The sequence below is a fragment of the Tarenaya hassleriana genome, unplaced genomic scaffold (genome assembly GCF_000463585.1).
Source record: "Tarenaya hassleriana unplaced genomic scaffold, ASM46358v1 Cleome14, whole genome shotgun sequence".
Classification (NCBI taxonomy): Eukaryota; Viridiplantae; Streptophyta; class Magnoliopsida; order Brassicales; family Cleomaceae; genus Tarenaya; species Tarenaya hassleriana.
Window position 1 is genome coordinate 618,993 of NW_010964598.1, and position 64,469 is coordinate 683,461.

Genomic DNA, 64,469 nt, shown 5'->3' on the forward strand with positions numbered 1-64,469 from the left:
TAAGTATTGTCAATCACACTTATCACCAGAACGGCTCTCCGATATCATTTTACCTCAATAGAGGTTGAAACTTTCTTTTCACTGATTTTCTCATACTTTTGCTTCTTGGTGCCAGCTTTGAGTCCCTGCCACGGAAGACTATATGCAAATGGTTAAGTAAACCAGCAACCCTAAGAAGAACCAACAGCAACAGTGAAAGCAGGAAAAGTAGATACCTTCCTCTTAAGAAGTACATGAGAACAAATCCAAGGGACTCCAAATCATCTCTACGACTTTGTTCTATAGCACAATTAACAATGGAACCAAAATCAGATTCTCTAAAGTAGTAAGAGAAAAAAAAAACTAAATAAAATGGCATACCAATGCCAAGATGAGTGTTCATGCTTGCATATCGAGCAGTCCCAGTCAAGTTCTTATTTTCCCTGTCATATGCACATGAGATTAGATTAATAACAATAAAAAAGATAACAGAATGCAGACTACAATTATCAAAATTTTACAAGGCACTGGACCAAAAAGTTTTATCATATCTTCTTCCAGCACAGCAAGCCAAAGACAAACAAAGTGGGAAGTGATACTAGGTTTTCTGTGAGGATTGACGTAAAACCAGAGAATAATTTCTTTTTTAAAAAGAAAGACCAGAGGGTAAGTTCAAAAGGTTAATAACATGAATGCCCATGTAACATCGAGAAACATGGTCATGAATGAATGCAGAAACTTTGTTCAACAACAACAACATCGCCTCATTCCCAAGTTCATTTGGGGTCGGCCGCATGAATCCTTCTTCTCCACTCATTTCGATCTCGGGTTAACTCTTTCGGAATCTGCAACACTTCCAAATCGTTTCTAATGACAGGCTCCCAAGTAAGTCTAGGTCTATATTCTCCACTTTTCTAACCGGCGCATCTATCGGCCTACGTTTTACATGTCCAAACCATCTTAAACGCCCCTCCCGTACCTTCTCTTCGATTACTATTACTCCTATTTTCTTTCTAATAATCTCATTTCTAATTCTATCCATCCTTGTGTGTCACGTATCGTTATTTAATCAGAAACAAAGACTCTCATAGAGGAAAATCACAAGGTCATAACCAACCTGTAAGGAATATGTTGATGAGTTGTACTGTCTCTGAACTTCTTTGCCAGGCCAAAGTCAATGATATACACCTGCATTGGGCTAAAATTTATTTAAGAAAGTAAATCAGGAGAGGAACCAAATCCAAAACAATCACCCTTTTCAAACAATGACCTGATTTGCACGCCTCCCAAGACCCATGAGGAAGTTGTCAGGCTTGATGTCTCGATGTAGAAATGACTTCGAATGAACAATTTCAATGCGATTGATCTAAAACGAGGAATATGAATATCCCAAAATTATGAAAATTTACCCATATCAATGCAGAAAATTATTTACTCAACAGAAGGGATCCTACCATTTGATCTGCAAGCATTAGCGCAGTCTTCAGTGACAGTTTCCTACTACAGAAATTGAATAAATCTTCAAGACTAGGCCCCAACAAGTCTATCACAAGGACGTTATAGTCCCCTTCAACACCATACCATTTTACGTTTGGAATTCCAGCTAAAAACAAGGGAAAAACAAGTAAACCTCTAGGATAAGAAAGAGAAGATATCGGAAACAGGAAATGTAAACAAATATAGAGCTAGGCTCTTACTTCCTCCTTGTAAAATTTTATACAATTTCGATTCATACAACAACTGAGGATGCTTTGTTTTTACATTTTCCTGAGAGAAAGAGATGCCGTCAGAAGATATATGCCAAAAGAACACCAGAAATAAACAACGATTAAACTGCAAACGTTAAAAGATAAGGAAACGAACAAAGAAAAAAAAAGAACACCAAGAAACTTGAAAATGACATTCTTAACAGCCAGAACTAGTACCAACAGGAGATGCTAAGAGCAGAAGTTACAAGCAACAGACAACAAGCATCAATTATCAGTTATTTTTCTAAAAGTTTGGGCCTACCAGTTGCAAGTTGTTTTTGTCCTGACTCAGCTAGACGATACAATTCACATTCACAAGGTTAGAATTCAAACAGCATTACTGCTTAGCTAAATGCTAGCCCTCAAGCTTATTGCTTCTCATGTGTCTTTTATGTCCCAAAAAAGAAAACTGAGATTTATGACCATATGATTAGTAGTACTCTTTCTCCATAGTAATTAACTTCATCTTAAACGGAAACTGGAGGAGGAAGCTACAGAATGTATAGCTTGCCTCTTTTTCCTTCAAAAGGCATTCATATCTAACGAGGTTATGTGAAAATGCAAGGATTTCGTTCACATCACCAAGATAACATTCGGTTCGGTTTACTTCAATTATCACTGAAAATGGTAAATTTCCACTTCAACAAGCAAAATACACGAAACACTTACCAGCTTAATCGCAACTTCTTCATTCGTCTGGATATTGGTGCCTTCAAACATCATCCAAGGAATCACGTGTTAAACAGTCATCAATTTCCACAGAAACCACGCCACACAAGAGTCAAAGCAGAGAAATTCAAGCGCATACCGATATAGATATCTCCGAATGATCCAGCGCCGATCTTCCTTCCGAGCCGAAACTTGTTTCCGACCCGCGGCTCCATCAAATCGAAAGCTAGTAACCCTAGAAGAGAGTCTCAACTGCCCAACGCCGAAACTCACAGACCACTCTGCCGTTTCCAGAGCTGGCCTCAGATGAGAATCAAGGAAAAAATCGAGAGAAAATACGAGAATTTCCGGTAAAAGCGAGAGTCCAAACAGAGGAAAAGTGATGAGAGCGCGCGATTGAAGCCGGAGAGTAATCGATTACAATATGATTATCAGAGAGTGGAATCGAATCAAACAGATTCAAGACAGAAGCAGTGTTGGATTCCGATTGACTTCCAGCGACAAATCTTCAACATCTCTTCTACGCAGTGAAGATACGGAGAGAGAGAGAGAGAGAGAGAGAGAGAGAGAGAGAGAGATGACATTGGAAAATAATTTTGGAGTGGTCAGAGATTTTATATGGGCCGAGCCTAACCAAGGTTAGCCTTACCCAGGTCCAGAGTAGTTATCACTTAGCAGAGACGTTGGTTTTAACGTTATGGATAATATATTTTTATATCTCCAAATATATTACATATATATTTTGTATGTATATATATATTAGATATCATAATTTAGAGAAAAAAATATTTTATGATATACATATATGTTTTTATATCTGAAAAAACAAATGTTATTATGATATATGGGTTTAGAACAAATCTTATCATGATATTTGGTATGAGAATGATGATATAATATCGGTTTTGAATCTTTTCTTAAAAAAACTCTCAATAAAAATATTCATATACCATATACTATATATATAGATATTTATCCTTGCAATCTCCTGGTGAAGTTGCACATGCAGTTTACAAAACCACAGACCTAACCTAACTGGTTTGGTTTAAAGAATTGTTTTCGTTTCTTTGGTGTTTGAACAGGTAATGCATATTTTGGAACAAAGGAAGTGATATACCGCAGCCCGAACATTACGGATGCGAAAACACTTTTAGAAGGCAAGATGTTCGACCATGGTTCGGTCGAACGGTCCGCCGAGAGAAACGCAAGGATATTCCACTGAGAACACTCGACACCGGAAGCTTTACGTGCTAAAACAGATCGCATGGTCAGAAACTACATACTTTTTGGCATAAAATCCTGCTCGCCGGGTACCCAGCTTCGCCCTCTTCCGCTCCTCTCTCTTTTCTCGCCTCGTTTTATCCGTCATCTCGACCACTCGTCTTCGCCAACTGATAACCCGAATACTCAAAATTCGAACACACATACGATTTGGCAATCGACATCTCAATGTAGCATGCCAAAGTTTTGGGATAGTTTTGGTGAGCCTACTCTTAAAGTACAAAGGCCAAACCATTTCAGGAAACAAACTACTCTTAAAGTTTTGAGAAGCGCTATTTATCGGATCCGGAGTCTCTTTTCGGGTGGACTGCGTCGACAATGGCTTCGATCTCTTCCTTCATGCGTTCAAGGACACTGGGTCCTTTCACATCATCAACAGCTGTGCTCTCATCAATGTCGTCACTTGTTCCGTGAGTTTCCTTGTGATGTCGAGGTGATTTATCATAATGTGCCATCGCTTCCATCTCTTCTTTCGCTCTCTCGAACACGTTCGGTGCCTTGACGTCCTTCTTCTCTGCACAAACAAACAGGCAGAGGAGAAGCAACCAGAGCATCAGACAAGGCAATCTTGTCCGGACAGGGAAAGAAGGAGAAAAGTTATCTGTGTATGATCGTTCCCTGAATACTAATGATGATGATGATGATGATGTTGATGCAGAAGAAAAAGGATCATCCACTTGAGAAGAGACACAAATCTATGATTCGACATAGAAATGGTAACCAAGAACGACCCTTTTCAAGATTGAATCTCCTCATGGCTGCGTATGGCTAATTTCAATCTGTTTCACTCAAATTCATCGCAGAACCGGAGAAAATATCCAAAAATTACCCAAACAGTAGGTTTTTTAATCGTCGATAAAAACCCAGAAAAAGAGGGAATGAAAAGAGAAAAAAACCCTAAAATCATGAGATTGAATCGAAGTGTCGCTTTACCTGATGGAGAGTTAGGCTTGTGATCCGCCATGGATACGGATGGGTCTGCTGATAGATCTTTATCTTGCCGTCTTCGACTTTATGGCAACACAGGTTCTACAAGTGTCGAGGTGCGTTTAATCTGGACCGTTGGATTATAATGCAGACAAGCGGTTGATCACTTGACGCGTGAACGAGCCCACGTGCGTCCCGGGCCGGTGGTTTAGGAGAAACCGTTGTTTACATTATACGACTTTAGGAGGCAAAATTGGAAGGAAAAAAAAAAAAAAAAAATCGGAGGTTGCTACCAGATTACTTGGATCTCGGATATATGAGAATTTGGTACATCTGATTCTGAAATCTAAATAATTCGGATTTTAGGTTTTAAAATTCTATTCCAAATATATAGTTTTAATTACTCTGGATATTAAAATATCTGTAAGACGAGATAAAATACTGAAATTCAAGAAGTAAATGGTAGAGGACCAATGGTGAATGTACGATGTCGTGATAAATGTACAGTAAAATTTAAAATAATTCGCCCTCTGCTGATCGTAGAACGGATTCATGTGTTATTGGTTCATGTGGTTCTGCCGATTAAAAAAAGCTAAGGGTGTACTCTTTTTCTCCTTCGCTCTGAAGATTATCCATCCAAAATATCGTATAACTCAGATAGATTTCGGAGTATTTTTCTCCTGCGACTAAAATCAGTTATAACAAGACCGGTGGGTGGCAGACAGGCCATGGGAGAAGCTCACTCGAGCAAGAGCAGCTTGCCCGAACATGACACTGTACAGGTCAGGAAGAACAATCTCACAACCAGAGTCATGGCTGGTTAAGCTTCCATTATTGTCAGGCTCGAGCTCAGAGTACTTTCGGGACGAGACGTCAACCCCGTCTGCATCTCTGTCCCCGGTTACATTCTCGGGAAGCCTACTCGAGGAGGGGTATTATAAGAGGAAACTGGGTTACACTGACTTGATAGAATCCACCAAAGTTCAAGAAGAAACAGCCGGTGTCTTGCAAAGGAAATCTAAAGAGCAATGGTGGCTCAGATCCCTTGTGTAACCAGTGGACTGACCTTTACGACCCGATCTTTTATCCGGGTATGGACGAAGAGCCCGTGAAGCTTGAAATTTGCCTCGACTGCTGCAACAACTTGTTGGTAATCTTTCCTGGTTTCACAACCATTCCTCGGGACACATACACGAAATACAGATACAGAAAATCTTGTGTAATCTTGTCATATGAATATTAGAGGAATGGTTCCGAAAATGTGACCTTACAGTTGGTTTGGCCATTTAGGCCGTTTTCCAAAGATTTTTCTTGCTTTTGGAAAAAAAAAACAGCCAAGGAATAGATTGGCTTATTACTCGTGCCGGCGAAAAATTGGGCATGAAAAAATAACACGAAACAAAGATCAAAAACCTAAATCTCCAAACATGGAAGTTTGAAGATGGGTTTCAACATTTTGGATTCGACTGGTTATAACCATAGTCACAACCATATTAAGAAGGGCTCAGAGCATCAGGACATGGAAAATTTGATGTCACATAAAACCGAGTAGAGTTATATTTCAGTAACTCCCCAGAAATGTTTCTTCATGATCACAGAAACAAAATGGTTTCGAGGTATACTCATGGAAAAAACCTGACTTCAGATGAAAATAGCAACCGATAATTCTATTTCTAGAACATAATTTGGGATTCAAGTCCGTAGTTTGAGCCCTTGTACCATGAAGTAGAAAACGATTCAAAACTATATTAAAAAAATACAACAGAGAAATCTTACCTTCTCGAAATCATCCATGATTGGGGAGATGCTCAAATCCTAAGTGCAGAGAAGTCAGCTAACTTGTGTCTTAGGTCTTTAGAGGAGCTTTCTTCTCCCTGTCTGAGATTCTCGCGGGTGCTGTCGAGTGTGATTTGAATCGACCTCTTCCCCCTTCCTCTTTCTCCTGGAATTTCAACAACCCAAGAAATAGATTTACTTTTAGCAATCCTCTCATGGAACAGAAATAAAGTTGAAGATTTAGTCTAAAGTTACAGGATGATCTGTACCTTTTTCTTGACGATCTGGACGACATCTTCATCTTGAAGACGGTGAGAGAGACCGCAATGCTGAGGGTAGTGCCTTGCGCTAGTGCCCCACACGAGTGCGTACTTCATATCCTTCACCAGAGTCCTGTGGACATGGTCACAGAAGTCTTCAACTGTGCAGCCACCTCTATCCTGTGGAATCACGGGAAAACCCAAGTATAATTACAGATATCTGTCTTTTAATCTTTTCCTTTTACACAAAACAAAAAAAAACAGGAAAAGGGAGGGAAAAAGCATCGATCCACCCTAGGAGCATGGGTTTGTAAAAGGACAAGTTTCAACAGTATGTTGCAGTGACTATCGAATAATACTTACAGCTGAGAGGACAAAGGGCTCTTCAAAATCAGGTTGCTGGCCTTGAGGCTTTGAGTAAACTCTCACAAGTCCCATCTCATCCCACATTCTTGCAAGTAGTCTGTCCAAGTTTAGCTGTGCCAAGCAATACAAACACCATTATTACATGAGGGGTTCCAATCAATCAAGATTGTTGAACTTGGAATACAATCAAATAGCAAAGTTCGCCCATTTAGGGGCTACAATCTTCATGATGAAGCTAGAACGGTACTGTGTTGGGGTTTTACTTGTCACCATCCTTGCAGATCTAGAGAAACATCATCAGCCATTGTTTTTGTCAATGTAATAGAACTTGCCTTCAGATTGCAGCTGATAACGATGGAATTTGGCTGTCGTGCTAGCCTATCCACATCATCAATCCCAATAACATCAATTTTGTTGTATACATATACACATTTTATATATTTTCGGTTGCCCTCAATGACATCAATAAGGTCATCCACTGTAGCATCCTCACGAAATAGCACCTGCAATATTCAGCACTAAATTCATAAGAAGAATGCCTTGACAACAGAAAGTACTACGAGAAAGCTTTTCTCCAAGCAGAATGTACATAAGAAGTATTTGTTTTAAAGGTGACACTTCTCTTTTCTTATCGTTTTAGTTGCGATTGAACTTCACTCCAAACATATAGTTACTGAAATTCTACTCCGAACCCTCTGACAAGGCAAGGACTAATATCAATTACCTCTGCATTGTGAATTTTGTATTCATGCAGAATTTGATAACAAAGCTTCTCATCAATGTGAGTCAAGGGCATTGTACTGTTGAAAGAAATTCCTCCCGTCTTTTTCTTCTTGAAGTATATCTGTTGAACAGAACGAGCAACACAAACGTAATACGAAATTAAATTCCAAGGAGAACAATAATCAATTTTCTGAGTAGAGTACATCAGGTTAGAGCAGTATTTCTGAAAGGCCAACTCCTATCAGAATAACAAGACCAGAAGTTGATTTTTGGTCCTATAAGAAAAGAAGCCCGAAATTAACACGAGTCACGACACAACAATAGTGTTAGTATCCCACGTCGACCAACTGTGAGATCGGTTGATGACTTAAGGCTATAGGCACCCTCCCCAACAAATGAACTTTTCGGGTAAGTTTTACTCATGAGTCTTAGAGAGATTTAATTGGACCCGTTCTGGGGTGGGTTCTATCAAATTGGTATCAAAGGCAATCCTAGGGTATGCGACGAAAGAAGCGGGAGAGGAATGAATGGGAGAAGAGCACATAGGGGTGAAAAGTCATGCAATCAAGAAGCCACCAACGCAACGATTGTCACCGCCGAAAGGAAGCAGGATTATTAGCATCCCGCGTCGACTGAGTATGAGATTGGTTGATCCTCTCCCAACAAGTTAGCTCTTGGGGTGAATTTCATTCATAGGCCCCAGAGTGATTTAATTGGGCTCATTATGGGGTGGGTTCTATCAAATATGTAGAATAAAAAAGAAATAAAACTGATTTTCTCAGCAAGGAATAAAGGATAATGTAAAATCAAGCTAACAGTGGGTGGGTCAACTAAAGGAGGGTCTAAAGCATGAGATAATAGATATTACAGCTGAAATATATATGCATCACTCTTAAAGAAGAGCTAACCTGTGGTGGTCTTTTGTTGAGCCGCAAACCCACAGCTTCAAGTTCCTTAGTCAATATTTGCCTGTGGCCTTCACTCTAAACCATTTTAGAAGAACAAAAAGTAAGATCCAACAGGAAGTAGCATGGCCAGAAGACAGCACAAACACTTAAAACTGCATGCACGAACAGCTATAAGATTAAACTGCAAAACTTACTTTTGACGCATCAAGAACCATCAACACAAGGTCAGAAGACTTTGCGACAGCAATAACCTAAGAAATAAGCAGTCTCAATCAAGGTTCATAGAATAATGATAATATTTTTGCGTCGTCAAGAAACTGATAGAAATACACCACTGCTTTCATAAGGTGGCACATCAATCATAAATCATCAATTCATGGACACAAAATGAGTCTATCAGGGGATTCAGGTTCAAAAAACAAGAAAACTAAGCAGTGGGATATCGACCTGCCTCCCACGCCCCTTCCCTTCCGAAGCACCTTCAATAATTCCCGGAAGATCGAGCAGCTGAATTTTTGTGTCATTGTAATGAATTACTCCAGGGATGCATGTAAGCGTTGTAAATTCATACGAAGCTGCTTCAGAATGGGTGCCAGTTAACATTGTCAAAAGAGTGGATTTTCCAACACTGCAATTTACAGCCACATCCATTAGCTTTCACGTGCCCAAGCGGGAGATCTTTTAAGATGCACCGGAATTTCAGAAAAAGAAGATACATATGCATGGTTTTGTGAGAGTATTAGTGTTTAATGTGCTCAACCTTGGAAAGCCTATCAGTGCAACACGTCCATGACCATACTTTGTAACTTCAAAACCTTCCCCACCTCCACTGGAACCCTGATAAGACATATTCAGAAAACCGTTACAGACTAAAGGCAAAGAAAGAAATGGCATTTTAATGCTCTCCTTTAGATACAAGCAGTGTACATACATGATTTTAGTTAAAAAGCAGGTAATGCCTGTAGTATTAAATTCTTAAATATGTGTTCAATTTACAGAACAATAAACAAATCAATGATTCACACAGAGAAAGTCCATTCTTTCTATTTTATTCGGCCGAAAAAATATGTCAAGAACAGAGCATATCCTTTTTCCTTCTCGTATGATAAAATTTTCCAAAAACAAACAGCAGATGATCCATGAATATGTGGTTAGACTCATTGTTGACAATTTTAAAGAAACTTGCAGTACTTTGGGAGGCTCTAACAGCTGTGTCCTGAGCTTTGCGATCTTTGCCTTGAGCTGACCAAGATGATACTCTGTAGATCAAGCAGAGCAACACATATTAGTTGACTATTTATTCTGCTTGTTTGGACAAACATAAGCTTAGAAAAAAGAAAAGAGAAGCAGCGATGAAAACTTATAATATTTATCGTATGTTTCTCTCATTGTCACTGATATGAATCTCTACATTTGAAAAGGTTAGAGACATGATCGAATGAGAAATCTATGACATACTACAAAGGATTACAATCCCATTTAGTGCATTTAACAGATGCAGGTATATCTTCCTGTTTCCTGTATCTATTTCCAGTGTTGATGCCCTTGACCATCCCATAGCTCATGCACTTGGAAACATGGAAAGAGCGTCCATGGAAAAATCCCAGTAATTCGAAAAGAATATTGACAACCATATGTTCAAAATGAAGGAAGTGCATCCTTTTTGTAATCCATAAAGAGCCATGAAAGAAATCGTGTTCCCCATGATAATATCACAATGAAGAATATCTTTAGAGAAGTTCAAATAAACAACTCTAGAAGCCATGCATCACTGCAACATCGTCCTACCGAATCTTTATGTATCGTGACAGTTCAATCTCGGTCAAGCTGTAACCGATGTATTACCGACCCTAGACATGAACCTATGGACACTGCAGCACATAAGGGCCATAAAATTTTTGGAGACAAGACAGTTTACAGTTACAGAATAATTCAGACGTGAGCATGAGATTGATAATTACAAATCATGAGTGGCAAAGTAAAACCTGTAGCTTTATTCTTTTGAGTCCGAGCCATCTCGGCCTCGATTTCCTTAATCTTTTCAATGATCCCCATTTTGGCTTCAGAGTTGCTGCTCCTCCTACGGCTACAAAGAGAGAAAAGACGAGAGTGATATGGAAATTTGTCTCCGCGTCAAAAAACAAAACGACGAAACAGACCATTCATGGACGACAAAGAATAATCAAACTAGTATTAAATAAACCCACATTCCAAACTGGGTCGAATAACGCAATTAAGAAGCTAAAATCAAACCCAAAGAACATCCAATCCAAGCGCATTACTACGAACAAAAACATAGCTTCCTGGAAGAAATCAATCGAGACAAAGACACAAACAAAATCCTCGGAGTACCAGGAAAAAAAACACGAAATCAAAGCTATTACCCACATGTATTCGACCAAACAAAAGTCGAATATTAAACACGACAAAACACCCACACGATTTAGCTCCGTAATTGAATATCAGCAATCTGTTAGTGAATCAGCGCCAAAATCAATACTCGGGCATGATAAAAGTAGGAAGATTGACGAGCCACTCACCGTGGAAGCCGATCTCAGGGACACCTTCCGCGGAGAGAGAGAGAGAGACTCTAATAGGGCGTTGTTTGCGTTTAGTACCAAAAAAAAAACGGTATTGTATTGGGTGCCTTTGTAAAAACAAAATGGGCCTAGACACCATTTTGGGCCCTCAAATTTCTGATGCATATTGGGCTTATCTATTGGGCATTGTATCGTACCCGACCGAACAAGGGACATAGGAAGGTGATGTTCACTACGATCACATTTTTTCAGCATCGATTGCTGAAAAAGTTATTAAGCTAACGTATTCGGATATGAATTTGAAAGAAAAATTCAAATTTGCATTGGAGAAAAAAAAATTATATTTATTGAACGTATGCATTTGAAAATTTCCATATATACATATAATTGGTGTAATGTTATTTTTTTTTAAATTGCTGACGTGGTATATATATGTGTTATTGATGTGACGACGATGAAGCGATAATTATGCGAATATAAATGTAACGTATCATTTTTTCTTTTTGGATAATTCGGAAGTTCACCGAATCTTCAGTCGAACTATATCTTCTAGAAAACAAAAAAATTCAGGTGAATATCTCTCCTCACGATTAGATTTAAACCCATAATAAGAACATGATTTACATATTATCTTACCATTAGACTATACGAAGAATTTTATATTTGATGAAAGATTGAAAACATGATAAATATAAAATAGAGTTTCGAATGAAAAGGCAAAAGAAAAAGAAACTCTTTTTTTGAATTAGCCGCACGTTGTGTTGCTCATATATGTGTTCATATAATAGTTTGAGATTAATAAAAATAAGGAAACTAAATTAGCCACAAACGGCTAATGATACAAATGGTAAGTCCTTTATTTTAATAAGATCCACTCAATCCCTTGCTCAACTGTAATCACCAATGGATGCCTCCATCAAATCTCCAATATCTTTTTTATTATCGTCAACACCACCCAAGTTTGGGTAACGTCAGTCAAAAATTAAAAGATTGTTTCACGTCGTTTTTTTTTAATATTTGATAAACATCATCAAGATAGAATATTTGTTAAATTAAAAATTCCTGTTTTTATATAACATTTTTTTTTTCCAAATTCATATATTTTAATACAATTTTCCGTTTTTAATTTTCCTTCATATGAAAATTGTGAATAAAATAAATAAAACAGAGTCAAGCGTGGAAGAAGAGGTTTTTCACTTTGGATTCCTAAACATCAGCGATGGGTGATTAAATTCGAGAACTCACTACCAACGATATCGAAGACGAGTGCAACGAGGTGAGAATGAGGTTGAGACCAAATAAAGCACGTGCAATATGTGATATACGGACAACCAATTCACACCTGACACATGTCCTTACTGAGAACACGTGCGATGTGTGAAGTCTACGTTTTAGCTTTAAAACTTTGAGTCTTTGACAGAATGAGTACGAGATTCTCGCACAAGAGCAAGAGACGAGTACGTAGTGTATTCAAGTATACAAAGGAGCTCCCTTATTTTATTGGTAATGGAGACAAAGATGGATCCAAACGCACTTTGGTTGCATATATACCCACAAACGCATTTCCTTTCCCAACAAGCAGAAAGCATCTGAGGTTCATGTGCCATGCAGAGCCTCACCTCTTCTTCCACCCTTTGCAACATCTCCACAGTATACTGCAAAAGAATGCCAGATAGAACTCTTAAAGTTCTAACATCTCAACATTTGAAACCAGAAAAAAAGGATATGGTAATTATAAACGTGATAGATAGGTAGGAAATAGAAATCCCTGTTTCCAGAATTTATAGAAGGTAGACAAACCTCAAGTTGCGAAGCTAATTTGTCTGGAGATGCCTCTGTATTGTCAGACTGTGACAAACCTAGATTCGTAGCTGAGACATATGTAGAAATATTTCACCAAACATAAGAATTACACAATAATTTTAAAAAAAAAATAGACTACACTACACATGAAATCCAGAGACAACCAAATTTATGCGTATGTAGCTAAACATCAGCCAAAGAGTCTAACTCAGACATAATTTTGCTTATCTCTTTTCTGCAGTCCTTCCCTACAAAAAAAGAGACAACAACCAAACCCTACAGGAACCCTGTTCTTTTATCCTTCGCCTTGCTTACGGCTGGAACCTGTGATTGCTTCTCTGCAAGCTCTCTTACCCGTAACAATATCGGAGTTGGTATGGGCGTCGAGCCATGTTTTCGCATGCTTCCCTGCAATACAACTAGCGAGATGAGCGATGGGTTCTTCGTAAAAAAATGAAAATGTTAACTTCAGACATATATATGGTGTGCTTGCCATTCTCTTCGAAGGTGTCTGGGAAAAGCTCGCTTTCAGCAGATTCCGCCATTTGTCCTACCAAAAAATGGACAGACGCACCGTTTGTCTTGAGAGATTGTGGTAACAAAACTCTTACGATAGACTATCGGAAAGGAAGTAAACAACGGGATTTTTACCTTGAGATCCACGGAAGTGCGATAGGAATGGGATGCAAAAGAAAGCCTTTTGATCTCGGACCACTTCCCTGCTCCGTACTTGGCAACACCCTCGACAAGTTTTATAACCTCGGATAAAGACCAAGCTCGATGATGCTTCCTTCTCAATGCACTGTTGAATGTTGGCATACCAACATGATTCTCATCCGAGCTATTCCCAGACAACTCCACTTGTTCTGGCTCCATATCTCGGTCCAGGACAGTGGGAACAGAGTTCGAGTGTTCATTCTTGCTCTGAAAAATGGTTGCAAGCAAAGAAGACAGCGAGAAATTGTATCATCTCTGGAACTGAATTCATCTTAATCCCAGATAAACTGCAAGGAGTATAACTATAATATTGATTTTATGGAAAGATGTAGGAAATGACAAATCAGTTACTTCTTTCTGGCCATGTTCAAAAGCAGACTTGATGATCAAACCTCCATTGACATTGTCACCATTCAACTGAGATGGGCTCAGTCTCTGGCTGTTCCCCGCAGGAGTAGCTTTTTCCTCCAACCAACCGGGTTGGATATCCTACACAATGGTTATACAAACAGTGCATTAACCACACTGAATAACGGTAATATAAGCTATGATTCAAAACCAATAGAAAGAACATCTCTTTCTCTGTTTGTTTTTGTTTATACGCCTCATGAGACAGAATTTTTCATGTAACACATTGCACAGATCTAACAGAAGCAGGACACCAAAATTTACAGCTAACAGATTGGAAATGGGGTTAATAGAGATGTTCAAGAGCACAAGTCAATAAGGAGAAATACCACAAGAGCCATTATGTTTTCTCTTGGACGACCTCTCCGGGTCTGAAAAACAAACGGAACTTGCATTCTAGACCCAGCGAGGTAGACCACCCGGGTTATAACAAGACGTCCTCCTGAAGACACTGCCCTAATAGTTTTGATCTGAGATTTAGGGGATAGCCTCTGATTCTTTGACGGGTTCATCGACTTGCCACTTCGTTGTCTATCATCAGTATCTGAAAGCTCTTCAATGTATCTCCGAGTAGGTTTCCGTTGTCTTTTTTCAGCTCTATGTTCACTGGCAAAATCTTCACCTCCACATTCATGATTTCCAAAGTTATCCATGGAACTATCACCTGAAGCACTTGCAAATCCATCTATTTGATCAGAGGGGCCACTTGCTGCTTCTTTGTTGCTATCATCAACTCTTATTTCATCTACCACGTCCTTGCTAAAATCATCATTCAAACAGTTAAAGTTCTCCTTTTGACCTCCAATCAGTTTGTTATCTTTGATTGTCAAGCATGTTGTTGATACATAACAGGAATTAAGCAGGCCCATCGCTATCCTCCTTTTGAGCCAGAGTTTGTCCTTCACAGTAGTTTCACGGCCAAATGTTGCTCTAAATGTTTCGTGCAGTGCTTTGATTGATAAATTGTCCAAACATATGTCACCTCTTACTGTTGAAAAATCAGGTTTTTGGGCAGAGGTGGAAAATACTGCTTCTTGCGGACTACCCACCACATTCAAGCATGGTTCAGCCTTCATCTGTTGATTAGAACCACATCCGTTCTGATCCTGAGTTAAATCCTGTAGCAGAGTTTCAGATTGAACTTTAACATCACTACTAAACAACTTGTTGCTTTCATTAGAACACTGAATGTTGGCATCCGAACAAGCAGAAAGCATCTGAGGTTCATGTGCCATGCAGAGCCTCACCTCTTCTTCCACCCTTTGCAACATCTCCACAGTATACTGCAAAAGAATGCCAGATAGAACTCTTAAAGTTCTAACATCTCAACATTTGAAACCAGAAAAAAAGGATATGGTAATTATAAACGTGATAGATAGGTAGGAAATAGAAATCCCTGTTTCCAGAATTTATAGAAGGTAGACAAACCTCAAGTTGCGAAGCTAATTTGTCTGGAGATGCCTCTGTATTGTCAGACTGTGACAAACCTAGATTCGTAGCTGAGACATATGTAGAAATATTTCACCAAACATAAGAATTACACAATAATTTTAAAAAAAAAATAGACTACACTACACATGAAATCCAGAGACAACCAAATTTATGCGTATGTAGCTAAACATCAGCCAAAGAGTCTAACTCAGACATAATTTTGCTTATCTCTTTTCTGCAGTCCTCAGTATCCTACAGTTCATCATGCGTTTAGTGTATTAAGAACCCTATGTGCACCCAGTAAATCTCAGATCATTCTAGAAAGTGCTATAGGTAAACGAAGAAGATCGGTATGAATCTAGTTGTTTGTGTACTGCATCAGCTAGGTACACAAAATCTAATTGCAAGGTTACAGAAACAAAACGTTTAGGTTTCTATTCTCTTGCATATATGATCATCTCTCTCTGCCGCCATTGGCTAGTGAACTGCAGTAGGGCAAAGTGCATTACCAAGCATAGAGACATGATTCTCTTTAAGCCTTTAAGGTCCAAGATTCTAGCAATAAACCCCACCAGAACAATTAAACCCACAGAGGCTTTAAACAGGATGTTCACCGTGAAAAACAAAATTACAGGATTATGAGAATCAAACCTTCTGAACTTTCTAACAGTGGCAACCTAGAAGGCAATCGATCATCAGAAATATCCTCTACAGTCTGACCAGTATGAGTTACAATATGCATATCAGTCTCATCGTTCTCAAGCAAGTCTTCAACCTCTATGATTTCTTCATCAGTAGCGGGCACTAGTCTCCCGTCTCCTGCAACCTGAGCATCAATAGAACACCAAAAATTAGGTTTTGAAGGTCAAAGCTTGAAGAGAGGTAATACTGAGAACTCTTAATTCCAAAAAGAAGCAAATCTGACAAGTAAAACAGGAAAGTCATAAAAGGATCAAAAGATGTACCCGAACAAGCTTGTACTTTACTGGATTCCCGCTTTGCTTCGTCAAAGAAAACGATGTGCCCATCGTCTGAGCAGAATTGTCGCTGAACATCCCATTGTCTGAGGCGCTGAGGCGCATATGCGATGAGAAAATCGCCTCCAGACTTGGAGGCAAGGCGAAATACAGGGAGCGGCCCTAGGGGCGCCTTCTGCGCGCTCTGTACAAGGCGTGAGTAGCGCGCCTCTGAGATATGGGGCGGTGTAACAACTTGCAAAAGCGAGCTTTGTGAATGACGAAAACAGAAAAGAGAATCGAGATTTCTGAAGGATTTAAGAAGATTTGAAGAAGATTTTCTGGGAAAGAGAATGAAAATTGAAGAAGAGGAATAAAGTGGGTGTTGTGTGGGACAGTGGGAGAGAGGTGAGAAAGGCACGTGGAGGAAAATTTTCATTTAATTAAATTTAAGAAATAAGTGGCGTCCGATACTCTTCTTTTTATAATATATATATATATATATCAAATATTTTAATCTCCGTTTTTAGGCCTATATTATTATATTATTAATTATTAACTTTAATACTAATAAAACTGTTTATAATTAAAATTAACAATAATATTTCTAAATTTTAGTTAATTTCTCAGTTAAATATTTTAAATTATATATTCTTATAAATTATAAAAACTAAATTTATATATGATTAAAAAAATAATATTTATTTATCACCCTAAAATCATTTTAATTTTTACTTTATATATATTATGCAAATTAAACAATATAATTTATTATATATATATGCATTGATGATATTTAAAAAATTAACTTTTTCTTTTTCTAGATTTATTTACTATAACTAAACAAAAAATGTTCTCAAGTATTACAATCTTTACAAAATCCTAAAAGAGTATTTTTTTTTATAAGTTTTGATATGATTTAAACTATCTCATCAATATTGGTTCTTTTTATTAATTTTTAGATTTTAATACATAAAATAAATCAATAAATTTGAAATGTAACCCACCCCTAACTCAATTGTTCATAATTGATCATTTTCCAAATTATCAAAACTAAAATTTTAATATGAACAGATATAAATTATCACAACACTATCCTTTTCTACAATTATCAGACAAAAACATTCATTCAGATGTCTTCTAATTTACAACTCAACCAAAAACATAGCTAAAATTATAGTCTCATCCTAATATATTCTAATATACACAGTTATGGTCTAAGTAATAAAGATGTAAATTTTGAAATTTTCATCTTAAAAAGTGACAAAGAAAATGCATATTGCACAATCCACAAATCTAAAGTTTACATTTAGGATTTTCAGTTCAGTTTTTTTTTCCATGGTTTGATAAATTATATCTAGATTCGATTATTAGACGGGATTTTAAATCTATTCATTTTTAATCTTGGTTATTTTTATATTCTATCGACATTAATATAATATGATTTAAAATAAAATAATTTCGAAGTTGATTTACATTATAATTATATACTATTCAATTTCATTATTTTAAAATATTTGGTATCAATGATCCTTTATACTTTTAAGTCATATACTCCAATTACTTAGGTCCTCTCCACTTAAAGCACCTAATCATATATATTATAAATTTATAATTGAGGTTTTGGAGTTTTATATCCTAGTTAGGTTTTGGAGTTTTATATCCTAGTTAGGTTTTGGGTTTTATGCCCTAGTTCGACATGAACGAACTTTTCTATTCGGTTTATTTAGGTACAGTTTATTTGAACTCGGTTATTTATAATTTTAAAATTTAGATACAGTTTATTTGAGTTCAGTTATTTATAATTTTAAAATTTTATAACGAAATAATTATTGAATTTTAATCGTTTCAGTTCGAATATGGTTGGGTTTGATCCGATCATATCTAATGAAAATTGTAATCAACTAAAAATTTGATTCGATTGGGATAGATTATAATAGTAAATGAAATAAATTTAAAGTCACTGATCGTATTGTTAGAGTATTGAAGAGTTATTATTAACAAAGAGTTTAAATCTAACAATAATCCTTCTTTATGAATTATCATAATATATTATAGATTTTTTCAAAATTAACAATATAATGGAGGATTATTAGTATAGATTGCAAATTGTAAAATTGCAACTAAGATAATCTTTACTATATGAGAGTTATTTTGTAAATAACTATAATTAAATCCAAATCCACTATCTCATTATGCGTATCATGGTTACAGAGGCGGATCCACTTGAGAATGAGTGGGGGCACTGGCCCCCACTAATTTTTATTTTTTTTAAAATTATTTATAGAATTTAAGAAAAATTCTAAAAAAACACCCTTAATGCCCCCACTTAAATTTTGTTTGGACCCCACCGTTTTTCATTTTAAATGTATTTTACGAGATTTAACAAATCAAATCTTATGTCCCATATTTTTTTCCTTTTTTTTCTTGTTTTCCATTTTTTAAGTTGTTATTTTTATCTTTGATCAAACAAAAAATCATTATCAATTGAATAATAATCAAACTAAAACTATAAATAAAAAAATTTAAACATATTTAAAAATTATGATTGTTATTTTAAACAATTTTTTTATTTGATTTTATGTATTTATTATATTTATCAATTTATCTATATATATATTTATATATTTATTTAATTTTTTATTTGATTTATCAGAAAAATCGATAAATTTATTTTAAAATAATTTGGTAATATTATCTTAATATTGTGGTAAAATTTTAACGAGAATACATAATTTTTTATAAATTATCTGATTTATTTTATCAAAAATATATTTAAAATAATTAGAAATTGAATTACATAAATATATTTAAAAAATAAAAAACGTAAAATTCAGTTATCCGATATAAATATTCTTTAGACGATATATTTTTATTAATTTTGTATATTATATATATTACTATTATCGTATTGCCCCCGGTGAAAAAATTTTCTGGATCCGCCACTGCATGGTTATATACATTATATGCACATTTATATCTAAATACCACAAAATCATTATTCTTACACCCACTATCAAATATTTAAGTAAAAATAATGGTGTTCTCTGATAATGTGCATTAACAATATTTTTAGTGGAATATGAATTTTTTTTTATGTTTTATAAATAGTTCATATAATTTTGTGTTATAATTATAATTTTCATAAGTGTTTTATAAATAAAAATTAAGAGAAAGATTTTTTTGAGAAAAACTAAATCTCATTGTATCGCGAAAATATTTTGTTAAAACTCGAACCAACTTTGTATAGGTAAATATATTCTTTAAAAAACATTGATCCATACCTTAAAATTTTCCACGATTTTGTGTTTTATTTCTATGTGTATTCGTATTCTTTTTTTTCAAAATTATTTTATTTTTTTTAACACAGAGTTTTTTGAATGACAAAATGCAAAATATATGCCATAAGGATTGGATGTTACTCCCATGAAAAAAATCCTCTGTATACATCAAGTAATAGTTTGTTAAGATTTGTTAAGATGACGAATGAGTATATTTTCTCAAATTAAACAAAATAAATTTATGATCAAATGGTTTGATTCGATTTAGTTATGAAAGAATAATAACAAAACAAAAACTATAAATATAAAACCGAAAAACCTAAATCATATTTTTTAAAAATAATAGCATAGAATAAAATATTTTTTATGATAAGTAAATAACAATCTTTTTCAAAAGGAAAAAAAAAACATCAAACTTTCTAATGTTGACAAAAAATATTATTTTTTTTCTTGTCAAATAAATATTAATTTTTTTTTGTTAAATCTAAACATTACTGAACTTTTTAAATGATATAAAAAATACAAAATTTTTTCTAGGATTTTCAAAAAATTATTAAATTTTTAAGTGGTTCAAAAAAATATATAAACTATATACAATTATAAAAAAAAGGTCCGCTAGAATAATGTGACACACGTTTGCATTTTCTTATGATACGTCAGTTTATTTTGTTTATTTTGATAATTAAAGAAGAGTTAAGTATTTTTGTAAGTAAACTTAAAAAGTTTAATGTTTATTCGATAAGATAAAAAATTTGGTATTTGTATTTTTTTTTATCAAAATTAGAAAGTTTATTTTTTTTTGGAATTTCTCTTTTTAAAATGGCCTTTTGAATTTAATAACTTATATCTTAAATCATAACATAACAATCTTTTACAATCTCTAACCCACAAAAAAAACTTTTTTCCATATATTTGTTCTTCAACTTAACAAAATAAAGATGTAGTAAACGTACAATAAATTTTAAAATAAAATTTTAATCAAGATAAAAAGATATCTTGTTAATCTTTATTTTATTCCTATGATAATTTTCTATAAAATTATATATAATAAAAGGCCGACCTGCTTGCAAGCACAACTCTTGAAAGTTGGTATTTAAAAAACACCTGGAAGCTTGTTTTTCTTTTCTGCTTTTTTTTTTACATAACAAAATTTTATCATAAAATAATAATTATCATATATATATATGTATATATTGTGGAAACATTAGTACATTATTCAGTGAAGTGTGCGAGTCCCATTGGTTTAACACAGCCGGAGAGAGGGGAAGTGATGTCGTCAGAATCAGAATCCAATGAGAGAGTCCGCATCGTTTCACCAGATTTTCCATCCCATTCCGTTAGATCTGCTGACGTGTACGGCTCAGATTCTTCCTCTCTCTCTCTCGTTCGTTCTCTTCTTCAGTATATCTCGCTCCTGAAAAAGGGACATTCTTTTCCTCGCTCTGTAAATTTTCTGGGAAACATTTAACGATTCCGGCAAGAAAAATCGTCAAGAAACAACAAGAAATTCTCCGAATCCACTGGTGGAAACCACCGCTTCATCTTCGTTGTCACCGAAACCTCTCTTTCGATTCCCTAATCTCATGGAACCCTCCTCTTCGTCGTCTGCACCTCCTCCACCGATTGCCGCGGGGGCGACGCCTCAGGGCATAATTCAGAAAGGTGGCGGTAATTCGCAACCGTCTCCGAGCCCTACGCCGCCGCCCCCGAACGCAGCCGCGGGACCACAGATCTCGTCGCCGTCCCCTCTGTCTCACCCATCTCCGTCGCTGGATCCGCAAACGCCGAGCCAGCAAATAGTTCAAGTAACTCAGCAGAATCAGCAACTGCCTCAGCAGCAGCAACAACAACAGATTCTGCAGCAAATCTCTTCGTCTTCCCTTCCTCAATTAACGCAACAGCAGCAGCAGCAACAACACATGGGTCAGCAACAAATTCCCATGTCGAACTACCAAATCGCTCAATCTCTCCAGCGATCCCCTTCCGTATCTCGCCTGAATCAAATTCAACAACAGCAGTTACAGCAGCAAGGTCAATACGGTAATGTATTGAGGCAACAAGCTGGGTTGTACGGCCAGATGAACTTTGGTGGGTCGGCTTCAATTCAGCAGAATCAGCAAACTTTGCAGCAGAATCAGCAGACGGGTAATCCAAACTTGTCTCGTGCGGCTTTGGTTGGGCAAAGTGGCCAGTTGCCGATGCTCAACGGTGCAGGTGGAGCATCTCAGTTGAATATACAGTCCCAATTATTGGCAGCTTCGGTATTCAATCACTTGTCTTCCTTCCTTTTTTTTTTAACCTTTTGCTGATGGAATTAACATATTGAGACTTAGCTGCTCTTGAACAATCTTTTGCCCGGTAAGTTGAAGATAGTTCTTTGATGATAGTTGAAGAAACCCTTTTCATAAGAAATAGTTTCACTTGCTCAGGCTATTTCTTTGATGGATTCTCTCAATTCGAATTTCTCGTGGAGAACTAGTCTGGAGATTGGAAGTAGTTTCTTTGGTAGTTAAACTTCCGGTTTTTAACTCCTGTTTGTGGCTTGCTTTTTGACATCAAGATGCAATTCATTCACGTGGGGATTACTGGAGAATACCAGCAAATAAATGGAGATGGCTTCAATGTTTTGTTGTTTGATGTGAATATGGTTAAATAACGCAGTTTCGCCATCTCTGCCATGAAATCTTCTTTATCAATTCTGAGAAAAGCGAGGTTTTTTTCATGCAGCCGAAGCAGAAATCTGGCCTGGTTCAAGGTTCACAATTTCACCCAGGAACTTCTGGGCAGCAGTTACCGGGGATGCAAGCGATGGGAATGATGGGTTCACTGAATTTGAGTTCGCAAATGAGAGGCAATGCAGCCCTTTATGCTCAACAGCGGATCAACCCCGGGCAGATGAGACAGCAGTTGTCACAGCAAAATTCTCTCAATTCACCTCAGGTACGAGTAAAACATTGTTTTCTCACTCGCGTTAATAACCCCTGCCCCCTGGATGTGTAGGTTGCACCTTAGAGTTCTTTTTCTCAGATTTTGACACAGTTGTCTAACACTTTGTTATGTGATCTTATGATTCTATAGCAACATCCATTAGATGATTTCTTGGGTTGAACCTTGTATCACCTTTTGCTTATTGTTATGCATTTGGTAAGTTTATCCATGTCATGCTAAGAGCTTGATAGCAACAAATTAGGTTTTGAATCTTGGCTTGCCTGCATCTTTTCAAGATCTCTATTCGGCAAATATACCGCATGATGTTGGATTCTTTATTGTATTTTAACCGATTTACCATGTACACCTGTATATATATGTATATATATAGGACCAAATAGATATGTAGTAGCAAGCAAATTCTACAGCTGTCGTGTTCATACTTAGATCATATGTTCCTTTCCTTTGCGTAAAGAAGATTCCCTAAAACAGCAGTTGTATTCAGTCAATCTCTATGTAATTTCTGTATGTTTTGTCTAGGTCCAAAACCTTCCGAGAACATCTTCCCTTGCATTCATGAATCCCCAGTTATCTGGTCTGGCTCAGAATGGACAGGCTGGTGTGATGCAGAGCTCCTTGGCTCAGCAGCAATGGCTGCAGCAAATGTCAGGAATGGCCAATTCACCATCATTCCGACTCCAACAGAATCAGAGGCAGGCTATGCTCTTGCAGCAGCAACAACTGCCATCTTCTCAGTTTCACCAAGCTTCTATGCCCTTGAATCAACAGCAGTTATCACAGTTGATACAGCAGCAGCAGCAGCAGCAACAACCACCACAAATAGGACAGCCTCAGATGAGTCAACCTCAGCCACAACAGCAGCAGCAGCAGCAGCAGCAACAACAACAACAACAACAATCACAACAACAGCAGCAACAGCAACAACTACAACAAATGCAGCAGCAGCCACAGCATCAGAAGCAACCGCATAAGCAAATGCAGCAACAGCATCACCTACTCCAAATCAATCAACATCAACAACAACAACCATCTCCGAGGGTGTCAGGTCCTGCAGGTCAGAAATCTGTCAGTTTGACTGGTTCACAACCGGATGCTACCGCATCAGGTACAACAACACCGGGTGGTAGTTCAAGCCAGGGAACAGAAGCAACAAACCAGTTGCTTGGCAAAAGAAAGATACAAGATCTAGTATCCCAGGTCATTTGCTTGTTGAACTCCCTCACTTTCATTTCTCTATTCCATCATCATCGTTCCTTAATTATTATTGTTATTCAGGTGGATATACATGGGAAATTAGATCCTGATGTCGAAGACCTGCTTTTGGAGATAGCAGATGACTTCATTGATTCGGTGAGCGGCTGTGAACTATTTACCTTCTACTTATTTATGGTGGGGGCATCAGAGGACTGCCCTATATGGTTTCATGAGTTAAGAACTACATTGTCAACTCGGCCAAGCATTTGTTTAACTTACTGCCCATCACTCTATTAGTTGTAAAATGTACTATATACAACTCTTTACTTTCTGAGCTACATTGCTTTGGTTTCCAGCGCCTTGTGCCCTTTCCTATTCCCCAAAAGGCAGCTTCATCGCTATAATGATTTTAAATTTCAAAACAGTGCGAAAATTATCTAACCAGAAACCGATATCTGTCTTACTTGCAGGTCACTACTTTTGCTTGTAGCTTGGCTAAGCACCGTAAATCTTCAACTTTGGAGCCCAGGGATGTACTGCTACACCTAGGTTCGTGCTGAAATTTTCTTTCTCAGTGTTCAAATGTTCAGTGCGAAGTACAGTTAGTTGCTATTGTTGCTCGTTTCCTCTGATGATTGGGGAGATTTTTATGAACCTTTCTGGCATTTTCGATGAAGTTGAGATAGAGGAAATTTAGCTCTTGCCGTTTTATGTTTCTTTTTTTCCTGGTCCTGGAACTCATCTTACTTCTAAGAACTGTTTGCTTAGGTTTCTTACTTGGTGGTGTGGTGTCATATGCAGAGAAAAATTTGCACTTGACGGTTCCGGGATTCTCAAGTGAAGACAGACACCGAAAGAAAACTGTAAGAAAATTCTAGTCTTTTCACTTGTCAGAGAAGCACGCATTGTCCCTATCTGTGAATCTACATCCTTATTTGAATATTTTAAAGGTGGACCCGTAAAGAGCTTAGTAAAATTCTCTTCTACATGCTTTTGATTCGTAAGTTAACAACTTGCAGGTTGTACCTAGCGATCTTCACAAGAAGCGACTTGAAATGGTAAGCTTAATTATATTTATTTTACGGGTTTGCATATAATGAACCTTACGATGATCTCAAGATTTCTATTCTGCGTTGCCAGGTGCGCACTTTGTTGGAGTCGTCAAAGCCAGAGACAAATAATGCAAGTAATCCAAGGGAAACTATTAGACAGGGGATGGTGAACCCAATGGGTCCAGGCCCCAGCCATGTCTTAAGACCATCACCAAGTTCAGAACAGTTGGTTCAGCAATCTCCAGGACCTCATATGCTGCAACAAATGACACGTTACTAACCATCCCATGAATCTAAGCGAACTTCTCTGTAGTATAAAGCTGGGCTTGTGTTAATTTTGCTAGCTGCTCTGCTCGGTGCGATGTTCATCTTCTTGGTAAATGCTTCAATACCATACAGCTTAACCTTTTTTTTAAAAAAAAAATGGCTCATCATCTCTTAGGTCATTTGCTTTTTTCTGTCATTTGAGTGGGAAGCTTTGTTTATGGACACAATCTTCTCCATAAAACAGCTTAGATTATGCTCTTGTTTAAGAGAATGATACTTGAAAGCTTTCTGTTTGTGTGTGGTGTGTTTGCTCCCTAGTGATATGAGGAGGAGTGAAGTGATTACTGTTTGCCTCTTGGTTTCAGGAGTTAAAAGACAATGCCTTCCTAAAGAGAAGTGGAAGCACATATCATTGATGTTTTGGAGAGAGGAGAGGAATGGGGAGAAGCTCCAATTTGTATCATAATATTTTGATGATTCTTATATAGGAAACCAACGGTACTTATTCACCCGCCCGCTTCACCCACAGCAAGTGTTAGACTTGTCCAGTTTTTTAGTTTCTTTTTCTTTTGGTGGTTAGTTTCTGTAATATTGTAATTTTGCTCATCACGTCTTGTGTGCGAACAGATTTATCAGTAAATCGAATCTTGATGAACGATGATGGGCAATTCAGTTCATTTGTGGTCTGAAGCAGTAATACGCAACTGCAACACATCAAGATGGATGTATGAGAAAAAAAAAATAATTTCATTCCAAAAAAGGAAAACTGATGATCGAATCCAAACCTATGCATTTACAGAGAAAAGGGGAACCAAAGAGGAGAGGTAACTTAACCCCGACAGCAATGCGTAATGCTCCTCAAAATGTCGGCAGCTTTCCAGCTGAGCAAACCCGTCATACGCTTCGAATCTCCGATTCAGTATCCATCTTTCACCTTCAGAAGTTTATTTTTATTATTATTATTGTTTTTTATTTTTTTTGTTTTGTTTATTTTTTAATTAAATTTTTATCTGATGAGTCATTGAGTCACCCGCCACGTCAGATCGTGTATTAACTGATTTAACGCCGTTTAACGTCGATGGTGTTTTTGTCAAAAATTTAAAAGTTTAGTATTTTTTATATCAAAATCGACGAATTCATATTTAATTTGTAAATTTAAAAAGTTTGGTATTAATTTATCAGCTATCTCCAAGTTCGATAATCTTTATATGATTTTTTTTTTTTGCGTAAAAGTTCGTGATTTTAGTATATTCCCTTATATAATCTTTAAGACAATTTTACTCCCTCCCTCTCTATATATAAGAGATTCTATCATATACTCAAAATGATTAACATCAACCCAATAACTCTTTCGTAATTACATATACCACAATAAAATAATTCCATGGATCGTTACTTCAAACTCCTAAAGTGCAGCAAGTTCATTAAAATATTCTATTTTGTTATAAAAAAAATAATAAAATACTGGAGAATTCAAATGATTTATTTTGTTTATATCGAATGGTTAATACAAATATCCATTTATATTCTTATCAATACGTAGAAAAAGATATAATATGAAGTAATCGATAAGCAAAGAACATGTAGATGCCGTTAACGGAATGAAACAGCATTTATCATATCGTCAATATCAAACATGTTGAAATTTTAAAAGTTCGGTTTTTATATGGAAGTTTGGTAATAATTTACTGTGAATCAAAACATTCAGTGGAATACAGTTGAATATTTTATATTTTTAAATGATAAACTCCCTAATATTACATCATTTATATGAATTTTGGACCGTTCAGTGAATCATAGGTCTAGGTGGCCCAAATATTTAAGGCCCATTAGGCCTAATAGCTTGAGTCTTAAATAAAGTCTTTAATAGTTAAATTCGTAATTGCACGCATTAAAATTAAAATAGATTAAAATTACGACTCCGTATCATTAAAGCCGTAACGTTCGTCTTCTTCCGGAGTCGTATGTAGATTTTCCCGAGGAGAATTTACTATAAATTTCACAGACAACGAAATTGGAAAATAAAAAACTTTAATCTAGAATTGGGAGAAACTCGGCCTAGGGTTTCTAGCCTCCTCCTCCTCGACAGAGCCGAAAATCACGAGCCCTAGTTTCGTTTTGTTGTGACGATCCATATTTTTGGTAAGCCCTTGTCATTGAATCAGCCTCCAAATTCCTCTGAGAATCCCCCCTTCTCGCGTATTTTGGCCTTGGGATCCGATCTGGGAGGGACCCTTTGAAGGAGATCGAGCTTCGGATTCGGATACGATTACTGGCTCGGAGCTTTACTGAGCTTTTTTCGCGATAAATTGACAAGAATTAAGTACCCGGTTTTAGGGTTTTTGGGGGGTTTGGGGTTAACAATGGATGACCTTGAAAAGGCGATACTGATTAGTTTCGATGAATCGGGTGTTGTTGATTCGGCGTTAAAGTCCCATGCGGTTACTTATTGTCAGCAAATCAAGGAGACTCCGTCTATATGCAGTATATGCATTGAGAAGCTTTGGTTCTCTAAGCTTGTTCAAGTTCAGTTCTGGTGCTTGCAGACTCTGCAGGATGTTATAAGAGTCAAGTACGGATCCATGAGCTCCGACGAGAAGAGTTACGTGAGGAAATCCGTGTTTTCAATGGCGTGCTTGGAGCTGGTTGATAATGAGAGTGCTGTTAGAGTTGTGGAAGGACCGGCATTTGTCAAAAACAAGCTCGCTCAGGTTTTGGTTACTTTGATATATTTCGAGTACCCTTTGATTTGGTCGTCCGTGTTCGTTGATTTTCTGCCTCATTTGAGCAAGGGGGCAGTTGTGATCGACATGTTTTGTCGTGTTTTGAATGCTTTGGATGATGAGTTGATTAGCTTGGATTATCCTCGGACATCTGAAGATATGTCTGTGGCTACTCGTGTCAAGGACGCAATGAGGCAGCAATGTATACCTCAGTTTGCTAGAGCATGGTATGACATTGTCTCGTTGTACAGGAATTCAGATCCCGATCTCTCTGCTACGGTGTTAGATTGCATGAGAAGATTTGTCTGTTGGATTGATATTGGATTGATTGCAAATGATGCATTTATCCCGTTACTGTTTGACTTAATTTTGTCGGATGGTTTGTCTGATCAGCTCCGTGGTGCAGCAGCTGGGTGTGTATTGGCCATGGTTTCTAAGCGAATGGATTATCAGTCAAAACTTCCCCTTTTACAGACTCTTCAAATAAGCCGTGTTTTTGGGTTAGTGTCTGAGGATGTTGATTCAGAGTTGGTATCTAAAGTTTCTGCTCTGCTTACTGGATATGCTGTTGAGGTTCTAGAATGCCACAAAAGGTTGAACTCAGAGGACACTAAGGCAATTTCCATGGAATTGCTGAATGAAGTCCTGCCATCAGTTTTTTACGTAATGCAGAACTGTGAAGTGGATGCTACCTTTAGCATTGTTCAGTTTCTCCTGGGTTATGTTTCCACTCTCAAAGGCCTTCCTGCTTTAAAGGAGAAGCAACTGCTCCACCTCAATCAGATTCTTGAAGTGATTAGAACCCAAATCTGTTATGACTCTATGTATCGGAATAACCTTGATGCACTGGACAAAATCGGATTGGAAGAAGAAGATAGAATGTCTGAGTTTAGAAAAGATTTGTTTGTCTTATTGCGTACTGTGGGACGTGTTGCTCCTGAAATCAGTCAGCATTTTATCCGAAATGCACTAGCAAGTGCTGTTAAATCTTCTTCCGAGAGAAATGTCGAAGAAGTGGAAGCTGCCCTTTCACTTCTTTATTCATTTGGAGAATCTATGACCGATGAGTCACTGAAAACTGGTTCTGGATGTTTACGTGAATTAATTCCGATGCTCTTGTCTACACGGTTTCCAGGTCATTCTCATAGGCTAGTTGCGCTTGTGTACTTGGAAAACATAACAAGGTACATGAAGTTTATTCAAGAAAATACCCAGTACATCCCCATGGTTCTTGGTGCTTTCCTAGATGAAAGAGGTTTGCACCATCAGAACGTCCATGTGAGCCGTAGAGCTTGTTATTTGTTCATGAGAGCCGTGAAACTGTTGAAATCAAAACTTGTCCCATTCATTGACACGATACTGCAGGCAAGGAACCGCTTCCTTCCAGTTCACAATTCGTTTTATCTTTACCAATTTCATACATCAGATCCTTTTGTTGCATCGTTATCATTTCTTGGTCTAAAAATGACAAATCTTTGATAATAATCAGAGTCTCCAAGATACAGTTGCCCAGTTGACAAGCATGAATTTCTCATCAAGAGAACTTTCAGGAACTGAAGATGGCAGTCACATTTTTGAGGTTATGAATGCTGATTTTCGTGGAGTTAAATTCATTACATGTACCTGAGTTGGGAAAATTATGTTCGGGGACTCTAAACTAAAATTATTCTCCATTTCTCAATGTAACTTCGTGCAGGCGATTGGGTTACTCATCGGATTGGAGGATGTTCCAGCTGAAAAGCAGTCAGATTATCTCTCTTCTCTGCTCACCCCTCTTTGTCAGCAGGTTTTCTTTTCTAGTCTCTACTTTTTTGCGTGGCAGTCTCGCGGAGTATTTAGTCCCCAATTTATTTATGCCCTTCCCATATGCTTGCACCAGATTGAGGCAGCACTCGTGCAGGCAAAAATGGCGAGTCCCGAAGAATTCCCTGTGAAAATAGCTAATATCCAGTTTGCGATAATGGCAATAAATGCTCTCAGCAAGGTTTCCTCTCATTTCTTTTCCTATATCAAATGCACTTCGAACAGAAGTTGATTCATTTCTAATTGTCTCAGCTGAAAATTCCTTAGTTTGTCAATTTGATCATTTTCCAGTCTCACAGTTTCCAGAAACACATCTATCCATCTTTAAGATATTGCTACTATGTACTAATTTCTGACCCTTTTGTCATGTCCTTGTTGTGTTTCTGAAAATCAGGGATTCAGCGAGCGTCTTGTGACTGCAAGTCGTCCTACAGTCGGTCTCATGTTCAAGCAGGTTCGTATGAGGCCTCCTCCTATTTCATTTTTTTTCTTTTTTTTTTTGCTCTTTTAGATCGCTGACCCTCTCCTCTGCAATTTTCTTTTACGATTGTTTTTATTGCAACTTCGTTGTAGGAACTGCTTTTTGTTTTACACTAGAATGGCTGACGATATGAGTCACTTCCCAAGTGAGAAGAATTATTGTTTCTAATGTCTTTTCTGATGACATTTTTCTATGTAGACATTAGATGTGCTCCTAAGGATTTTGATTGAGTTTCCAAAAGTCGAGCCTCTGCGAAGTAAGGTATGAGTTTATTTATATGCTAATGATTAGGTGTATTCAGATCTTTATGGGTTCTTTTTTTAATAAAAAAGTGATATTGCTTTAGACTTTCCTTATTCAATTGTTTCAATTCTCCGTAGGTCACATCTTTCATACACCGTATGGTGGACACCCTTGGAGCATCTGTGTTCCCTTACCTTCCCAAGGCTTTGGAACAGCTACTTGCTGAAAGTGAGGTACAGAACAAGTTTGAAAAATCATCCTCTTTCGATAAGTGTTCTAGGACAGAATTCGATTCTGTTACAACACAAACCAATTGTAACTCCTGCGTTTTGTTTGTCTTCTTGGATGTTTCATTATCTAATTGCAATGCTCAGGATACTTCATTTTGGGAAATGAACTCGTCTGAGAGTTGAGTGGACACATGAAGTTGATAACTTGCTTTTGGAAATCTAATCTTATTTGTGATTGTATGATGCTGCAGCCAAAGGAAATGGTTGGTTTCCTACTATTACTTAATCAGCTTATCTGCAAATTCAACACCTCACTCCGTGATATCCTTGAAGAAGTATACCCTGCCATTGCTGGTAGGATATTTAATGTTATTCCAAGAGATGGGTTTCCCTCGGGTCCTGGGACCATTACCGAGGTATTTTGCTTGTTTTTTTTTTAAATCTTAATCCGTTCTAGTTTGTCACCGGCTTGTGTGCCTAGTTGGTTTTTTTTTTGCACCCTGAAAGCTGTCAGCGTGATGGCTCATAAAAACTGTCTGTATAGGAAATTCGAGAATTGATGGAACTTCAAAGGACACTGTACACATTTCTTCATGTGATAGCCACACATGATCTCTCCTCTGTTTTCCTAACACCCAAGAGTAGGGGATTCCTGGATCCGATGATGCAGCTCCTTTTGTACAGTTCTTGTAGTCACAAGGATATACTCGTAAGAAAGGTTTGTGTAATGCCGGCCTTTCCATTTCTGTTTTTGGAATTAGGCTATTGTTTGTCCTACTTACCCACCTGTTCTTTAATCTTTGCTGTTGAAATAGGCATGTGTGCAAATATTTACAAGGCTAATTAAAGACTGGTGCCCGAAGCCTTACAGCGAGGAGAAGGTTTTTGCATTCTCACTAAATTTGATCAATGCCCTTTCATTTGCCGAGGACCATCTTTTATAATTGATAATCTTTTGCTTTCAGGTTCCCGGATTTCAGAATTTCATGATCGAAAATTTTGCTACAAACTGCTGTTTGTATAGTGTGCTAGATAAATCTTTTGAGTTTAGTGATGCAAATACTGTGAGTATAACCATTATCCTCTCTTTTCTCTTGATCTTTTTCGCTATTTGTCATCGCATCTCATTGTGTTTTCAGAATCAAGATTCTTATGCATTAAGCTTTCATGTTTCTATCGATACATATTATGCTGTGCATATCCATGCTTTTGTGAAGTGTCAGTTTCTAAGACTCACTGGGTCCGTTTTAACAGCACATTCTGCTTGGAGAAATCGTCATAGCTCAGAAGGTGATGTATGAGAAATTTGGTAATGCATTTCTGATGCATCTTTTGGCAAAAACTCTTCCATCAGCACACTGTCCACGGGAGTTGGCAGAGCAGTATTGCCAAAAGTTGCAGGTAGCATAAAAGATTACTCTTCTAAAACCAACATTAGATTAATCATATCTTGTACTTTGTTAACGCATTACAAGAGTTTTCCATTCTCAAAACTTTCATGGGTTCCTGTTTCTTGTTGGGCTTTTTTTTTTTCAGGGCAGTGATGTTCGGACCCTGAAGTCGTTCTACCAGTCCCTTATCGAAAGCCTACGCCTTCAACAAAACGGTAGTGTCGTTTTAAGATAGCTTTTGAGATACACAGATAAGATGCACAATAAGAGAGTAGAACATGGGCTGTAACTCATTTTCACCATGAACTAAGGTATTCAAGAAATGGTCTTTCCGATTTTCTTGTTCTTTGGGGCGGGGAAGAAAAAGAAAGAAACCAGTGTTCATCTCTCCCTACACTGTGCAGGTTTTGCGGATGTAAATACCGTTTTGTGTTATTGTCCACTTCCAAAGGCACCAAGGTAACGTTTCTCAATCTGCTACCCTTCTAACTAAATCATCCATCGATGGTTGTCTTGTCTCAATGCCAGATTCGTATACGAAAATTTTAGCTAATTTGTGAAATCTCTCTGTGGAATCTTGCAGCTGTATATGACGAAAAACAACTTCTTTACGACATTCATCACTTCTGCTAGTTTCCAAGTCACATTCCAAGCAGTTTGTTGTTTTTTTTTTTTCCTTTATGGGTTTCTCATGAGGTTCATGTCCGTAGTCTCTTCACTTCTCCAATTTTGATTTCATCAGTGTCTTCTTCCTTCACCAAGCAGTGCTTTTTTTTGTTCTTTTTGTTTGTTTGGGATTTTGTCAAAGGTCTCAGGTGTTTTCTTGTTCTTTTTATTACATGAAGTAGAGTAAACTGCTAGCATACAAGAGGAGGAGAGACCAAAGTTTTGGCTTGATTTTATTTATTCAAATAATCTTAAATTATGTTTCCCTGTTAGTCTTCTGTTTATTTATTTTTTATTTCTGGGTTTTTGGAATATTTTGTAGGTTTATATGTGTGATTCTTTTTCCTTTTCTAGTAAATATAAGAATGTATGCTTCATCTCAATTGTCCTCCAGAGAATTACCTTTTATTCGGTTCAAGTTTAGGATTTGGAAAGCTAGATACCCGATCTACTTATATTTGGATTCGGATTTTGTTGGATATCTGTGTATATATAAAAAGATGATAATATATTGTTTGTTACTTGCGAAAATTACAAAATTATTATTAAGGTTTAATTTTATCGTATTTAATTCAAAATCAAAATAAATAGATGAAAAGAATTCATACGTCAAATAAATTTGAGGTTATTACTCTCGAATACTTACGAGTCTTATATATTAAATTTTTGGAAAAAAGAAATAAAAATTTTCAAATTTAACAAATTAATACTTAAACTATATTTTCGTCAAAAAAACATATTTAAAAGACAAAAACTCCTGTGCGTTGAGTGATTTGACTGTGTATGCATAACAAATCTACAGTTCACTCCGGCTATCATATCTACCATCTAACAGACTCAAATAAATAAATGATTAAAAATTAAAATAAATATATAAAAATAAAAATAAATATGTCAATAAAAACATATATCTATATATATACACATGTATATATACATTTTTTTTTTGATAATATGTGATTTGTCAAAGTTAGTGTTCGAACCTGGGTGGAGCACATGTATATATACATAGTAACATACATATATATATATCCATAAATGATACTCTTTTAACAATTTCGAAATAAGTTTTTGATTGAAGAATTATTCTAATTCAATTGTAGACTTTGCTGTAAAGCTTTTCTCCGGATTAGGTATATAGCTAGCGAAAGCTCCAAATGTGGAACTAAGATTTAGATCATGTACTATGTACGATCCATTTTTTGATTAATATAAAATAAATTTCATCAAATATATATATATATACCCATATATATACATAACATACATAGATATGAATCATAATTAGATTTTATATGGTTGTTTGATATATGATCTTTCGATCTGAGATCATTATTATCATATATGATGAATAATGTTGTCTTCTACACGGTCAAACATTATGTGTAAACATATATAAAGATTTTTATTGGGTACATTATAATCATGTGATAATAGTAGATGATCAAGAAGAGATGTGTTATTCTCATTAGAGAGATATCTTTGAATCCCTTGAATAAGGTGGATTGGTTTAAGTGCTCTATAATGTTTTACGATATAAGTACTGATATTTTATTATATTGATATTTCATGTTTGATCTAATACATGAGTGTTTCGTTACCTATTTCGCATACTTGATATATAAATAATAAAATTCATGGTTCGTTATGAACGATATTAAATTCCTTAGTCGCGTATCATTGTGGGAATGATAGTATAGTAAGACTAGCATGACGTATGATGGATGATCATGGATATGATCATGTGTATTGGATACGGATCACAATCATAGGTATTCATTTCGAATGGAATATTATTAGATGACCCGAATGAGATGTCATATAGATATAAATCATGTCTTGAATCTCCTGTGATGATTCATTGATTGGATCCTTAGACCTGAAATGTCTATGATATCGGAAAACTATAAAGACGACTTTTGGGTATAACATGAATCATGTGCAGTATAGTGGATAGTCGATATGAGATTTGTACCTCTCGTCGCGAGAGAGATATCGTTGGACCCCTCGAGTGAGTGAAACTGTGGAAGTGTGTGAGCGCAACATAGATGAACGTCATGTATATCTTACAGTTGAACTCAGTGAACGAGAAAGCAGTTGAATCAGATAAGGTAGGTTATTTCATGCCCTATGTTCTACATAGGATATCGTATTACAAAAGGATCATCACCTAAACCGTCACTGACTTCGTTCCATCACGAGCTAGCTCTATCCGATATAAATAGTCATAGTGTTTTATTAGAAACCGTCTATGACTTGTATAACCGAGATAAAGATTTTGGGCTATACTACTATATCAGATGAATCTACAAGGTCACACACAGGGACAGAGAAGGACACGTACGCGAGAAAAGACGATAAGATCTCGGGGGCACGGAGGCCAGACCGATCGGTCCAATGGGTGGACCGATCGGTCCAGACATGGCCAGACCGAAGGTCCAACCTGGCGAGCCAAATGTTACCTTGATCCAGAAATGTGACAGACCGATCCGTCCGAAAGTTGGACCGATCGGTCCAAAATCGGAAACTCCTCTTCTCATTCTAATTATAGTTTTTCGGGTATATATAAGTGAGGTCTGTCTCCTAGGGTTGAAGACACGATTTCTCAGACTTTTTGAGAAGCATGATTGAACAAGGGTATAAAACTGATCTCCTTCAAATTTAGTCATTTTCTCGATCTAAAAGTGACATATGATAAACAACATTAATTAATCTCTATTAATTTATTAGTGTGAATAAATATATATGTTGGGATTCCTGGGATCTCAGTAGCAATTCGCAATCCTATAGATCCGGTTCTAAGGTTCATGCAGTAGAAGGTGAAAAACAATAATTTTTCTAAACAAACCCTAAATCCGTGCATGTACAATTGTAGATCTATGGAAGAAACGCTAACCTTTTCGATCCGAGGCCTATTCACAAGGCTAGATCGCTGATCACTGAGTAGGTAAGAAGAATATCTCGCCCTCTACGCGTATCCACACGTCGGAAAAGATTCAAATGCCTTAGACAGACAAAAAGATTATATAAAAAATTATGGCAAACATATTGATCATGCGGATCTAAATATAGAAATATACTTAAATAATCAATAACCTAGCCATACCGACTACCGTCAAGAATATTGATCGATTGTGGTACTTCTCAAACACGCATTGGAAACGACCGTATCGAATGCAACACAAATCATGTCAATTCTCTTATTCGAGTGAACTTTACAGATTTGCTCATAATTCTCAACTTTGATATCGATTTTGTATAATCTTGATGTTTATGCGTAGATATTATATGATATTAAAACAAATTTCCAGTCTCATAGAGAAAACAAGATTTGGATATGCATGTAACTTGTAAAATTTGTTTGTGCTAAACTTCACACTTTTTCTTGGAGCAATTCCAAATGTATTCTTTCCGTCTAAGATGATTCTGAATCCGTATTTTCTACTTCTTTAATTCTCATTTATGCATATATATATATATATATATATATTCAAATAGCAAAGAAAACCAATCAGTTCTATTCACTTGAGAAAGATAGTCAAGTACAACCTTTTAACAACCAAAATAAAATGTGCAAATAATTGCACTAACATCTATAACTAATGTAAAACCGGTGATAAAACATTAGACATCTTATCAAATAAAATGAGAGAAAAATCATGTTATCATATATTTTGGATCATAATGATAGTTTTTTCTAAACACCAATCTCTATAAGACTTCGTTCTACTGTTTTGGTTCATGATTAAAGATTTATAAGTTATGGGTCAAGTTTAACTTATATATTAAACCGAAAAATATTATTTTGGATCGGCACCATTGGATTCGATCAAAAGCCAGCCGTAAAAAATTTGTAATATTGGGTTATTCATAGATAATGAAATAGATATCCAAATATAATTATTATTCATCATAATACACATTACATTCGAATATACAATTTTATTATAAAATACTTCAACAAATATAAAACATCATTTTTAAATATTACGTTATTCTGTCACAATCTTATTACAAAAGAATAATCTTAACTTTATTAAATATTGAAAAATGATTTTTCATCGGATTCGATAAAAAAATTAAAAATTAAAAATTATTTAATGTTCTACAATGACGTAATCAATTTAATAATAAGAGAGAATATACAATTTTATAAAATAGAATGAGGTGTTCTTAATAATATACAATAAATTGCGGGTATTTTAGAGAATTTACCATTAAAATTATAATTTGTAAAGTAGAGGAAAAAAGGTATATTTATCAAGAGATTTGAGCAAATTTCCTCCGACAAATAATACATTTCAAGTTGTGACACTATTCGGCACGCCTCGACACGTCACGCCGGGTTCAGAACTCGGTGCGAGTAACTCGTACGGCAAAACCCCTACTCCACACCGATTTCGACGGCTAGGATCTTTGTTCCTCTTCTCGATCTCCTTTTCCAACCGTCCGATCTCCGCCGCAAACTTGTAAAACGCGTCCACCATCTCCCTGTCGCCCGTCCAAATCGACGGTTGGTTCCTCTCGCCAATGTACTCCTCGTCCGGTGAGTGCGTCGACAGAGTATCCACCACCGCCATGAATTGCGTCGCCTGACGAACACTCGGCATAGCCAACAGGATGTACTTGTGTGGATCAGACATGAAACTCGCAAACTCGGGGTCTGACTCGTCGGGGATGAGCCGACGCATCAATGGCGGTCGGATCGGGACATACCCACCATAGGGGTACTGTGCGAAGTTGAGGGCGGCGTGTTGGGCGGAAGCGAGCCAGATGAGGGTGGTTATGACGGAGACGAGGTCTTCTGCGGTGGAGAGCTCCGGCCACCACTCGGCGGCGGCGATATCGGCATGTCCGACGTTGATTGACTCGGTGTACCAGGACTGGAGCTCGTGGTCTGTTCGGATTAATCTCCGGTCTGGGTAGTAACGGTCCACGTAGGTTCGAACCCACGTTTGGATAGCTGACCAGATCAGGAGTCCGTCGTTGGCGTACGGGTAGTCTTCTATTAAGAGCTTGAGGCCATGCGGTTGTGTCGGATCGGGAACTGCTATTCCCCTGAAAGAAAAATAAAAAACATTAAGTAATAATAATAACTGTTAGATTCTCTGTGAAATAATTTGAAGGAATTGGACCAAAAATAACACAATAGAAAAATCAAGTTCTTTAAGAAATTATTGGAGAAGATAAAGTCAAATTATTACCAAACCCATTTCAAGTGAAACCAAACCCAAAATCTAAAACTAACTCGACATTTTTATATGTATGTATACATGCATGCATATATAGATTTTTATTATAGGGCCATTTGAACATTAATACCCAAATCGATTCCAAATCGAATGAAACCCTAAACCTACTCAACACATTTGCAGATGTGGTTGATATGTATGTATATGTAAGTACCTACCTTCGGACGAGGTCTGCAGGGAGACCTTCCATGTCGAACCGCCAAAGATTCTTATAGGCAGAAGAACTGATCTCCATGCAATACTGTCCGGGAGTGAAGCCAGCCTCGATCACTCCATCCGCATTGATCAAAGATTGTCGAGCCAATGCATTGATCTCTAAAGTGTACCTCATGTGTGGATCCAACAACTTGAATATCGGATGCATCGAACTCAATTGCCGATGTGCAGCCAATATAAACGGCTCCAAACATGCATGGGTTCGCAAAAAGTGGTTAACCAGCTGGTGTACACCTGCGTCGTTCGAGCATACGTGGGCCTTGGCTAGCTGCCACGTCCAGTTGGTTGTAGCATCGACGGCAGGGGTGACCACGCGCTTGGACCGGTGGCTCGAGCCAGAGGGGGGAAGGGTTAGCTCTATGGCTATAGGTTTCAAGGTCCCGAGACTGGTCAAGAAGAAGATGGTACGTGTGGCGTAGGCTTTTCGTCCGTCAAGAGCGTTGATTCGATCGAGAAATGGCAAGTAGATGTCGTGGTAGTCCAACATGTACAGTCTGTTCTCCTCGACGGCCTGTAAAATAAGATAAAAATATTTTATTGTATGTTATTTTAAAAAAAAAATTAAAGATTCTCTTGTATAATATTGAGATGACGTACTTGTTGTACGGACATGCCGTCAATATGACCAATGATGTGATCATGGGTGAGTGCGGACCGTTGTGGACCGTAGATTTCGGGGTCAAGCTCGCTGACCGGTGGAAATCTCTTGACTCGTTCTATGCTGACCGGGTTTATCCCCGCGACCGCCTGCCGACCGAACTCGTCGTCTCTAAGCCACGCGAATTTGTCCTCTGCACAATTATAAATGAAATAAAAATATAAATTACATAATTGATTTAAAGATATCAAATGTACATAAAAAGAGCTTTACTTGATAGAATTATGGGAGAGTCGTATCTTAGACTCGATTCTTGAAGCTTGTCCACAATCTCAGGCAAAGGTAAATTTTTCAAGAGAGGTGTGTCTTCTTTGTAGAGGCTGTCGACTTCGGAGAAACTGGCGAAATCTTGGGCGATTAAGCTCGCCTTTAGCGACGGGATAAGGTTGTGGAGCACCGCCTTAAACCTCTTGTCCTCGAACGTATCATTTTTCGCCTCCTCGAACCGTTCATCTCTCGGGACATACATCGGCAATGGCTTCTCCACCCTACTCTCCGCCTTCCTATCTGTCCAAGACGTTTTACTTTGAGGTTTCAATTTTGGTCCGAAGCACGGCTCGACCCACCCGAAAAAATATCGGATTTCAAACCTAAATTTGTAGACATCAAAAAATATCTGGATTTCGTACTAGGCTCAAATTGGGTTTGAGATCGGCCTGAAAACCCGATTTATTTTTTTTCTAAAAAATAAATACAGAAAGATTTGATCATTGCACAAAAGAAGATATTAAACGGGCCGACTCCGACTCGAGTCGAAACCCAAGTCCTATAAGATTGGACTTCAGATTTGGTTTTAAAGACCCAAAATTCAGGTTGGTCTGAACCCGAATCCGAAACTCCCAGTCCGAGTGCAGACTTAGGTAGGTCAAGCCGTGCCGGCCTGTTCGACACCTCTAGTTTTACTATCCAAACTTAATTATTTACTAGTTATGTAAATATTATCACTTGGTTTAGAAAATATCCCTTTAAAATGTAAACTCTAGATGAAAAACTTCGTATAATTTTCAATAATCATCTTAATTTACCATTATCGGTAGGGGGACGGCCTGTACGGCACCGTCTAGGGTACGGAATCTCTTGGCCGCCGAGTGTCGGGCGGACAAATTCGAGTCCGTTGTCGGGATTTCCGAGATCGTTGTAGACATCATAGTCATAGATTCTATCCGATAATCTCCTCTCTCCTTTGCCATCTCCTCTTAAGTTCCTGAGTTCGTTCTCCCTCAACGCTCTTAAACCTGCTGGGGTTTCTCTTGGAAGATACGGCTGTAAATTCCAAACAAAATTTTAAAATAAGTTGCACGATTGGTGTTGTTATTATCACAATCTTTTTTGAGTGTGACGTTGAAGTGTGGATAGAATGGACCCACCCACCAAGGTTTTAATATACGTGCACATGATATATATATATATATATATATATGAACATTTAAATGCACTGATTAAAACGTGGATGTCGAATTTTAAACACTGCTATGTTGTCGGACGGAAGAAAAACGACATGTATGGCAAGATCGAGACATTAAGATATAAATTAAAGATTACAAAAAATTTGATATATATATATATATCAGGTCGATTCCTTAGTTAGTATTAGAGTATATATGGCCAGTTTAACCGGTTTAAGCCGGTTTGACTTGGACCTTTTGTCATTGATGAAAATAATTTACCTGATTAGAGAAGAAGATACGCTTTTGAGGATGGATTTTTTGGGATTGGACCCAGGAATTGCAGGGGAAGTGAACAGGGCCACATGCGAAGCCTTCGACGGTGATGCTCTCGAGGAAGAACTCTTTCCGGTGTCTGTTCATGACGGTGATGGCTCCCGGCGTGCCGAAGGCTGCATCCACCGTGAAAACCGCCGTGTAATGGACCCTCTCCGCCTTCGTCCTCGACTTCTTCGACCAGTCCTCCAACACTGCCTCTCTGCTCTTCTTCGCCTCATTCGTTTCTGTGAATTGATTTGGCACAAACGAACGTGAAATTGGACCGTTTGAGTTTAGTTCTGGTTCAAAATTGTTGTAAATATTTACTTTTTAACAAAAAAAAAATTGTTGTAAAGGTCAGGTTTTTAACAATACCCATTTCGAGTTGCGTGATTTTAACTTGACCCGGAAGGCAAAAACGTTTAAGATTCAAAATTTTGGGACGAACCCGTATTAGGATATATACGACTCTAAGAATACCCATGAACAAAGTTTCGTTTTTTCTTTGAATTGGACCGTTGATTAGCTTTAGTTCAAAACTGTGAAAAAGATCGAGTTTTGACGGTTACCCATTTCGAGGTTCATGATTTTACGAAGAAATGTGAAGTTTTGGGACGAACCCATATCCGGATACAGAATTTTAAGAATGCCCAGAAAAGAAATTTCGGATACATTTTACTGAAATTGAAGTATAGATACATAGAAACGGGACTTACTTGGATCGAGTTCGGTGCTAATGAGCTCCAACACGACATTTCTCCCCATCCGATCAGCCAAACAATCCAAATGTTTGACCAAAGTCTCCTTGAAATCTTCCTTCTTGTTGTTCCTCACAGTCACGACCGCTCTCACCTTGAACTTCACCGCCTCCTCCTCGCTCCGGCCACCTTTCCCATCGCCGTTGGTGGTACGCAACATTTTAACGAGATCCTCGCTGATCGCCGCCACAACTCCGCCGCTCGATCTCTTCGCCGGAAATCTGAATACTGGCTTACGGTCAAAAGGCCTGATCAGGAACGGGATTTGGCTCCTCTTGACGGAGAAGTACGACACCGGCGACGAAGAGGCGAAGGATGATTTCTCGGAGATCAGAGGAATGCCCATTATCTCTTTAGCAAGAGCCATACCAAGACAACAGCAACTAAGAACTCTCGATGATGGAATCTGCAGAAGGCGAAAGCTCTACAGAGTTCTAAGTAGAGCTCGAAGGGGGAGAGAAAGAGAAGTGAGAGGCTCAGTTGTTATTTCGATGCGTTCTGATTACAATTTGTTCTGAGTAAGTGAGATATTTATATTCAGAGAGAGAGAGAGAGAGAGAGAGAGAGAGAGAGAGAGAGAGAGAGACGTGGGTCACTTAACGAAAAGGTTATATGCCGTCCACAGCTTATTAATTATGGCTGCATGTTAATTTACATGTTCTTCATGAATCACGCGTTCCATTTTTTCTCGGTCTTGTCTTTGGTAAAAAACACAGATTTTCTTAACCTACTTTGCTTTTTCAAATAATATAGTGTGGATGCTGGGATTACGTAATTAATAATTTGACTTATCCGGCAAATACATATGTATATACATGCATGTAACCGAAAAAAAAACTTGTTCTCAAAATATTAATAATATGATAAAAATGGAAGATATTGGTTTTAATTGCTTTACCAAAAAAAGGGGTTTAGGTTGAATTGACCAAGTAATTCAAATTTATAGCAATTCTATTATTTTCAAATTCATTATTTTATATAATTAAATTTAATTGGAATAATCTATTAAAAAATATTCAGGCTAAATGTTTCATATAAAAACTCAAATTTATTTCGTAAAAAATAAAACAAAAACTCTAAACTTTTAATATTTGACAAACTAATACTAAACTAATTTTTTTTGTCAACAAAATCCTTAACTACTACATTTTATCCAAAAAAAATCTAAACTCCAATTTTTTTTTTTAATTAAAAAAACTCATACTTATTGACGTGACATACGAATTTGTTCATACTGATGGTAAACGTGGTGTCTCACTTTGTCTGCGTGCAAGTACACATTTCATTCCACCGACCATATCATATGCCACCTAAATAAATTTAGGAATAATGATGTTAAATTAAGTCCAATACCCAATCTTTAAATTGTTAATTAGTATCAAAATATTATATAATCAACCATGAATAAAAATACGTAAAAGGTTTCATACATAAACTTTAGTCTACTCGCCATGGAGTGGTCGAGTGGTTGAATTGAGGTGGATAATGAACAAAACTAGATTTAGATGATAGAAAAGAATTGATATTTCTGAGAAAGACAGATGAAATCATGCTCTGTTCTTCTTGTCTTCTTTATTCTTTTAATTACATATATATATATATATACACATCTAACGGCTAGAGAGAAGAGGAAATATTGCAGAATATACAATTGACTATTAGAAGGAAAGTGCTAGAAGATTTTGTGGTCTAATTGTCGTGTTTTCCTTTCCAGGTTTCTTGCTGGAATGATCTGGTGTTTTCCTTTCTTGGTTGTTGCTGAAATAATCTGTTGTTTGCTTGATTATGTGAGTTGTCGTAGTCTGCACTTGTTGTCGTCATGTATGGACTTCGTCTACTGTAGGTTCTTAGTCTGCTATAGCTTCTTCTTCATCTTCGATCAAGTCTTCATTAGCATTGCTAGTATCATCTCCTCTAACATTCCCCCGCAAGATTGGTCGTCGATTGTCGACAAGACCAATCTTGGACAGAAGATGATCAAGAACAGAAGTGCTTGTGGCTTTAGTGAAAATATCAGCGAGCTGATCGGAGCTTGGCGTGTAGAGTGTTGTGATAAGCCCCATCATTATTTTCTCCCGAATGAAATGGCAATCCACTTCGATATGCTTTGTCCTTTCATGATATACTGAGTTTGCGGCAATATGGATTGCAGCTTGGTTGTCACAGTGTAAAGGCATCGGCATGTCCGTGGAGAAGCCAAGATCTGCGAGAAGGCTACGTAGCCACAGGAGTTCGCAAGTAGTGTTTGCCATAGCGCGGTACTCCGATTCGGCACTGGAACGAGCGACAACCGATTGCTTCTTGCTTCGCCAAGTGACGAGGTTGCCGCCAACGAACGTGCAATAACCCGATGTAGATTTGCGATCGTGTCTATCACCGGCCCAATCCGCGTCGCACTAACCCGTAATGCTCGTATCGTGATTGTTTTGCATCCAAACGCCTTTGTCCGGAGTCCCCTTTAGATACCGTAGGATCCTTTCGACCATTTCCCAGTGACGAAGTGAGGGGCTGTGCATCCACTGAGAAACCTGGTTTACAGCAAAGGAGATGTCAGGACGTGTTATAGTCAAGTAGATAAGTTTACCTACCGTGCGTCGATACTACTCCAGATCCGTGAAAGGTTCCCCCGCACTTTGATCTTTATGATTGACTTCCAAAGGCGTGCGGACTGGTTTAGATGCAAGTTTCTTTGTGTCGCGCAGAAGGTCAAGGACATACTTGCGTTGAGATAAAAATAAGCCGTTAGGTACTCGCAAAATCTTGATGCCCAAGAAATATTTTAAATCACCAAGGTCGGTGATGTCAAAGGTTTGCTGGAAGAATGATTTAGTATCGCAAATACCCTACGAATCATTGCCAGAGAGTATGATATCATCAACATAAATGAGAACAACAATGATACCGGTCGACGTGTGTCGGACAAAAAGTGAGTGATCAGCCTCGCTGCGGTGGAAGCCAATCGAGGATAGAGCAACACTGAGCTTGTGATACCAAGCCCGAGGAGACTGCTTTAGGCCATAGAGGGCCTTGCGTAGTCGACAAACTTTATCACTCCCGATCTTGTCACGTAAGCCCGGTGGCGGAAGCATGTAGATTTCCTCCTCCAGATCGCCTTGGAGGAAGGCGTTCTTGACATCGAGTTGCCATAGTTGCCAATCAAGATTAGTTGCCAGAGAGAGTATAACATGGACTGTTTTAAGGTTGGCAACGAGAGCGAACGTGTCGGTGTAATCTTCACCGTAAGTCTGAGTATAGCCTTTGGCGATAAGTCGAGCTTTGTAGCGCTCGATTTCACCATTACTACGTCGTTTAATCTTGAAGACCCACTTGCTTGTAACAGCATTCTTATGGGTCAGGAGAGTAGTTACTTCCCAAGTGCCATTGCGTTCCAAGGCACGGATCTCTTCTTGCATAGCATCTCGCCAGACCTTGTGCTCTTTGGCTTTGCTGCAACAAGATGGTTCAGTATCCTGATCAAGAGTACTAAGAAAACACTGATCAGAAAATGGTAAGTGGGATAAAGAGTAGCATTGCTCGATAGGATATTTGACAGAGCAGAGGGCAGTGGTCTGGAGACGGTCGCGTTTAAGACGAAGACGTTCACTCCGGCGGGGTTGAGGCTGGGTTATGTCAGTCGTATGTCGGTGAAACAGAATCGTGCGAGCAACCTCGAGAAGATGGCGGTTCTTACGCTCGGCCACTCCGTTTTGTTGAGGAGTGGAAGGACATGACCGTTGATGGATGATCCCATGGAGTGAAAGAAAGTCTCGAAACCGGTGACTAGTGTACTCACCACCGTTATCTGTTCTAAAAGTTTTAATAGTAGCATGAAACTGGTTAGAGACATACGAGTGAAACCGTTTAAATGTATCAAACACATCAGATTTTGTAGACAAAAAATAGATCCAGGTATATTTTGATTTTTCATCAATGAAAGTGACAAAGTACTTAAATTTATCATGGGAAAAACACGGTGAGGTCCAAACATCCGAATGAACAAGGTCAAAGCAATTGTCGTATTGAGTTTGTGAATCGGGAAATACACTATGACAATGTTTTCCGAGTATACACGCCTCGCACGACTTATGATCAAAGCTAGACTTGGGAACTAATAATTTAAGCACTTTGGGATGACAATGTCCTAAACGAGCATGCCATACGGAAGAAGTAAATGCAGATTCTTGAATAAAGGTGGCGGGGTCAAGGATGTAAAGGTTGTCGCGTTTAATCCCCCGACCAAGGATAGAACCTGTCTTAGTATCCTGAAACAAAACCTCATTAGTATTGAAAATAACAGAACAATGCGGCAAATCAGACGTCAATTGAGATATGGACAAGAGGTTTGTATGAAAGTCTGGTATGTGGAATGCATTAAAGTCAGAATTGAATAATCTAAGCTTACCTTGACCAAGAATTGGAACATTAGTTCCGTTAGCTACTGAAACTAGTCCATAGATTTGTTTAATTTTGTTTAGCAAAACATAATCACTAAGCATATGACTTGATGCTCCAAAATCAATGATGAGAGTAGGCAACCGAGATAAATGAGGAGAAGAAACATTACCAGCTAAAAGACAAGGAGAATCTGTTTGATTCCAATCATGTCATCAGAAGTGAGTTGAACAGAATCAGCAGTAAGGGCGGAGCCACGAGCATGAGACACATCCTTATACTTCGCTGGTTTGAGGTGAGGATGAAGGAGCCAACACTTCTCCTTGACATGGCCAGGCCTTCTGCAATGCTCGCAAACCAGGGAGCGACGGTCACGATTCTGAAAAGAGGGTTGAAAATTCTGTTTCCGATAATGTGCAATTTCACTCGGCCCTGCAAAAAGGTTACGACCTCCTTCTTCTCGTTTTATCATCATACAAACATCATCATATTTCGGAAGAGAGTCTTGACGAAGTATGTGATAGATCAGGTCATTGTAGGAGGCATCTAATGTAAGAAGGATAGAAAACACCTTATCCTCCTCTAGACGTTCTTTGAATGATTTTACATCTGTTGTAGGAGGGCGAAGTTCTTCTAGCTCAGTCCACAAGGCACTGAGCTCACCATGAATGACATTAAAGGCTTGACCATTCTGCTGCAACTGAAACATCTTCTTTTTAATTTCAAACACACGACAAAGGTTTGTGATGTTACCATATACCGTCTAAAGTGCATCCCAGAGATCTTTGGCTTTCTCCGGTGCAATAAAGGATTTGAGTAGATGCTGATCAAGAGAGCTGTGGAGGATGGCAAGTGCCAACTGGTCATCCTGATTCCATTTGTTTCTTTCGACATTGCTGACAACAGCAGCTGCTTCGGTACCAGTAGCTGGAGTTTGTGGAGTCCACTCTTCTTCAGTGATGTTTTTCCATAATCCCTTGCTTCTTAGGACAACTTTTGCTGCCTTTGACCAATAAAAATAGTTGTCTACATTGAGAACAACAGGAATCAATTTGGCTTGGGTATCCATGAGAAACCGAGAGGGATAAGAGATAATCAGTTTTGAAAGGATGGCCAAATGAAAAAAAAAACAAACAGAGAATGAGTTATATCAGACCGTGTGGCTCTGATACCATGAACAAAACTAGATTTAGATGATGGAAAAGGATTGATATTTCTGAGAAAGACAGAGGAAATAGTGCTATGTTCTTCTTGTCTTCTTTATTCTTTTGATTACATATATATATATATATATATACACATCTAACGGCTAGAGAGAAGAGGAAATATTGCAGAATATACAATTGACTATTAGAAGAAAAGTGCTAGAAGATTTAGTGGTCTAATTGTCGTGTTTTCCTTTCCAGGTTTCTTGCTGGAAGGATCTGGTGTTTTCCTTTCTTGGTTGTTGCTGAAATAATCTGCTGTTTGCTTGATTATGTGAGTTGTCGTAGTCTGCACTTGTTGTCGTCATGTATGGACTTCGTCTACTGTAGATTCTTAGTCTGCTACAGCTTCTTCTTCATCTTCGATCAAGTCTTCATCAGCATTGCTAGTATCATCTCCTCTAACAGATAACCATCACAGGTCAAGTGTTCGAACTTTTAAAGCGGGGAGGAAGGTAATTTCTGGACTAATTTGGTCTATATACAAAGGTTGTTTTCGGACCGAAAATTTATCCAGCCAGTGCACCCGAATGATAGCAGTTAGGGTCATCCGTTATAAAAAAAATATTTTAATCTATTCGTCATTGTTCTAAATCACGGTCGAAACAATATCGCGTAGTATAAACAAGTACAATCTATTTCAATGTGTTTGGTATTTTAATGGAATACCAAATTTGTGAAACGTGAATTGCTTCTTGATCTGTCAACCATATTAGTTTTTTTTCTTTTGATAACTAGATATCTTAGAATAAATCTCAAACAAATCTTAGTATCGAGAGTCAACTATGTGATTTGGATTATAAATTTCCTTTCTAAATTTGAATCCAAATTCAGGTGGGACAGACGTTTTGCATCCCCATCTCACCGATTAAACTACCCAATTTTGGGTTCAACCATATTAGTTTACATGTACGTGGTCTTCGCTCTTTTTTCTATATTCTGTTTTGACGCTTGATCTTGTTACCACCGTTTGTTTATATTTTACGCGTCACAATATTGCCGCCAACAAAAGTTTAGTAATCTGTAGTTGATTTACGATGCTATCACTACTCGATCAGTATGCGATACAATCACCGTATGTTCATTGTGTTTCATCCAAATTCTCTTGTTGGGTGGCGCCGTCTATTGAGGTAATTTAAGATCCTTTCAACCATTCTCCAATTTTTTTTTTTAGCAGAGTATGCAACCATTAGCTCGGTTTGAGATATTTGAGCCCCAAAAAAATAGGTTTGCATAGCGTTTTTATTTTTATTTTTTAATATTTTAATATTCTCTATTTGATTCGCGAACCGATACACAAATTGGGACAATATAGAATTTAATCAGAATTTTTTATACTCATAAAAAACGGAATGACTCGAACCGGTTTGGACGGTCCCTTTTACATTGATCACTTCTGTTAGTTTACAAGGCACATTCCACGCAGGTTGTTTTTTTTTTCTTCCTTTATGAATATTAAAGATCCAATATAGATATAAGAAACTATCCGTATAAAAATTCAATGCAATGCCAATATACTTAGGAATTTTTTATTAACTCCTTCAAAAAATAGTTACACTATCCCATGTACAAAACCTATACACAGAGCATTCTATATTTCCACATTCTAAATCACAAAACTACAAAAGTGCACGTAAAGTATAATACATTTTGTTTATATTTGTTTCCTTAAATGGAGACGCTATTCGGCACGCCTCGACACGTCACACCGGGTTCCGAACTCGGTGCCAGCAACTCGTACGGCAAAACCCCGGCCCCGCACCGATTTCGACGGTTAGGATCATTGTTCCTCTTCTCGATCTCCGTTTCTAACCGTCCGATCTCCGCCGCGAACCCGTAGAACGCGTCCACCATCTCGCCGTCGCCGGTCCAAGTCGACGGCTGCTTCCTCTCGCCGATGTACTCCTCGTCCGGCGAATGCGTCGAGAGAGTATCCACCACCGCCATGAACTTCGTCGCCTGGAGAAGACTCGGCATCGCCGACAGGAAGAACTTGTGTGGATCCGACATGAAACTCGCAAACTCGGGATCCGACTCGTCGGGGATGAGTCGACGCATCAATGGCGGTCGACTCGGGACGTAACCTCCATACGGGTACTGCCCGAAGTTGAGGGCGGCGTGTTGGGCGGAGGCGAGCCAGATGAGGGTGGTTATGACGGAGACGAGGTCTTCGGCGGTGGAGAGCTCCGGCCACCATTCTGCGGCGGCGAGATCGGCGTGTCCGACGTTGATTGACTCGGCGTACCAGGATTGGAGCTCGTGGTCGGTTCTGATTACGCTTGGGTCCGGGTAGTAACGGTCCACGTAGGTTCGAACCCAGTTTTGGATAGCCGACCAGATCAGGAGCCCGTCGTTGGCGTAAGGGTAGTCCTCTATTAGGAGCTTGAGGCCATGCGGTTGTGTCGGGTCGGGAACAGCTATTCCCCTGAAAAAAGAAATTAAATTTCAATAAATAATAACAATAACATTACGTACGTGAAATAAATTGAAGGCAATGGGCCAAATATAAAGCAATATAAATGTCAAATTCTTTAAAAAGTTATTGAAGAATATAAAGCCAAATTCGACCAAACTCGAATTCCCATCTCAAGAAAATGACTCGTAACCATACCTTTCACGTTTTTCACAAAACATATCATAGGCTTTTGGACCCACTTGAACAATATTTACCCAAACCCATTCCAAATGAAACCTAACATTCTCCTATCTCACTCTAAACTAACTAAAAACTCTTAGATGTATATATGTATGCGTATATGTATACATAGATTTTTAGATTTAGACCCACTTGAACATTAACACCCACCAACCAAACCCTAAACCAACTCAACGTATATATATATATATATATATATGTATAATATGTATGCATGCGTTAATGTACCTTCGGACAAGGTCGGCCGGGAGGCCCTCCATGTCAAACCGCCAACGGTTCTTATATGCAGCAGCACTGATCTCCATGCAATACGGTCCGGGAGTGAAACAAGACTCGATCACACCATCGACACTGATCAAAGATTGTCGAGCCAATGCATTGATCTCTAAATTATATCTCATGTGTGGATCCAATAACTTAAATATCGGATGCATCGAACTCAACTGCCGATGTGCAGCCAATATAAACGGCTCCAAACATGCATGTGTTCGCAAGAAGTGGTTAACCAGCTGGTGTACACCTGCGTCGTTCGAGCATACGTGGGCCTTGGCTAGCTGCCACGTCCAGTTGGTTGTAGCGTCGACGGCAGGGGGGACCACGCGCTTGGACTGGTGGCTCGAGCCGGAGGGGGGAAGGGTTAGCTCTATGGCTATAGGTTTCAAGGTCCCAACACGGGTCAAGAAGAAGATGGTACGTGTGGCGTAGGCTTTTCGACCATCTAGAGCGTTGATTCGATCGAGAAATGGTAAGTAGATGTCGTGGTAGTCCAGCATGTACAGTCTGTTCTCCTCGACGGCCTGAAAAGTACGATAAAAATATTCTATTACATGTTAGATTTTTTTTAAAAAAAAACTTTAAAGATTCGCTTGCATAAAGGCATGTTTTTTTTCTATTTAAAGACATCAACTATTTATATACTGTTGAGACGACGTACTTGTTGTACGGACATGCCGTCAATATGGCCGATGATGTGATCATGGGTGAGTGCGGATTGTTGTGGACCGTAGATTTGAGGGTCCAGCTCGCTGACCGGTGGAAATCTCTCGACTCGTTCTATGTTGACCGGGTTTATCCCCGCGATCGCCTGCCGACCGAACTCGTCGTCTCTAAGCCACGCGAATTTGTCCTCTGCACAATTATTAAAATATAAATCATTTAGTAACAAAACATAACATTTCTATCAAATTAATCGGTCCACTCCAAAAAGGGAAAAAAACATGTGAAAAATACTGTATTTTCTGTATATTTGGGCAAGTGGGTTCACAAGTCAAGTCACTTCGTGTTTTGTAGATGTATATGTATATATACTATTCATGTCGTCTCCCAAGATGGTCCCTCAAATAGGAAAACAACGTATAAACATAAAAATAAATAGTAATGGAAAAGAAGATTAAAGGTTTTTGCCCATGTTTGAATCATGCATGCAACATGTTTCCTGATTTACGAATTATATCTTCTTAATAACGCTATTTTATTCTACTAAGGTAAATTAAATGATCTATATATATGATTAAGAGATCTTAAATTTTGACAAAAATAAAAAGAAAGGGCTTACTTGATACAATTTTGGGAGTGTCGTATCTTAAAAGGCCCTGACTTGATTCTTGAAGCTTGTTCACAACCTTAGGCAAAGGTAACTTCTTCAAGAGATCGTCTTCGAACCCTAATTTGACAAGTAGGCCTTCTTTGTAGAGGCTGTCGATTTCGGAGAAACTGGCGAAATCCTCGGCGATTATGCTCGCCTTTAGCGACGGGATAAGGTTGTGGAGCACCGCCTTCAATCTCCCGGCGTCAAACGTTTCCTTTTTCGTCTCTTCGAACCGTTCATCGCTCGGAACATACATCGGCAATGGCTTCTCCACCCTACTCTCCACCTTCATATCTGTCCAGTAAGTCGTTTTAGTGTCCAAACATAACAGTTAAACATGTATTATCAATTAGACTAGAAAATGTCCCTCCTTAAAATGTAAACTTGTAAATATAAAACTATACCGGTATCGGTAGGAGGACGGCCTGTGCGGCACCGTCTAGGGTACGGAAGCACTTCCCCGCCGAGTGTCGGGCGGACAAATTCGAGTCCTTTGTCGGGATTTCCGAGATCATTGTAGACATCATAGTCATAGATTCTTTCCGACAATTTCCTTTCTCCTTTGCCATCTCCTCTTAAGTTCTTGAGTTCTTGCTCTCTCAACGCTCTTAGGCTTGCTGGCGTTTCTCTCGGAAGATACGGCTGTAAAGTAAGTATAATCAAAAGATTAAATACGATTGGTGTTTTGTTATTAATTATCATAATCTTTTTTGAGTGTGATGTAGAAGTGTGTGTAGAGGATGGACCCACCAAGGTTTTAATATACGATGCACATGATATGAACATTTAAAATGTACTGATTAAAACGTGGGTGTTGAATATTAAACACTGTAATGTTGTCGGCGGGAGGAAAACGACATGTATGGCAAGATCGAGATATTAAGGGATAAATTAAATGATTACAACAAACTAATATTAGAGTATATGGCCGGTTTAACCGGTTTAGGCCGTTTGACTTGGACGTTTTGTAATTAATGGGTATAGGATGAAAATATTTACCTGATTAGAGAAGAAGATACGCCTTTGCGGATGGATTTTTTGGGGTTGGACCCAGGAATTGCAGGGGAAGTGAACAGGGCCACAAGCGAAGCCTTCGATGGTGATGCTCTCGAGGAAGAACTCTTTCTGGTGTTTGTTCATGACGGTGATGGCTCCCGGCGTGCCGAAGGCTGCATCCACCGTGAAAACCGCCGTGTAGTGGACCCTCTCCGCCTTCGTGCTCGACTTCTTCGACCAGTCTTCCAACACTGCCTCTCTGCTCTTCTTCGCCTCATTCGTTTCTGTGAATTGGTTTGGCACAAACGAACGTGAAATTTGACCGTTTGAGTTTAGTTCTGGTTCAAAATTGTTGTAAAGGTCAGGTTTTTAACGACACCCATTTCGAGTTGCGTGATTTTAACTTGACTCGGAAGGCAAAAACGTTTAAAATTCAAAATTTTGGGACGAACCCGTATTAGGATATACGGTTCTAAGAATACCCATGAACAAAGTTTCGTTTTTTCTTTGAATTGGACCGTTGATTAGTTCTAGTTCAAAACTGTGAAAAGACCGAGTTTTGACGGCTACCCGTTCCAGGTTTCATGACTTTACGATGAAATGCGAAGTTTTGGGACGAACCCATATCCGGATACAGAATTTTAAGAATGCCCAGAAAGGAAATTTTGGTTATATTTTACTGAAATCTAAGCATAGAAACGGGACTTACTTGGATCGAGTTCGGTGTTAATGAGCTCCAACACGACATTTCTCCCCATCCGATCAGCCAAACAATCCAAATGTTTGACCAAAGCCTTCTTGAAATCTTCCTTCCTGTTGTTCCTCACAGTCACGACCGCTCTCACCTTGAACTTCACCGCCTCCTCCTCGCTCCGGTCACCTCTCCCACCGTCGTTGGTGGTACGCAGCGTTTTAACGAGATCCTCGCTGATCGCCGCCACAACTCCGCCGCTCGATCTCCTCGCCGGAAACCTGAATCCTGGCTTACGGTCAAAAGGACTGATCAAGAACGGGGTTTGGCGCTTCTTGACGGAGAAGTACGAGACGGGCGACGAAGAGGCGAAGGATGATCTCTCGGAGATCAGAGGAGTGCCCATTATCTCTTTAGCAAGAGCCATATCAAGACAACAGCGACTATGAACTCTCGATGATGGAATCTGCAGAAGGCGAAAGCTCTACGAGAGTTCTAAGTAGAGCTCGAAGGAGGGAGAGACAGAGGAGTGAGAGGCTCAGTTGTTATTTCGATGCCTTCTGATTACAATCCGTTCTGAGGAAGTGAGTTATTTATATCGAGAGAGAGAGAGAGAGAGAGAGAGAGAGAGAGAGAGAGAGAGAGAGGTGGGTCACTGCACGAAACGGGTGTCTGCCGTCCACACGTTATTATGGTTGAACTGTTGATTTACATGTTCTTCATGAATCATGTGTTTTGTTTTTCTCGGTCTCGTCTTTGGTAAAAACACAGATTTTTTTCATAACCTATTTTTACTTTTCCAAATAATATATGGTGGGCATGTTGGGGTTTCATAACTAATAAATTTGGCTTATCTCGCACATATATATACACACACACATATAATCTAAAAAACTTTTTAATAATACTCCCATATAATATAAAAATAAAAATTTGTTATCAAATATTAATAATATGATAAAAATGGAATATACTAGTTTATTTTCAACTGAACAAGCAAATCAAATTGATAATGTTTTTTTTTTATATTTATTATCTTAAAGGATTAAATTTAATATTAGTGGTACGGAATACATAATTCCTGAATTACTAATGTAGATCCCGTATATATATATATATATGTAATCAAATTTCCAGACATACACAATGATACATGAATTACGAATGTCATACATATTTGAATTCAGGAATTGTTTGATTATTTTTAGGGAGTAAAGTTTTTTTATAACCTCCGTATTAAGGCTCATACTAATTTGCTAACAAAAAAAAAAGGCTCATACTAATTTATTGTTATTAAATCATACAAAGATTTATAATTTATTGACGTAAAAGTCAAGAATATTGAATTTCAGCTCTTTTGTTGGCAAAACGATATTCAAAAATTTTACAAAAAAAAAAAGAAGATATTCAACAATTTATTATTCTTCGTAACTATGGTGTCGACAAACTATTGATAACACTACATATATGTATAAAGATTTATGATTACAATGTAATATCTTAAAAGTTCGTGTTAATGTTTATGAATAAGTTAACGAGGCATTCGCAGTTACAGTGGTGATTATTATTATTTTTAATTATGTTACCCTTTATGTGTACGGTTTGGTAAGTATAATTTAAAATGATCCATGGGGAAAATGTGGTTAATTTAGTCAGAGGAGTTTCCGAGTCGGACAGGACGCGTCCCAGGAAAACGATGAAACCAGGTCGAACCCCTTTACCCTTCACATGTTCTCTAAATAGCAATAATAACCTTGATCCCCCGGAATTCGGATACAGCTTGAGCCGCCGTTCGAACCTGGATGGTTAAGTGAGAAATGGGAAATAATCAAATGAATTAAAATTTGTATGGAAAATCCAAAAACAAAAATACTGAATTTTTAATTTTAATAAAAAACATTAAAAAAATTTTTGTCAAATAAAATATTAAAATTTTTAAAATAATCTAAAAAATAATAAACTTTTTAAATGATCCAAAAAATATATAAACTTTTTTCCGATTATAAAAAACACAGAACCTTTTTATTGTTCCAAAAAAAATATATGAATTTTTTCTACTGTAAAAAAATTAAGTAAAATAATGTGAAGTGTTTACATCTCTTTGTGTTACGTCAGTATTTTTGTTTATTTTGACAATTATTGAAGAGTTAAATGTTTATTTTGTCAAATTTAAAAAGTTTAATGTTTATTTGACAAAAAATAAAGTTCAGTGTTATTTTGTCAAAATTGAAAAGTTCTTTGGGATTTTTCCAAATTTGTAAAACTAAGGAAAAATGCTATATAAATAATTCAATTTTACAAAATATACTAAATAAATATTTCAATTTTTATTTGACCTAATTGATACTTTAAATATTAAAATATTTTAAATTAAATTTTAAAATGTTTTAAATAAATATTCTAATTCACGAAATCGAACGTAATTTATAATTTCGATTCGTTTTTTATATTAAAAATTAATATCTAATTTATATATCATCGTTAGAATCGCGATTGAGAATTGCCATCGATTTTATTAGTCAAAGTATTTATTTAGAACATTTTTAACATTTGAGATATCAATTTAGAATTTTAACATTTAAATCAATTTAGATTTTTAATATTTAAGATATCAATTAAATCAAATTAAAAATTTAGAGATTTATTTGATATTTTTTGGAAAGTTGGGTATTTATACGACATTTTCTCTAGAACTAAAGATATTGGAATTCTAATTACTAATATTTTTAGCAAAAAAAAAAAGAAAAGAGAAAAATGAGGGTTTGAAAATTCTTGAAAGATTCATCCGAAACATATTCAACATAAATGTGAAATTACATTATTAAACAAATTGCTAAAAAATAATAATAATAATAATATTATTATTATATTGTTATTATTATTATTATTATTGGGTAATGGATAACTCAATCCGCTCCATCGTGGGCGATTGATAAGCGATCTTGATGGTCGGATCTTCTTGAGATCGTTAGGCACATGTGGTGGTCGGTTCGAATCCATGGAAGGAAAGGTGAGATGCAATTAATTGTAGCAATGCGGTCCACCCGTTCAGATTGGATATAGTTGGACCGAAGGTTCAGTGAACCACTCTGATTATTAAAAAAAAATGGATAACCCAGAAATTAATTTAATTTAAATTAAGATTTAGGATTCTGATTATTCTCTGCAGAATCTAACATTGCATTTGTATAGCTGTAAACGTGTACGCACGTAGTTATATTAATATTATTGTGTACTCCAAACATCTACAAATTTAGTAATGTTAGTATAAATCCATATATTATTCATTGTATATTCTTTTCAACACACTTACTCGGAAACATCTACGAAAAAAAATCTGATAAAAAAAACACTAAACTTTTCAATTTTGACAAAAAAACACTGAACTTTATTTTTTATCAAATAAACATTAAACTTTTTAAATGAATCTAAAAAATACTGAACTTTTTAAATGATCCAAAAAATACATGAACTTTTTTGAGATTATCAAAAAAATATTGAACTTTTTTAGTGATCCAAAAAAATACATAAACTTTTTATATTGTAAAAAAAAACTAAACAGAATAATCTGAAATATTTGAATCTCTTTGTGTCATGTTAATCATTTTGTTTATTTTGACAATCGTAAAAAGAGTTAAGTATTTGTTTTGTCAAATTTAAAAAGTTTAATGTTTATTTGATAAAATAAAAAGTTTAACGTTTTTTTGTCAAAATTTGAAAGTTTAGTGGGTTTTTTTTTTTTGGAATTTTTCCAAATAAAAATCGTACATAAATTTAGTTAAAAAGTTTATATATAGAATATTCATCATAGAGTATTAATGCCAGAATAAATACGTTAGAAATTAATAATTGTTGAGAAATTTATAAATCATCGAAAATTAGCATTCATTTTTTATAGTAATTTGACGTCTACATATTATATTAAAATGTATACTCAAACTCTTAATTAAATCAGCATCGGGTGTGTGTGTATATATATATGTATGTATACATTTCGTGCATGTGACTCGTTTTTTACATGCATCCTTGAGGTGGTGGTCCAAACAAGCGACGTGACAATACACGGTCTTAGACTCCTACATCGTCGGACTAGTCCAAGAATTACAAGTTTGAGTTGGATATTATTATTATTAGGGAAAATGACATAAACCCACACGAATTTAATCAAATGTGTAAGATAAGTACACCAATTTTTAATTTAACAATTTTCCACACTTGATTTCAAAATTTTCCATTTACCTCCACCAAATGATAAAAAAATTCCAATTACCCACAGAAAGAGAATTGATTGTGCCAATTCAGTATCCGATTGGTGATGTGACTCGACACATCATAAAATATGACACGTTAGGAGACACGTCACATGACATGTCAGCAGATCGGGTCGGTGAAATCGGTTAACAAATATGAACCGATTTTTTTGTTTAATCGGTTTTTTAAAAAAGGATTTAGGGTTCGAAACCCTAAATCAAAAATCTATCGAGACACTAAATCAGAATTTCTGAAGTAACTCTCCTCTCCTCCTCTGGTGCTCGCCTTTCCGGTGAGATGAACGAGCTCGGGCGTGGCTCTGACGCGTGTCAGTGGTGCTCCGACGCATCCGACTCATCTCGGTGGTTCGCTCTTGCTTTGTGGTTCATGGTTCGGCTGCTCATGGTTCGTCGGTGACGCCGCTCTCGCTCCACCCAGATCGAACGCCTGTTTCGAAAGGAGAGAGGAGAGAGTTGCTGAAACAGATGATGTCTCTGTTTGATTGAAGACGATGACGAAGAAGAAGAGTGGAGAGAGGTGGAGAAGAAGTTCAAGGCCATGACCCGAACACCGTTTGCTACTGCAGATTTTTTTTCCTTGAGGAGATTTCAATTTCTTCGAGAGGCTGGGAAATTTTCGAATTAATTTGGGATAATTTTGAATTCAATTTTTAAAAAACAATATTCGAGAGGAAGGGATAATTTGGCACATTTTCTTGGTACTAGATGTGCTTCTTTCGTTGTGAACTATGTCAGATTTTTAATTTAGGGTTTTCAATCCCTAAATCCTTTTTTATTTTTTTTTTTAAAAAAAGATTAAGCAAAAATCGGTTCGAATTTGTTAACCGATTTCACTATCGATTTGCTGACATGTCACATGACGTGACATATTTTATTATGTGTCGAGCCACATCATCAATCGGATGCTGAATTGGCACAATCAATTCTCTTTGTGTGGGTAATTGGAATTTTTTTTATCATTTGGTGGATGTAAATGGGAAAATTTGAAATCAAGTGTGAAAAATTATCAAATTAAAAATTGATTTACTGATTTTACACATTTGGTTAAATTCGTGTGGGTTTATGTCATTTTTCCTTATTATTATTATTATTATTATTATTATTATTATTTTATAATAATTGTATTTTGTGGAAAAAAGGTCATAAAGTGCAATATAATAATAATAATAATAATAATTCTTATAAGAACTAAGAATTATTATTTTATTTCATTCAATGATCAACAACAACAACAACGGTAGTCATACAATTTACTAGGAAATTTTCCTCTGTATTTGATGTTCTATTAGTTTGTTAGAACCATGATGGTTAATTAATGTCACAACTACGGCTGCTAATATCATTTGAATTTTTTTAAAGAAATATAAAAAAAAAACCGTAACAGATTTGATTTAATGATATGAGGGTCGAATAGATAGAAGGAAGAGAGCTTAGCAAATTGGTAATGTCGATAACATTGTTTCAAATCATTCCGTGATATTCTTGTGCGAATATTTCAGCACAATTTTATTGAATATTTCATCTTCCTGTCCAAATCATGTTAGATTTGGATCCATTACAAAAATGCACGTGACATTCGCATAGGTTAAACTCAAAACTCTTTATCTAGCTACCATCATACGCATTCGTCCTATATGTAGCACCAAAATTCGAATGCATGTGACTCGTGATTCACATGTATCTTGAAGTATGGTCCAAACATCCGATGTGGGAGTTTACGGCGGACTTGTCCGAGAACTACAAGTTTGAGATGATAATGGTGATGGTGATGGTGATGGTGATGATGATGGTGATGGTGATTAATATTAATATTAATATTATTGTTATTATTTAATGAGTCATACTTTTTAAGAAACTAAAATTTTAAAATTCTATTATTTATTTTAAATTCATTAAATTACCAAAAATAAAAATAATAACAGTATCGTGATTTGTTTTATATTTAAGATCATATTAGTTTCTTCAAATCACGGTGATTTGATGATTAATGTTATAATAATGATGACAATGATATATTCAATTTAACGGTAATAATGTATGGTATTTTTTTTACAAAAAAAAAAGAAGAAGAAAAGAACTGTATAAGACTAGATTTAATTATACGGCGGTAGAATAATATAAGCTTCATTCGATGTGTATATCGATAACAACGGAAGTCTGGACATCTTTCGCTGCATTAACTATCAAGATTAATATTTTTTTAAATTAAAATAGTATTCTATAAAACCTTTCAACATCTATGTAGTTTAGTTTTAACTGTCTAAACTAATTCATATAAAATTATGTTTTTTTTTAATTTTTTTCATCCTATAATTAGTATTATGATTCTAAAATTTATTTATTGAAATCGAACCAAACCAAAATAAACCGGTTTTACAACACCACTCTAATAAACATTGTGACAAAAGAAACGACGACAAAAAACTATAGAAATATTAACGAATTGAATTGGTTTTATTTTGATGGGATATTATCCAAAATACATTTCTTTTACTAAATTTACTTCTATACATATAAGATGTGATCATAAGATGTGATCATATGACCAGAATAACATGATCTTAACGTTAAATTTATATTGATTACATCAAGTCACGTGTAATTTTGATCACATGGTCACGTTTAGAGAAAATAGTTTTAACAAAATAAGATATTTTGGATATCTCTTTATTTTGATGAGCAAACGAAGAAAAAAAAAACAAAATGTTGTCAAAATTCTTCCACTGGTATGGATATAGCTGGACCAAAGGTCCATTACCAAAAAATAATTTCCTACCTTAATTTAAAAAAAAAATCAACCATATATCAAAAAGTCAATTGCCTGAAACGGCGCCGTCCAAAGGTTGCAATAATATTTTGTTATGACCGCAAAACAAAACAAAAAAAAAAACAACATACATTAGGAATTTTGTCAAATTTCTAAGCAAAAACGGTCGTATGGATTGAGACCGGACGACAATTTCGTAACAAGTTTTTTTTTCCTATAATTGAAACAATTTATTACTTTGTAAGATGGAACTATAGAGCATTTGTAGTGACACGGCGAAAATGTTTATGATAAATTATTTTTAATAAGGGATAATTCCATTTAAAACCCTGTACTTTTCTCTCGTCGCAATTTAAACCCTATACTTTTTTTTGATCCAAAAAAACATTGTACTTTTAAAAATTGGAAATTAAAACTCTATACTTTTAAAAATTGGTAAATAAAACCCTGAACGAAAAAATATATTATTTAATGCTGACATGGCATCCTAGTCATCTGCCACATCATCAATCTCTAATATTTAATAATATTAATTAATACAAAATAAAAATAAAATAATAATAATAATAAAAATAAAATTTTAAAAATTATACACATACATATATAATGAAATGATATACATATATACACATATATAAACATATTTATATATATACACACATATATATAATACATATATATATATATATATGTTTTATATGCATATGTGGTATATGTATTTTTTTTCTAAAATCATGCATATGTTACATATATATATGATTTTTAGAAAAGCATGTATATATCACACATACATATAAAACATATTTATATATACATATATATATGTATGTATTATATAGATATATATATAAATATGTTTTATGTATGTGTGATATATGATTTTTTTTCCTAAAAATCATATATATATATATAATGTTTTTTAGGGAAAAATACATATATAACACATACATATAAAACATATAATAATTATACACATATATAGATATATATGTATCATATGTATATATATGTATATATGTATATATAAATATATTTATATATGTATATAATTTTAAAATTTTTATAAACATGTTTATATATGTGTATAATTTTATGAATATATATAATTTTTAAAATTTTATTTTTATTTTTATTATTTTATTTTTATTTTTTATTAATTAATATTATTAAATATTAGGGATTGATGATGTGGCAGATGACTAGGATGCCATGTCAGCATTAAATAATATTGTTTTTCGTTCAGGGTTTTATTTGTCAATTTTTAAAAGTATAGAGTTTTAATTGCCAATTTTTAAAAGTACAATGTTTTTTTGGATAAAAAAAAGTATAAGGTTTAAATTGAGACGAGAGAAAAGTACAGAGTTTTAAATGGAATTATCCCTTTTAATAATCATTACGTGACGAAACACATATCAATTTGGATGTATGCTGTATAATTTTTTAGTTTGGTCAATTATGCAATCTAAATAATTTTTTTTAATCTAAATCATTTCCAAATTATATAAATGATATAAAGACTATAATAAGGTAATCTGTAGTTCTTTGATGTACAAAATTAGAAAGAAAAAAATAATTGATACCAACTGCAACTAGAAATGTCAACAATTACTATCGCAAACATCATAATCTATAAATCCAATCGCAACTACTAGACCCAAATGAGTAAATATCTAGAAGAAAAAAAAAAGAATCTGATGTATTCCTAGAAAATTTAGCAAACATTTTTTTTTTCACGATTTACAGATTATTGGCAATGAATCCAGATTTGTTGAGAAACCAAAATATGTATGTGTGTAATCTGATATATATATATATATATATATATACATGATTTCAATTAATATTACAGAATCAGAAATTTTGTCCATCGTGAATCACATAAGTATACATATTGTGCATGGAACTCATCCCGACATGCATAGTGGGGACATAACGTTGTCCATGAATCACGTGTTTATATTTTTTTTTATAATTTTTATTATATATATATTGTTGGATCATAATTTGGAATAGATGAATGAGTTTGTAACGGATCAAAGTCGAATAATATTTAGTAAAATTTTGATTCAAATTTCTGGGTGTCTGCTCGTAAAAAAAAAAACACCGTAATGGGCTTTTACCATAGAAACTGCTTCTAACAGCGTCCAAAACGCTACTTGGGGTTTATATTTGGGCATTTGTGGCATTTGAAGTGGAAGCCGGTTAAGTTAGTTGTTTGTCTTCTTCCTCTGATAGAAGCCGAAGATCTTCAAATGAAACGAATCCTTTTTCATTTCCCGGGAGAGATCGTAATTGGTTCCGGGTTGAGCAATTTTGTTTCTCCCGAGCTGTCGTAACGTGGATGATATAGTGAATTATCGAGAATCTCATTGACCGTGAGTAGGATCACATTAAATCGACGGGCGACCGGACATAAAAAGCCAAACCAAATCAAAGTGGTACCCTCCTCTTCATCTAGGGTTAGAAAAAAATTTCCGAATTTCGTTTAGTCGATGAATTAATGGATTGGCCACGGAATATAAATATCTAGAATATTCATCGTTTAAAGACGGATAAAAATATCTGGACTATTCGAATTCGAATTCAAATTCGGATAATCTTAAAATCTCGGTTATCCGACCCAGAGATTGTACTCGACTATATACCAATATTTATGTGTATGATTTCTGTGTCGATTTACGCCGGCCGCAACCTCCATGTATTGCATATTTTTGTTTTTATAATCACTTTTGTTTTATTTATTGCAATCTAAATTGGTCATTATATTCTTTATTCACTCGGTTAGGAATTTTTTTTAACATAATTAAGATATGAGAATAGGCCACTCGATAACATTAAGACATATGAAAAGGGGACAAACAAGATGGAATATCTACTCCAACTTTTTTTTTAAAACTAAATGTCCAAATTAAATTACTACTTTACAAATCTATATGTATATATATATATATGTATATATATATATATGAGGTGATTTTTGTTGCACTAACTATGAAGTTGCTTGGGGATTAGGTTGCATAAACTCTATAATATGGGAGGAAAGGAAAGTCTATAATGATTGGTAGGAACTAGGAAGAGTCTCTCCTTGTTGTTTTTTTTTGGGTCGGCATTACGGAAAATTAATTAAATTTAATTATTAATTATATTTAATTATTCACAATATAATACATACATACATACATATTATAGATCGAGGAAATTATAACATAGAACAGATTTTATTATAATTTTGGTCCTTAAATCATTTTGAAATACAAAATCAAATACGAAAGATTGTTCCAAGTTAAAAAAGTTCAGAAGAAAGTATCAAAATCTCAATACAAAGGACCAAAAAAATTATTCTTTCATAATAACATTCATTCCACAAAATTCAGGACAACATGGCCCACTCCACATCCATAATAGACCTCATCACAGAAATCCGGTTTGCCAAAGACCGAGCTGAAACCAATCTAAACCGAAACCGGTTTTCCCTTTACGAGCTTGTCAAAGTTGCAAAACAGCTCTCGGACCTAGACAACAAAACCGTCGAACAATCGCCGTCTTCCTTAGACGGACTACTCGGCATCGGACAAAGCATCCTCGGAGAATCGAAGCCTCTTCTCAAGATCTGTCTCATTGCAGAGATCAAATGAACGGCCGGATTCGACGGAGGACTCGAAGACTTGAACTTGTTGCACGTGTTCATGTGCCTAGTCATGGCGTCCTCTGTAGTTATAAGTCTCTCTGCCCTTACAACCTCGTACTTCACAGCTTCTGCGCAAAGTCCGCAGATCCATTTGCCCATGTGACGTTCACGAACTGTGTCGGTGTATGATTTTGTGCACTCCTCCGTTAACCCGCAACAGTCGCATGTAACCGGTTCGGTTTCATCGGCGGCGAGATTAGTCGGCACCTGAACCGGTTGGTTAACCACTGTCACTACTGCTACTTCCAGTGCAGGTGCGGAAACCAGACGTGCTGGGTCACTTATTATGGTCGCAGGCATGATTCCTCGATGACCCTGAAAGCGAAATCACGAGTAAGGTTGAAGCAAATGGTTAGAATTCGACTAAAACATTGTAAACGAGAAACAATCAAAGAAAGGAGAATTACCAGAAGATCCTCTTCTTCTTCTTCTTCTTCTTCTTCTTCTTCTTCTGTAAAGATTGACCCGTTAGAGTTGATTTCTTTAGGCTTAACTTTGGAAAACTATTATTGATTGCTATCTTTCTTTCTCCCACTCGCCTTCGTCTAAATTCCCTTTTTCCCGGAAGAAAATCTCACAAAACAAAACCATTTTAAACAAGGATTAAAAACCCACCAGAAAAAACAAGAGAGAAGTCCCTTTTTCACTCGTAATTTCTTCGAGAAAGTTGGAAAAAAAAAACTCCCCTTTTGGTAAGCCTTGGTTCACAGAAACCCCAAACCGCATTAAGAAGAAAACACAGAATTTTTTTTAAAATTATTTTCCTTAATCTCTGAGAGAGAGAGAGAGAGAGAGAGAGAAGAGAGAGAGAGAGAGAGAGAGAGAGAGAGAGAGAGAGAGAGAGAGAGAGAGAGAG

At 36.6% G+C, this 64,469-nt stretch overlaps 9 protein-coding genes across 12 annotated transcripts in view; 2 read left to right on the plus strand and 7 right to left on the minus strand.

Annotated features, from left to right (window-relative positions):
* Positions 1–2,974, minus strand: part of LOC104808050 (casein kinase 1-like protein 2) — a 4,575-nt gene extending 1,601 nt beyond the window's left edge. For both annotated transcript variants that reach the window (XR_770894.2, XM_010533564.2), the window contains exons 1-9: positions 2,536–2,974; positions 2,397–2,437; positions 1,677–1,746; positions 1,434–1,582; positions 1,250–1,345; positions 1,097–1,167; positions 361–422; positions 216–279; positions 54–138 (exon numbers count right to left, since the gene is read on the minus strand). Coding sequence is in view for 1 of the 2 variants with exons in the window: in XM_010533564.2 (XP_010531866.1) it covers positions 54–138; positions 216–279; positions 361–422; positions 1,097–1,167; positions 1,250–1,345; positions 1,434–1,582; positions 1,677–1,746; positions 2,397–2,437; positions 2,536–2,611 (714 nt within the window). In the remaining variant the exon portion in view is untranslated. The remainder of the gene's footprint in view (positions 1–53; positions 139–215; positions 280–360; positions 423–1,096; positions 1,168–1,249; positions 1,346–1,433; positions 1,583–1,676; positions 1,747–2,396; positions 2,438–2,535) is intronic.
* Positions 2,975–3,779: 805 nt separating this feature from the next.
* Positions 3,780–4,719, minus strand: LOC109116473. Its single transcript, XM_019201947.1, has 2 exons — positions 4,611–4,719; positions 3,780–4,191 (listed from the first exon to the last, which is right to left on the minus strand). Exons 1-2 carry the CDS (start codon positions 4,639–4,641, stop codon positions 3,950–3,952), a joined length of 273 nt encoding a protein of 90 aa, XP_019057492.1. The 5' UTR covers positions 4,642–4,719; the 3' UTR covers positions 3,780–3,949.
* Positions 4,720–6,138: 1,419 nt separating this feature from the next.
* On the minus strand, positions 6,139–11,252 carry LOC104808051 (developmentally-regulated G-protein 2). The gene is made up of 12 exons (XM_010533565.1): positions 11,178–11,252; positions 10,623–10,723; positions 9,829–9,896; positions 9,398–9,474; positions 9,085–9,265; positions 8,832–8,888; positions 8,638–8,712; positions 7,731–7,850; positions 7,339–7,509; positions 7,004–7,117; positions 6,650–6,820; positions 6,139–6,546 (listed from the first exon to the last, which is right to left on the minus strand). The coding sequence occupies exons 2-12, from the start codon at positions 10,690–10,692 to the stop codon at positions 6,451–6,453; spliced, it is 1,200 nt and encodes a 399-aa protein (XP_010531867.1). The 5' UTR covers positions 10,693–10,723; positions 11,178–11,252; the 3' UTR covers positions 6,139–6,450.
* Positions 11,253–12,603: 1,351 nt separating this feature from the next.
* On the minus strand, positions 12,604–16,882 carry LOC104808052. Of its 2 annotated transcripts, XM_019201970.1 has the most exons (10): positions 16,502–16,882; positions 16,188–16,362; positions 15,534–15,604; positions 15,353–15,388; positions 14,435–15,223; positions 14,049–14,186; positions 13,632–13,904; positions 13,474–13,530; positions 13,225–13,388; positions 12,604–12,745 (listed from the first exon to the last, which is right to left on the minus strand). In XM_019201970.1, exons 1-9 carry the CDS (start codon positions 16,616–16,618, stop codon positions 13,257–13,259), a joined length of 1,788 nt encoding a protein of 595 aa, XP_019057515.1. In that variant the 5' UTR covers positions 16,619–16,882; the 3' UTR covers positions 12,604–12,745; positions 13,225–13,256. The 2 variants fall into 2 exon arrangements, with proteins under 2 accessions (XP_019057515.1, XP_010531868.1); XM_010533566.2 differs by having other exon boundaries at positions 12,604–12,750; positions 13,230–13,388; positions 14,435–15,388.
* Positions 16,883–21,035: 4,153 nt separating this feature from the next.
* LOC104808053 (transcription initiation factor TFIID subunit 12b-like) lies at positions 21,036–25,896 on the plus strand. Its single transcript, XM_010533569.2, has 9 exons — positions 21,036–22,034; positions 22,501–22,713; positions 23,242–23,919; positions 23,998–24,072; positions 24,387–24,465; positions 24,718–24,779; positions 24,936–24,974; positions 25,057–25,344; positions 25,601–25,896. Exons 1-8 carry the CDS (start codon positions 21,357–21,359, stop codon positions 25,246–25,248), a joined length of 2,016 nt encoding a protein of 671 aa, XP_010531871.1. The 5' UTR covers positions 21,036–21,356; the 3' UTR covers positions 25,249–25,344; positions 25,601–25,896.
* Positions 25,897–27,252: 1,356 nt separating this feature from the next.
* On the plus strand, positions 27,253–33,044 carry LOC104808055 (exportin-T). The gene is made up of 15 exons (XM_010533570.1): positions 27,253–29,323; positions 29,448–29,537; positions 29,655–29,744; positions 29,838–29,942; positions 30,156–30,215; positions 30,441–30,503; positions 30,623–30,718; positions 30,967–31,131; positions 31,260–31,433; positions 31,531–31,596; positions 31,681–31,779; positions 31,970–32,116; positions 32,252–32,417; positions 32,511–32,565; positions 32,690–33,044. Exons 1-13 carry the CDS (start codon positions 27,599–27,601, stop codon positions 32,339–32,341), a joined length of 2,970 nt encoding a protein of 989 aa, XP_010531872.1. The 5' UTR covers positions 27,253–27,598; the 3' UTR covers positions 32,342–32,417; positions 32,511–32,565; positions 32,690–33,044.
* A 3,903-nt stretch (positions 33,045–36,947) lies between these two features.
* Positions 36,948–41,839, minus strand: LOC104808056 (lipoxygenase 3, chloroplastic-like). Its single transcript, XM_010533571.1, has 7 exons — positions 41,318–41,839; positions 40,566–40,846; positions 39,924–40,161; positions 39,112–39,405; positions 38,838–39,031; positions 38,183–38,751; positions 36,948–37,830 (listed from the first exon to the last, which is right to left on the minus strand). Exons 1-7 carry the CDS (start codon positions 41,724–41,726, stop codon positions 37,074–37,076), a joined length of 2,742 nt encoding a protein of 913 aa, XP_010531873.1. The 5' UTR covers positions 41,727–41,839; the 3' UTR covers positions 36,948–37,073.
* A 6,619-nt stretch (positions 41,840–48,458) lies between these two features.
* LOC104808057 (lipoxygenase 3, chloroplastic-like) lies at positions 48,459–53,437 on the minus strand. The gene is made up of 7 exons (XM_010533572.1): positions 52,906–53,437; positions 52,200–52,480; positions 51,605–51,842; positions 51,168–51,494; positions 50,547–50,740; positions 49,841–50,409; positions 48,459–49,381 (listed from the first exon to the last, which is right to left on the minus strand). Exons 1-7 carry the CDS (start codon positions 53,312–53,314, stop codon positions 48,625–48,627), a joined length of 2,775 nt encoding a protein of 924 aa, XP_010531874.1. The 5' UTR covers positions 53,315–53,437; the 3' UTR covers positions 48,459–48,624.
* A 9,778-nt stretch (positions 53,438–63,215) lies between these two features.
* Positions 63,216–64,428, minus strand: LOC104808058. Of its 2 annotated transcripts, XM_010533575.1 has the most exons (3): positions 64,229–64,428; positions 64,021–64,064; positions 63,216–63,928 (listed from the first exon to the last, which is right to left on the minus strand). In XM_010533575.1, exon 3 carries the CDS (start codon positions 63,911–63,913, stop codon positions 63,401–63,403), a length of 513 nt encoding a protein of 170 aa, XP_010531877.1. In that variant the 5' UTR covers positions 63,914–63,928; positions 64,021–64,064; positions 64,229–64,428; the 3' UTR covers positions 63,216–63,400. The 2 variants fall into 2 exon arrangements, with proteins under 2 accessions (XP_010531877.1, XP_010531876.1); XM_010533574.1 differs by having other exon boundaries at positions 64,021–64,428.
* Positions 64,429–64,469: the final 41 nt, after the last annotated feature.

Coding starts and splice junctions, on each gene's coding strand:
- LOC104808051 (XM_010533565.1), bottom strand. CDS start 10,692: ATGGGGATCATTGAAAAGATTAAGGAAATCGAGGCCGAGATGGCTCGG. Junction 7,118..7,338: donor TTATCAGCTGCAATCTGAAG/GCAAGTTCTATT, acceptor TGCTTGGCACAG/CTAAACTTGGACAGACTACT. Junction 6,821..7,003: donor AGCCCTTTGTCCTCTCAGCT/GTAAGTATTATT, acceptor GTGATTCCACAG/GATAGAGGTGGCTGCACAGT.
- LOC104808052 (XM_010533566.2), bottom strand. CDS start 16,618: ATGCGCCTCAGCGCCTCAGACAATGGGATGTTCAGCGACAATTCTGCT. Junction 13,905..14,048: donor TTGAACATGGCCAGAAAGAA/GTAACTGATTTG, acceptor ACCATTTTTCAG/AGCAAGAATGAACACTCGAA. Junction 13,531..13,631: donor GCACTTCCGTGGATCTCAAG/GTAAAAATCCCG, acceptor ATTTTTTGGTAG/GACAAATGGCGGAATCTGCT.
- LOC104808058 (XM_010533575.1), bottom strand. CDS start 63,913: ATGCCTGCGACCATAATAAGTGACCCAGCACGTCTGGTTTCCGCACCT.
- LOC109116473 (XM_019201947.1), bottom strand. CDS start 4,641: ATGGCGGATCACAAGCCTAACTCTCCATCAG. Junction 4,192..4,610: donor CAAGCCTAACTCTCCATCAG/GTAAAGCGACAC, acceptor TTGTTTGTGCAG/AGAAGAAGGACGTCAAGGCA.
- LOC104808053 (XM_010533569.2), top strand. CDS start 21,357: ATGGAACCCTCCTCTTCGTCGTCTGCACCTCCTCCACCGATTGCCGCG. Junction 22,035..22,500: donor CCCAATTATTGGCAGCTTCG/GTATTCAATCAC, acceptor TTTTTCATGCAG/CCGAAGCAGAAATCTGGCCT. Junction 24,780..24,935: donor ACAGACACCGAAAGAAAACT/GTAAGAAAATTC, acceptor AACAACTTGCAG/GTTGTACCTAGCGATCTTCA.
- LOC104808055 (XM_010533570.1), top strand. CDS start 27,599: ATGGATGACCTTGAAAAGGCGATACTGATTAGTTTCGATGAATCGGGT. Junction 29,538..29,654: donor ATGGCAGTCACATTTTTGAG/GTTATGAATGCT, acceptor AACTTCGTGCAG/GCGATTGGGTTACTCATCGG. Junction 31,132..31,259: donor GTCCTGGGACCATTACCGAG/GTATTTTGCTTG, acceptor CTGTCTGTATAG/GAAATTCGAGAATTGATGGA.
- LOC104808056 (XM_010533571.1), bottom strand. CDS start 41,726: ATGGCTCTTGCTAAAGAGATAATGGGCATTCCTCTGATCTCCGAGAAA. Junction 40,162..40,565: donor GTATCTTCTTCTCTAATCAG/GTAAATTATTTT, acceptor TGGAATTTACAG/CCGTATCTTCCAAGAGAAAC. Junction 37,831..38,182: donor CCTGCAGACCTCGTCCGAAG/GTAGGTACTTAC, acceptor TTTTTCTTTCAG/GGGAATAGCAGTTCCCGATC.
- LOC104808057 (XM_010533572.1), bottom strand. CDS start 53,314: ATGGCTCTTGCTAAAGAGATAATGGGCACTCCTCTGATCTCCGAGAGA. Junction 52,481..52,905: donor TAACACCGAACTCGATCCAA/GTAAGTCCCGTT, acceptor ACCAATTCACAG/AAACGAATGAGGCGAAGAAG. Junction 51,843..52,199: donor GTATCTTCTTCTCTAATCAG/GTAAATATTTTC, acceptor CTTACTTTACAG/CCGTATCTTCCGAGAGAAAC.